The sequence below is a fragment of the Cryptomeria japonica genome, chromosome 7, assembly GCF_030272615.1.
Source record: "Cryptomeria japonica chromosome 7, Sugi_1.0, whole genome shotgun sequence".
Taxonomy (NCBI): domain Eukaryota; kingdom Viridiplantae; phylum Streptophyta; class Pinopsida; order Cupressales; family Cupressaceae; genus Cryptomeria; species Cryptomeria japonica.
The window spans coordinates 323,876,173-323,948,261 of NC_081411.1; the positions used below are offsets into that span (position 1 = coordinate 323,876,173).

A 72,089-nucleotide genomic window follows, 5' to 3' on the forward strand; every position below is an offset into this window, starting at 1 on the left:
AGAGAGAGAGGGCACAAGTTCATGGGCTTTGGCGTACTCCATAATGAGCACAATAAGCCCTTCATGGAGGACCGGATTATTCGGATTCTCAACATGTTTTTCTAGACTATTCTACAAAGAAGAAACCAGATAGAATGGAATCGAAATAACTTTGTCATGCCTAAAGTGATTTAAGAAGGTAAAATGATAAGAAAAGATACTAGCATATCTGGCATCAAGCATAATGTACCTCATAATGAATTTGGCCATATCAACCCAAGGAGTTATCAGGTCCCTTCCATTGTAGCCACCATTCGCCATTTTATTAACTCTTAAACACTCCTTATCTTTATCAAAAAAATTTGCCATGTCTTCCTCCCTTGTTATTCAGTCTCTGTAAAACCTTTTTCCATTCATAGCCAAACCCGTAACTATAGCCACTGGGGTTTCATCCACTTGAAATTCAAAACCATAAGCCCTTAAAACCTCTTTCTTCCACCCATTGACAAAATTTTATGTGAGCAGAGGAGAAGGGCCATGGAGCCTTTCCAAGAATGGAACCATTGCCCCATCAACAATTTCCTACCACACCTCCTTATTTTTCTTCCATTGTCAAAAGTGGGTTGCTCTTGCCTATTCTTGTTCCCACCCATAATAGTCTGAGTCACCAAATAGAAGCAGAAAATGGGCCACACAAGACAAGTCTCCAAACAGAAGTAGGACAGGGGCCATAGAAGACAAGAAATATAGGCGCAAGGGAAGTTTATAGATCTTTGAATAGGGAAAGCGAAAGGAAACCATTTCCCCAACAACTTAAACGAATCATGATTGTTCTTCATTAATTATTGCAAGTGGAATTTTATTATTTTTTTTATGTAGGAGACTAAGATAGATTCATCAAGAATGGAAATCATGAAGAAGAAGCTTAAAAATTTGCAGATGTGTGAGGTTCCATCTATCGGAGCTTTCTGCAAAGTAATAACATTATGGAATCCATGATAGGTGTAGATCACAAAGATTGCAGATAGTAGAGATTGGTTAATTTGAAAGATAAATTATTTTCAAGTGAATTTACAAGAAATTCTTATAAACGTATGGGCCAATCTCCTATAGAGAAAAAAAATCAATCTAGGACTAGTCTCACAAATGTCATACAAACTATTCTAGATAGAGTGATCATTATTTTGGGATATTTAAATATCATTCTTTATGGGGAAGATACGAGGGGGGGATAAAATATGTGGCAATCTCAAAAATATTTTGAAAGATTTGTGGAAGAAGATAGACTCACAAAAGTTACAATGAAAAGTGGAACATAAACATGGACAAAACAAACATTAGGATTAGTAATGTTGTGAATATATTAAACATTTCATTTGAAAACGGAATCTGGAGAAACCAAAAAATGTGTTTTAATGGTTCATTATCACCTTCTCAAGGTTTTACTTCTTTTTGATATAGCTACACATTGACAAGGATAAAGCTCCTCATAGATTCCATTTCAAATTCAATAATAAGTGGATGAGGGTGTTGAATTTTATGAGCATTATTGAATGTTTGTGGAAAGAGGTAGAATAAAAGTGCTCAAAGATGTTGAAGATTTTGCATTTTTTGGAGTATGTGAAAGAGAAACTAAAAAATTGGAATAAAGAGCAATTCAAAAATATGTTTGAAGAGATGAAAAATATGAAAGTAAAATTTTGAAGTTTTAATAAACACAACCTCTTAGCTTGAATACATTGAATTTACCTATCAGGACAAAAATAAAATAAAATTTTAGGACTTCATTTAGACCTTCTCACAAATGAGGATAATTTTTGGAGATAGAAATATAAGGAAGTATGGCTCAAAGAGGGACATAGTAACTAAAAATATTTTACAAGTCAATAAAATCAAGGGGGGTGGTGAATAAAATCAATCAAATTAGATTTGGAGATGGTGAAACACTAGAAGAACCTGAACAAATCAATAAAGAAATGGTTCATTAATTTGAAGTGATGCTAAAAGATATAGAAGGACTTTTATCAATGGTCATGAATCACTTCACTAAGAACATCTCAAAGATAATTTTAGATAGTCAAAATAATTATTTGAAATGAACATTCATAAAGGAATAAATCAAAAGAAAAATCTTGCAACTACACTTAGACAAGAACTCTTATTGACCATGATGTTTGAGAGGTGGTTGAGGAGTCATAGAAGAAATGAAAGATATTGAAAGACCTAAACAACACATTCATATCCTCATTCAGAAAAAAAACAAAAAAACCAAGTCCTTAAAAAATTTATGACCCATCTCACTCTACAACATAGTTTATAAAGGTCCTCCCAAAGGAAATAACAAATTATTTGAATACAATTATGCCTAAAATAATTGTTGAGGAGAAAAGTGGATTTGTTCTTTGGAGATCTATTGCTAATGGAGTAATCACTGCATAAGATAGTATAAGTTCCTAAATATATAAGGGTTTGAGTGCAATGCTCATGAAAGTAGACATAAAGATTCAATACAATAGAGCGGATTGGAGTTTCCTTTCTATTCTAAGTCCATGGAACATTTATCTCTAAGAAAAATTGGTTGACTTGGATATTTAAGATAGTTGAGAGCCAAGATTCTTGGTGATTGTTAATGGGATCCCACAAGGTTTTTTAGGTTTGAAGAGGATTGAGGCAAGAGAATCCTCTCCCCTTTTTTATTTATAATCATGGCGGACTCTATGAAGAAAATTTTATGCACCTACACAAATGAGGTTGCTAAAAGGAATCTTAATAACTTCAAATCTTCCTCTTATGTCCCACTAGTAACTTGTTTATGATACAATGCATTTTTGGGTGGCTAAGAGGTTAAAGGGCAGGGTTATAAAGGAGATTTTCAATGATTACTATGATAATTTAGGAAAAATGGCTACCACAAAATAATCAAAGATCTTCTTCCTAGGAACTAAGCTAGGGAAGTAGGCTAAAATATTGAGAATATTATATTTCAATTTGGGGTCTTTACCAAACACATATTTAGGCCATTTTATAGCCAAGGTTATAATATCTACTAGGTTGTAGGATCCATTAATCTCAAAATTTTATGGAAACATGGATTCATAGAAAGGGAAATGGTTGCCATGGGCTAGAAGAACTATTATGTCAAAATAATTTTTCACTCCCCATATATTTGATTTCTTTTTGGCTATGCCAAATGGGTTTTCATAAAAGTTGAAATAGAAAATGAGGAATTTTATTTGGAAAGGTACCTCTAAGAAAAGTAAAATCCCTCTTATTGTGTGAGATAATATTTGCAATGATAAATATGATGAAGGGGTTGAGATGAGGAATCAAATATCTTCAAATAAATAATTTTGGGCTAAATTGATCTAGATGATGTACACATAGCCCCCAAAAAAGTGGGAAAATATTTTAAGATATAAATACTTAGACTATATAGAGAACAAGAATCATCACTATTTGTAAGGCTCCTTTTGGATCCCAAATCTAGAACTTTATGACATCATGCAAAAACCTCTTCATAGAATTCTAGGCATGAGATATGAAGAATGAAATATATTCTCTCTAGTGGGATGGTTATTGGGGTATGGAACTAGTAATAACTTTCATTTCCAACCCTCCACAATAAAAAGAAAGCTATCATATCTTTGTCAAACAAAAGTGGGAGATTACTGTACAAAGGTTTAAAATTTTCCCTTTTCAAAATGAAAATGGAAAAACTTTAGGGATTTAGATATTCTATAAATGGAGGTAGAAAGCTTAAAAATAATTCTAAATAATAGACCAGTGTCTATTTAGATGGGTATGATTTAATTTGTTGGAACTTGTCAAAGAATGGGTAGTGTAAAACTAGAGAAGGGTATAGACAAATGGAATAGGATGTATAAATAACCAACCTTCCAACATATCTTTGTAAGAACAAAAAAATGCTATCAAAGGCTGCAATCTTTGTCCAAGTAGCACTACAAAAGAAAATATTAACAATATATAAATTTATGAAATTACCTTTCCAAGCAACTTCTAGGTGTGTAATGTTCTTGAAAGCATGGAGTATGAAATCCCCATTTTTTGGGTTGCCAATTTTCACAAGAATGCTAGACATGACTATATGCAAATCTTGGATGGAAAAGTGTCCTTCTTAATGATATACTAAGCCTATTCAAGAAATGTCCACTCCTATGTGCAAGTTTTATCTTTCCTTAAAAATAGGTTATAAGCCTATCTATTTTGATCTCAGAATCATGAAAGAACTAGAATTGAAGAATATTTGAAGAGAAATCCATGATGTTGCCGTCATTTTTAAATTAGGTTGAAGTTAGAATTTTAGAGGATGTGAACTAAAGAGCCCTCTAAGACTTTAACAAAAAAAAATTATTGAATGGGATAATAGAATGAAAAATCATGGTGGGGACTATGCCCACCCCTTGTTAATGTAGAAGGAAGTGTTGAGATACACAAAGAGAGAAAAATAATTTGATGGCTGCGTAATGTAATAAATTGCACCCCATGCAATTTTATGTTGTATAGGCCCTTTTTTAAGTGAATTGAAAATAATGATCGATCTTCCACCTCATTAGTTTTCTTATCCTTCCTTGTCATTTGTCATACCTATTTTTATTACCATTTTGTCCAACTTATTCATGGTACCTATCTGCCATGGAGATATTTGCACACCATGCATTCATCCCATGAATTTATTTGAATAAATGTGTTTGTTGAGAAATTACACTTGCTAATTATGGAAATGTAATACTTTTTCGGGCTCACAAAAAGTTTGACAAGACTATTAGTCCCCTTTAACTAGCCAATATCACCTCATTTTTATCTATCTAGTTATATTTTGTGCTCTCTTTGGTATTAGATAGACTCTCTTGCATTCATTCTTTCTATCTTTTAGGGCTTCCTACATTTCCACCTATTATTCATGTCCATTGTTACTCTCTACGAAGCTCTCTCAACTTGGGAAACTTTATTCTCTTATCCACCCGTATGAGTTACCCTTTTTAATTATTCAAGGGTAGCGCTTCATTCCTTCATTATCATTTTTTATTATTCAACATATCCATTATTGATCTATTATTGTTTATCTCTATTTATATTGCTTTATTTCTTTCATCAGAATCTATATATCTATCTATTCATATTTATCTATTCATGGAGGTAGAAACACCAAAATAGGAGTTTGCCTATGGAAAATATCTAATTTCCTTCTCATTCATATATGTACAGGTATAAAAAGGAAGAATGTGAAGTGTGCTTAAATCTTGATGGCTAGACCTTTTTTGAGCTTCTCATTATTCTCCTTATCTTTTCATCAACTTATTCTGTTATGTTAGATTTTTGTTTAATAGTTGTATCATATTTAGCTCCCATACCTTAGGTATTGGTTATTGTAAACCTTCTAATACAAACTTTTGTACATCATGCATAGAGGATTTTTACACACCACGTTGTCATCCTTGACCTATGCATGTGTCTTGGATAGAGAGTGTATGATGTTGTCTTGGTGGTCTTGATAACCTATACTTTCAAGCTTTGTGATCTAAATATCTTTATCTACTATCATATTGGCTATACACACTTTATCATTTCTAGTGACAAAACTTAGAGGTTATGGTACCTTGAAGGTTTGATTAGAGTGGAGAGAAGGAAATTAAGTCCTTGTGGGGCCTAACAATCCTTTAAATTGGTTTGATTTTCCTACTCTACATTTTGCTGAAGCCAAGGTGAACTCAACGCTTGTCAAAACTTTTTAATATTTGAAAAAAATAACCTTTCTTGTTTATCTCTTTCTTACTCATTTGTGAGGTTTCCAAACCATTGTGGAGCTCTTTTGTGAGCTTTATGACCAAAAATACCTTAGTTATTATGCTGAGAAGGACTTTGGGACCTAGCATTCCCTCTAATCGATATAGTCCTATAATATTTGGTGCAATGTTCTCTAGGAATATGCATCCTAATGATCATTTTTCTCCTCAATATTTGTGTTTAGGTTTAGGAGGTTCAACTACATCTTGTTCTTAGTCTAAATCTTGAGTCAACACTTTAACTAATACCCCTCCTAGACATCCTCTTGTGGATCATGAATCTACTCTGACATTTATGTTTGATCAAATTTAGTCCTTTGAGGAAAACCTAAGCGATTTCAAAGGTCTCTTAAAATAAGAGAATTTCCTCCCTTATGCCACCTCTCTCATTAGTAATCTGAGAGAGATTCTTATCTCTGATATTAAGGTCCTTGAGGTACTTAGGGCATTATCCATGATTGTAGGGTCTCATATTCCTCTTGTTGTGCCTTAGTATTAGGACACTCAGTTGAACATCATTGGTCCTTAAGTTAGTGTTGTTATGCCTAGGGTGTTGGTTCATATGGTTGATTTAGGCCCTACCATCAATCTTTTATCTAGTAAATGCAATTCATAGTATCAATATTTCCTAGATTCCCTTGGGATATACTAGTCCAACTCCTAGCCCTATTACTGCTTCCTCTACTGTTCATGGTTTTGTAGTTTGCACTAGTGCTAGTGCTAGTTTTGGTAATGTCTCTACTAGCATGGGCAATCTTCCTCCACCTACTCTACCTCCTTAATACCATAGTACAAAATATTAGATAATTGTAGCAACAACTCACAAATCTCACCAATGTTGGTAACTAGTCATCACTTCCTCCATACTACCACTATAGCCCTCTTGCATTGCACATTCTTAATGCTCCCCTATCCAAAGGGGTTGAGATTCCAATGTTTAATCAATATAATGGTGATTAGGATCCCTAGTTGCATATAGAATTCTTTACTACTTTTATAGTGATTTCTATAGTCAAGCCTACATGTTCTAGTCAATCTATTCTCTCAATCTCTCAAAGGGACGATGGTAGAATGGTATAGCTTACCTAATTCTTCTATTTAGACCTTTCATCAATTGATGAATTTGTTTCTTAGAAGGTTCCAAGCTAACATTGGTAGCATGATCACTATTCCTGAACATTTTGATTTTAAATAACCTAATGTGAAACTAACTAATTTTATTTTGATGTATCAATCTATGTTTTCTAAGATCCTTTATTCCCTACCTAACAATATTCTCCAAAGTATGTTAGTTGGTAACTTTTTCTTGGCATTAAAGGAGAAGATATATCCTTAAACAAGTATCCATCTTTCTCCAATATTTTCATTTCTCTCACAAACTATCAACACGCGATAAATCGATTTGGGGCTTTGACTTTGAATTCTCATGCTGATAACTTTGGAGTAGTGTCTTTCCTGGGGTGGAACTAGGACAAATAAAACTATTGCTAATGTAATTACAATTCCTCAAGAAACTAAGACGAGTACACAAGAGCCTCAACATAATTGGGTGCTCACCAAACTATCCTATTCTTATTTGAGTATGTTGAAAAAATTGTTTAAAGATAACCTGGTAACCCTTCCTATGATAATGTTGGAATAGTAATCTCTCCCACATTTTAGGAAGAACTACGGTCTTGCAAAGTTTATTTAAAAACTCTATAAATATAATTTTCTAATTGGAGTATTGCATGAGTATGCATGTGGCTATTTCTATTTTGAGCTATCCTTTGATGCATCCAAAACCTCTATTTATTGAGGCAATTGTAATGCTTTATTTGTCTCTAATCTTTTGATCAGTTGATCCTTGATCATGTGATCAAGAGGCTTTTTGTGTATCTAATCTGAATTGATAAAGATTTGTGTGTGTTAACAATTTGCGTTATTGCTATTGAGCAATTTCTATGTGTATCTTTTATTTTCTTCAAATAAGACCTCTCTCCCTCCATTGCCTCTAACCCCTGATAATGATCCTATTATACTTTATCCATTTGATGTCTCAGATAGCACTTTGAAGCTTGTACCATGTGAAACAAAAATGGCCCTGAAAGAAAAATCAGTGTGTACCGAAAGATGTCAACCAATGATGAACCCATCACTACCTTCAAAAAAATAAAATACACCCTTAAATCTTCACATCCAAAACTATTAAAAACCCTTTATGTGCCATCATAACAAAAATAAGTCACCCAAAAATTGAAAAATATGCAGCTTTTGAAATTTGCCTTGGTATGCACCATCATCACACTTCACCACATGAACAAAAAAACAAAAATATCACCAACACAGTACTTCTTTCATTTTTTATGTCATTAAATACCACAGAGGACTAAAAATTTGTGGTTATGTCTTGCTTGTTACAGTCCTAGGACTACAAATTGAATATCACCTTAACCACAAAACTGTTGGAGTGAGCAACTTTGATCTTCGAGGACTTTTCTAGCCCATTTTTTATCGCCACATTTGTAGCAGATAGCAGGACTTTCCCTTAGCACTTGAATTATCTGTCGTTTCTTTATCTTTCCTGGCTAGAGCATGGCATAATCTCCAGCGTACAATTTTCTTCTGTATACAGTGAGTCACTAGATAGCAGACTCAATGCCAACACAGAGCCGCCAGATCCTCTAACGCTTCAGAAAAATCCAAACTAATTCATCTCACTAACTTTTGCGCCATATCTCCATAGCTTCTCTATCAATGTTGCCCTGTCTGGCGAAGGCATTCATTCTATGAGACAATAGAATACGTTGCACTTATAATTTTTTGAATTAAAAAATCAGTCAGTTTTAATCACTTGTCGCCTGTAGATTTGCTTCTTAAAAACTTGCCTATTCATTACGCAACTCTTTTTCATCACTATCAAACCCTCGATTTCTCAGTGCCACATTTTGCTTAGCCACCGCTCATTAATCTGTATTTTATTCAAGCCTTCAGGTCTTTGTCCTCACATCCTCATTCGAATAACAGGCTCGGAATATTATTACGCTCTGATAACAAATGAAGAGGAGAGCAGGCTAAAAATACTTTTAGATTACTTTGATTAAAACAGGATACACTACATAACACTAGCTTTTCAAAGTCTTATTTTCTCGTCAATAAATTCCTACAGCAATACAACTAACCAATTATCCTACTAACTAAATTTATTTTATTAAACTAAAAATTTAAAATTATACTAATTAATGTAAAACTTCAACATAATCATATTTATAGAGAGGTTGAGGTCAGTTATTTGGCAGACTCCTAGCAAACAAAGCGGTTGATGGATAAAATTAAACAAATGCTTTTTTAATTCACACAGATGAAATTAACTTTGAATTAATTTTAATTGTAGCAGGAGGATAGTTTAAATGGATGATGCATCCATTGATAGGATAATAAATGTAGGTAACGTGCAATTACTTGAAAATGGAGTGCAATTAATTGTGACCTTTCGTCGTATTAATCAATAATTATGAAAAGCACAAACATGGAAAAGGAATAAACTTCTAATGGAGCGAGATTCACTTTCATGATTCCGGCGGACCAGAAGCTTCGAAACAGTGCAGGGACTCAGCATTTTGCAGCTTTCAGATGGTAATGAAGTCTCGCAAACATTAAATAAAGCCTTTATAGGTGCCGAAAGTGGCTTCAGAAAGCTTTAGATATATCAAACTTTCAGGTTCTGAGAAGAGTTGAAATGTAAACCTGCTGCATTCATAAATGTAACTGGATTTCGGCACCGAGAAATATTCAAGCGACTGGAATTTGTCATATAGAATAGTCTATCTGCTAAATATACTAATAAAAAAAAGTCAATATGATCATGTATTATTTTATGTGTATAATAAAGACTAAGAATATACTAATGTGGTTAAACTGACTCCAAAATCATGATGTCATATTATGCAAAACTTTGGTGTTATGTAAACATTAAAATTGTAGAATAGAATAGAATAGGCCAGAATGACTGGGGCTCGACAGAAGCATGCTGTCCCCCTTATGTATAACACAGAAAGTAATGTAATTGAAACATTTTTGAAACCAAAATAACGGCAGCCAGAATACACATGGTCGTGTACCACGCTCTGTATATAAAGGGGACTGGAATACACATGGTCATGTACCATTTTACCTGTACTTTAAATTTTTAAACAAGACTGGAATACAAATGTGATCATGTAGCATTCTATGCATATAAAAAGGACTAGAGTAGACATTGTCATGCACCATTCTCTGTATAAAAAGAACTAGAATACACATGGTCATGTACCATTCTATCTGTACCTTAAATCGTTTTCCAATTACCTATTACCACCCATGAAAGGTAGGAGGAATGCGACAACTTTGCAGCCCATTAACTATCGATTCGCATAGGTATTGAATGTTTTGCAGGACTCGGCAAATTTGCAGGCAATCAAATCGTCTACAGTTAATGTCAGTTGGTAGCAGTAATATTTAGTACTCCTTAAACATATGCGATAGGATTACTTTTGGAATGTAATTTTTTGGTTACAATCGTAGCAACAATGAAAACAAATGTCTATTACTATTTACTGGGGGATGTTATTTTGGCCGTCTGTTCTTGGAACACGTTTGTTGTATTTTGACAAAAGGCCTATATACTTTAATTCCGAGTTTCAATAAATAAAATATATTTTCAAAGAACAATAATGTCCATCATTTAAAAAGATAAATTATATCTTCTTGAAACATGAATTTACATGGTTTAGATATTTCTTATTAATTTTTAAAATTTAAATCTAAAATCTAAATTAAATATTTAATAAAAAATTATATTTGTCATGCTTCTAAAATCATTGAAAACCATGTTCTAAATAGAGGAACTGTTTATACCTAAAATTTTTAAATTGGAAAATGATACATTCCAAGATTCGTGAATGAATTACAATGATACAACTAATATGATCAATTATAAGTTGGCATTTCATTTATTTTGAGTTCGATGAATTTTAGACCAAACTCAGTGAAGAATGTCCAAACTCAGTGAAGAATGTAAGAGAGGATTAGGAAAGAAAATTAATATGTTCATGTGTCTTTTACATACTTTTTAAGATATAATTTAAATAATAAAAAATTAATTCTATTATTAAAAAAAAAATATGATTGTTTTCATTTCAATCCTGCATATTCAGGACATCAAATGGTCTTTATTAAAAAATATTGAAATATGCATTGTGATGCATTATTCTATTTCATGTATATTTTGTTTTTGTTTTATTTGATATATAGTAAATGTACATGAAATTTAATGAAATGATATGTAAATTATTCTATGTTAGTGATCATAATAATAAAAAAAAATTTATTGAATAAAACTGATTACAAAGAAAATAATAATATTTCAAAAAGGTCTGCCAATTACAAGTCTTCATCCTAAATAAACAACAATCACTAAATTAACAGCTGAACCAATTATGAATATTGAATTTGACTATTACCCTTAATATCTTGTACTTCCTCAACACATGGGATAATTTTCTCCTTATGAATATTAGTTTGGTTGCATTGTAGCAAATTTGCAGTTATTCAATTTTCACCAAAGTATTCTGCCACCATTGAATTCTTGAGTAATATATTGTGCTTCTTTAAAGTCATTTTGATTGTATAGTACAGCAGCAATAAAAATAGAAGATTTTGTGTGGCTGTTGGCTTACATGTATATTTTACTCATCAATTTAATGATCTATTCTTGGGGTGTGATCTCATGTGCTGCTATCTTTAAATTTAAGTTCTGAATAGATCTGATTAAAAAGAGTAGAAGAATACAAATATTTAACATTCAAGTATGATTTCATGTTTAATTATGTTTTGTAATCATGTCATTAACACTTTGAAAAATTTGTCAAGAGAACATTGAATCACCCACCATTCCTAATGTAAAATTATTTTGTTCAGCATTTCTATTATCATTTAACCTCTATTTATTAAAAATAAACTGTCTTTTTAGCAATCATAACTGTTATGGAGGAACACCAACATGAAGTTAAACTTAGGCACAACTATTCTTCCTTGTTTTTATCTGTAGGTTCATAAGAAGATTAACACCTTCAATCGCACAGCAAAATCCTTCTAATCCTATGTATAGATGAAAGAATATAAAAGAACAATGCTCAAATCAACTAGCACATGGATTAGAAATGAAGAAACTCGATCAGAACAGAGGAAAATTATGCTTGCAATGAAGCCGCAATACAAGCTAATAGTATGAAGCCTTCGCAAGGCCAAATCATGCCTTGCAGAGAGGATAGACACCAAAAATTTGTTCACGGCATGCACAGGAAATCCCTGGTCAAAGAAAATAGCAGGAACGAAGTCGATTGATCAATTTTCCACTGCCAAAAAGCAGATTCGATACTACTTTCCATTTTTAGAGTTAATCGCCCAAACTTTATGCCAAGCATGTAAGAATGAAACAAAAATCGTGCCTTGAACCACTGGATCGCCCTTTACAAAGGATATCGTCAATACCAGCAAAATCAAATTAGACACCTTTCATGAGTGGGGCGAACAGATCACGAGAAAATCTGCCTTTAATTTCCCTCATAGCAAGGTGATTATCGTCCTCACAACCTGTAAAGGAACTTCACGCCAAGTTGGGTTGTACCAAGAGAAAATCTCACATGCCAGACATTTAAAATAAAAACAGATTTTCCTTTTCACTGTTTGAGAGCCATTCACACCTTGGTCAAGTGCCGTGCAAGGAGATTAATACGTGATGCAAACAGTAGAAACAATACAACACATAGGTAATTTAAAAACAACTCCGGGCAAATCTTATGCGACCTCAAAGGATTTACACAGCTGTATGTGGCTTCCAAATGCCTTTCCTATTAGCAGAAGCAATACGTCTGCAACGGTCTCACGCCAAAAGATAGAGACATAAAGATTCAAAAGGCTTTGCACAGAGCCAAAAAAAGCATCGCCCTTTATAGCAAAAATAAATATCTTACGCCACCTTCAGATCGGCCATGACAAAATCTATTTGCCAAGGGTAGAGATCTCACTGCAGGTCGAGTCATACAAATACTTTGAAGACCTCACCAAAAAAATTCGGACAATCATTCAAACAATTCTGTAGTTCTGATACCACATCAGAATCAGCAAGGAGTCTGCAACTGGACGTGAGTACCGAGATGTGAGAAAGAAAAGTATTTGAAATAGACACTTAGAATCTTTGGCACAGTAAAGCGGGATTCAAGTCTTATTTAAGCACTACGACACCTAAGCAACTTTATCCCTATTCGATCGATAACATCTACACAAGAAAGTTTATCTAGGAGAATATTATGCTCTATTTTAAGTTTAAAGCATTTTTTAATCATTTTTTAGCCCCCATCTTTGTGCACATATTCTTATGTAAGTTTGATCATTATATTTTGTTTCTATTTTGCTTCTATTTTAGAAATATTAGACATTCATATCTGGGGTCAGGTGTTTTCTGCCTTGTAGTTTTTTTTGTGTTTATTTTGTGATTTTTCTTAATCATATTTTCATATAGTAGGAATGTCATACTTTGCAATTTACGTTTGACAAGTGGTAAGTAGCATTTCCTATCATAAAACTCTTAAATATGACTGACACCTATAAGACATGAAAATTGGAACAATGATAAAATAAGATAAAAAGAAAGAGAAGATGTAAACTAGAATCCAAAAAATACAATTTGACTACAAAACAAAATCATCTTAAAATAAGTTAGATATGTTAAAGATTTCATACTAATCTAGAATCCCAAAAATACTATTTTACTAAGAAATGAGATCATCTTAAAATATATTAGATATGTTAAAGTTTTCATACTAGTTTTACCTTTTTTGGAAAACCATTGATCTCTATATGATTAAAAAGGCAAATTTATATTTCTAGTTGTATTTACCAAACTTTGCCTTGTTTTTGTTCATGGTTGTGATATTTTTGTATGGCCATGAATATATGGATCGAAAGATGTAAGTTCATTCACATGGTGGGAGAGTAGTTAATAGAGATGTGGATTGTAGGCATATTGACTTCTTGAAGCTAGTGGTTTTATATGTGCCACTTAGATTTTATTTGAATTTATTTGAGTTAATATTTTATTAAATGATACAATAGGTGTGGTTTGGAGGTTAGCTTTTTAACATATTCTTGTAATTAGCATAATAGATTTATTTTTAATTTTTCTATACAATGGCGCTATGGGAATAGTTTCTTTTCATAAAAAAATATTATTCAATTTTTTTCACAATGATCTCTCTATTGAAACCTACATAATAGTGAAAATCATAAAATCAATAATATACATCACACATTTCTAATATAAACATTAAATAAAAATTTATCAAAGAAATAGAGAAGAATAAGAATGAGTGATTAGATGGATTGTGGAAATTGATAAAAGCTTTGACTATAAGGAAGAGAATTTAAATAAATGGATAAGATGACATAGGCTCAAGTCATCAAGCAAAAAAGATGTTTTTTAGGAGTTATATGTTTCTTTTTCTTACCAAAATTTATAAAAATATATTAATAAATAAGTATGAAAAAATTACATAAAGATTTCCAAATAGTAACCACTATCACTAAAAGCAAAATAAGGAAAATCTAAGGAGCTTTACTATTGAAATCCCACCATTTGACCATTTTTAACATTTACCCCTTAGTAAACAAAAGAAACTCAAGTTAAAATTTTGAAACTAGTAAGATGGATATATATCATGTTATTTAATATTAAAAATTGGGGCATTATTTCCTTGATTTCTCAAGGGTAATTTTTTATTTTCTATATATATATATATATATATATGCATGCATTGGATCACCATATAGTTTATTTTAAAAGAAATTAATAGCCACAAAATTAAAAAATAAAATTAAAAAAAAATGTAAAAAGGAAAAGTATTGCCATCCACTTTAAAATAAAATTTATAATATGAAAAAAACCATTTAAAAGATTGCGCTTCTTTATATTGAATTCACTAGATTTTTTCAATAATATTGTATAGAAGAGATTTACTCATCATAGATTCATCTTGAAAAATAGCTTTAAAATATAGCTTTAAGGTAGAAATGAATATGACCCTATTACTACAAAAAACACCATACAAATAATGATAAATCCTTTTCTAAACATAGAAATATAGCATACACTCATTTGTGGGGTTCCTTGTTAATGAATAATAATTAGTTCAAGATTACCTATATAGGTACAAAGAGATCTAGAATCTCAACTCACACAAGGAATTTGAGAGACATGTTGAATGTTAAAAATCCTAGGTTGAGAAAGAAAGAACCTACAAGGTGTTTTACATGAACCAACAACTTTACTAGTTAAGGAAAATGTTAATTTATAATAGGTCATAGAAATCGAAGAGAAATAAGCCCTTAGAAAATATTTTCATTTTAGATAACTTAATGTTGTGGGGCTATAGGAACACTTGATCTAAGAGGAAAAGTATTTTTATATAAGATATGACCAATAAAATAAAAAATAAGACTAAATGAATCTCACACTATTAAAAAGAGCCAAAGGAAGAGGATTATGTCTATGAGGACTCTACCTCCTCATGGTCTACTAGGTCAAAGTGGGCTCTAGATAACCTTGTTAAAAAATCTAGTACCTCTTCTACCTCTTCTTTTGGTTCCTCTCCCCCCTCACCTACAATTTCGTAGAGGAAATTGGACTTCCTTGCCTTTGTGGATAAATTTAATGAGTTCTCTGATGGCTACAATAAGTAGGAAGCTATAATCCATTATCTTCTAGGACAACTTAATGTGGAAAAAATGAAAACTAATGGATTGGAAGCCCTCGCCAAAGGGAATTCTAGAGCTTCTAGCTAGGTGACGAAAGACAAACATCAAAGTTTTTGGGCCGCAACTAATGATTTAGCTGAAAATATTGATAAGTGAGAAGGCATAAAGGAGGAACTAAAGGGGCTCTATGAGAATATTGATCAAAAGGAGGATAAGAAGGAGATGATGAAGGCTATTGAGGTTCTATAGAATAGTTAGTTGTCCCTTAAAAGGAAAATGGAGGAAGTAATGGTTCGAAAAAATGAAATGTTCAAAATAAATTGACCAACTCTATAGGCTATTCAGGGAGAAATCGAAAAGAGGTAGAGAAGAAAGAAGAGGCATTTGGATTCTTCCCTTACTATTGGTTTATAGGCATTGGTGTCTAGGGTGAAAGCGACTGCAGAGGTGTCTAGGGTGAAAGCAACTCCAGAGTCCCTAGCTATATCGTTTGGTAAAGGATCTAAAAAGAGGATCTCCTTCTTTGATAAGGTCAAGGCTATGAGCCAAGAATGGAATATTGAGAATCACCCCACTAGGTAGGTCATTAGTTTGTGCCTTTATGGTGCAGGAGCACCCTTCTAAGGTCTTCCTCCATTTGGATTTTTTTGGAATTTTACTTCTTTAAGAAGCCATGTAAATGTAATAAGAGCCAAGACCTCATTGGTCTTGTTTAGGTCCTAGTTTAGGTCCTAGGTTCACAAGTCTAGGTTGAGTTTTCTTTTGGAGTAGAGGGTATATGTGCCCATTGATGAGTTTGGGGTCCTATTAGTATGGTTGTGTCCATAGGATAGCCCAATGTAGGCCTAAAAGTCAAGAAAAGCAACATTGCAAAAGTTGCTCAAAAGTTGTAAAAAGACTTTTCCACCTAGTAGGTCATAACCTTAGCTTGACGTGGAGAACCCTAACCTTGGCACACAAATCAAGGAAAAGACATTATATATTATTGCAAACCCTAAAATGAGGGTTGGATGTTAGATAGTATGGCCAAAGGGAAAAGACCTTGATTGTGACTGTGTTTGTGTTGCCAGTCGGCACAAATGGAGCATTAAAAGATTGACAATGGATTGTTTTGTAGACTAAAATATGTTGAGAGTCTTGTATAGTGCTTTTACTTTCATTTTGAGCAGTTAGGTTTGGTTTATTGTGTAGGTTTTGTGTGTTTTGTAAATACTTTGTGAGTTACTCTTTTACTGTCCAGTTTTGGATTGTTTTGTGTAAATGGGTTGACAACTCCTATCCCCATCGTGGAAACACCATGAAACCATGGGGAGTAGGAGTGCAGTCCATGTATAGTACCTAAAAGGAAGCGAGGCCCTTGAAGATGTAGGAAAGCCTTTCAAAGATCCACTCCTAGGCGAGATTGGATTGTGCCCGGCTAGGAAGGGTTGAGGTTGCAGAGGTCCATGAGAGCAAGGAAGGACAATGAAGGAGGCACCTTTTGGAGGAGTTTTAGAGGGGTGTGTGGAGCATCATTGGTGAGAAGGAGGAGCTTCCACCAATCCAGAAAAGGTGGTGAAGACAACAAACCATCACTATGACCCTGGCAGGCCTAAAAACCCTCATAAAAACCCTAAATCACCTAGGGCTGTGTACGAACACTTGGAGGCCCAAAACTAGGATAATATTTGAGCCTTTTCCAAATGAATAGCAGTCCCTTTGGGGAGTTTCACAAGTTTGGGCATCATTTGCAAGAGGGAGCCCTAAAAGTCCATAATGGAGGCCTAATTGGGCGCATTCCTTGTAGCCCTTTTTTGTAGGAAAGAAGCAAAATAGTGAGATTGGTAACAAATAGGAAGGGAAAAACCTCTTGGGGGCACATGAATGGATGGAGAACTATGTCAAAAAACTGTCCTATCCTTGCTAGGACCTAATAAGGTGTAGGAAGAGCTAAACCCTTATCAGCCTATGTGAGGGTTTTTGAAGCTTGTGAGTAGGTGAGGCCTTAGGAGAAGTGTCACAGGTTGTTGGTGGGTGGATTGGGAAAGGTCAGGGGATTCCACAAGCAAGGGAAGTCCTAGAGTCCCTAGGGTGTGGTTGAAACACCTAGTGATCCAAGGAGAGTATCAAGGAGCATAGACTAGGCTAGTCTATCCCATACCCATTCCCATAAAATTGGTATCAGAGCCAGTTAAAGAATTGGTGGACTGTGCATGTCTCTATATTCTAGTGAATCAGTAGGGGAGAACATAATGGTCACTGATGCAAAGCTAGCTCAGGAGGTAGAAGAACAAAAGGAGAAAAATAGACTCCTTGAAGATGCTATGAGTGAGATAAGGAATAAGCTGCAAGAAGTGGTTAATTAGAGAGCACAAGAACTCTGGGGTGCAGACACTAGTGATAGAGGCAAGAAAGCTATTGATCTAGATGACATCATACCTTAACCAGATCCCTTAATCAATGAAGAACCTTTTGTAAAGGCCATCAAGGCTTTGAATACAAAAGCTTTTGAAGGATTGCCATATTTCAGTGGAAGGATGGATATTGACACCGTCATGGAATGGATTGAGGGTATGGAGAACCACTTTGAGTGTGAAGGTGTAACAGAAGCTCAAAAGGTTAAGGTTGCCAAATCAAGACTAAGGGGAGTAGCCTTGACATGGTGGAAGTACTTGCAAGAGGAGAGAATTAGCATGGGGAAGCTATCTATTGCAAACTGGAAGGCCATGGTGAGTAAGATCAAGGAGAACTACTTGCCAGAGGATTATGAAGTCTAACTTCATAAGATGAGATAGGGATTGAAGCAGAAAGATCTTGATGTGGCCTCCTACATAGAGGAGTTTCAAAAGATTTGTCTTAGATCCAAAGTCCATGAAGAGGAATCTGTCAAGGTGGCCAGGTATCTAAGTGGCCTAAAGTGGAAAATCCAAGAGGAGATAAGCCTATAGACTCCTACCACTATCCAAAAATGTCATCAGCTTGCTGCTAAGGTAGAAGAGAGGAACAAAAGGAAGGGAGACTCCAACAACAGGGGTAGAGGCAGAGGTAGAGGACAAATGAATCACCAGGGTGGTTACCAAAGCAAGGCAAATGAGAAAAGGAATCAAGGAGAGTCCAAGTTGACTGAACATAACAGTGAAACCAATCTCAGAGGAGGCCATTCTAGAGGAAGAGGTGCACAAGGGGGTCCAAATAGGGGCAGAGGTACTGGTAGAGGTAATTCCTACTTTGCAACCATTAAATGCTATAATTTAGGTCAATTGGGACACTCAGCCTATAGATGCCTTAACAAGCCTACCTCATCAAATAGTAGAAAGAGGGTTGCTTATGCCCATGAAGACACATCAAGCAGCAAAACACCTGAGGTGGACAATATTGAATCAGAGATTGGAGAAAATCTAATATTCAATAGATTCTTTATAAGACAGCTGGTTAAGGGTGAACCTAAGCATAGGAGAGCATTGTTTAGGGTGAGATGCAAAATCCTTGGTAAGGTTGCAAGGTGATAGTTGATTCAGGGTCAACTAATAACATCATATGAGATGAGGTAGCCAAGAAGTTGAAACTCACAATGATACCCCACACTAGTCCTTACAAGGTGACATGGTTGAGTCAATAGCAGAGTGTGCTTGTCAATGAATAGACTTGGGTGGAGTTTTCTATTGGAGGGTACAAGGACAAGATCCTTTGTGATGTGCTACACATGGATGCTTGTCATCTGCTGCTAGGTAGACCCTGGTAATTTGATAGGAAGGTGATCTATGATGGAGAGGAGAACTCCATTTTCTTCAAGAAGGACAATAGAACCTATAAGATTCAGTCTCTGATAGAGAATGATGAGGGAACCTCAAGAACACCTAGTGTCTTACTTAATACTGGTAAAGAGTTCTAACACCTGCTACATGAAGAGGAGACAGTGGGATGTGCCATCTTTGTGAAGCCAAAGGAGGAAGGTAAGTTGCAGATAGAGGTACCTAAGGAGGTAAGGCAAATGTTGCAAGAATATAAATATATAGTGAGTGATGGAGCACCTGCAACACTTCCACCAAGAAGGTCTATAAGCCATCAAATAGACTTTGTCCCCGGTGCATCCCTGCCCAATAAAGCAGCATATAAGCTCACCCCTAATCAAAACAAGGAGGTGGCAAGGCAAGTGCAAGAGTTGTTGGATCAAGGACTAATCAAGAAGAGCATTAGCCCATGTGCAGTCTTGGTAGTACTAGCAACAAAGAAGGGAGGCAAGTGGAGACTTTGTACTGATTCAAGGGCAATCAATAGGATCGCCATAAGGTACAAGTTTCCTATTCCTAGAATGGAGGATTTGATGGACTGTTTAGGAGGTGCCATGTATTTTACTAAGTTGGGCTTAAAAGTGGTTATCATCAGATTAGGATCAAGGAGGGTGATGAGTCGAAGACCACTTTTAAAACCATAGAAGGGTTGTATGAATGGCTTGTGATTCCATTTGGACTTACTAATGCCCCAAGCACCTTCATGAGTCTAATGAATGAGGTGTTGAAGGACTTCATAGGAAGATTTGTGGTGGTGTACTTAGATGACATACTCATCTATAGCAGAACCAAAGAGGAGCACCTAGAACATTTGAGGTTAGTCCTAGAGAGGTTGCATGAAGAGAAGTTGGCAATCAACTTAGAGAAGTGTGACTTTCTGAAGCAAGAGTTACTCTACTTGGGGTTTGTGGTGTCTAAGGGAACCTTGAAGATGGATCCAACCAAAGTGGAGGCAATCTTGAATTGGCCTGCCCCTAAAACAAGTTAGGAGTTTCCATGGTTTAGCCCAAGTCTAAAGAAAGTTTGTGAGTAACTTCAGTGGCATATGTGCACCAGTACTTGACACCATAAAAGGAGGCCTTAAAACTAAGTTCAAATGGATTGAACATGTTGACAAAGCATTCCAATTATTGAAGCAAGAAGTAGCCACAAAACCCATCCTACTCTTACCTACTTTTGACAAGCTATTCACATTGGAATGTGATGCAAGTGGCATTGCAGTAGGGGGTGTATTGAGTCAAGAGGGAAGGGCTGTGGCATTTTTTAGTGAGAAGCTTAATGAGGCAAAGGAAAGGTATTCAGCATATGATCTAGAGTTGTATGCACTAGTTCAGTCTCTCAAGAAGTGGAGGCATAACCTACTCCCAAAAGAATTTGTGGTGTTCACAGATAACTAGGCTTTGAGTTACATTAACACTCAAGAGAAGCTTACCAATAGACATTTGAAGTGGATGGAGTACCTCCAATCCTTTAACTTTACCATCAAACATAAAAAGGGGTGGCTTAACAAGGTGGCAGATGCTTTGAGCTGGAAGTTATTTATTGTCCAAGAGTTACAATTGCAGAGCATAGGGATAGAAGGTTTCAAGGATCTCTATGAAGAAGATGAGGACTTCTCATTAGCCTACAAGGTCTACAAGGAGTTTGAGAATCATTTTCATGGTGAGTATGCAGACTACACTCTTCAAAATAGTCTCTTGCTCAAAGGCAATCTGTTATGTGTGCCTAGAGGATCCATGAGAGAAAATCTCATACAAGAGAAACACAATGGAAGTCTAAGTGGACACTTTGGAATCAATAAAACTTTGGATCTAATATAGAGGTACTACTATTGGCCTAGGTTGCCAAGGGATGTGAGAAGGTATGTGGAGCAATGTGGTTTGTGTCAAAGGGCAAAAGGAGGATCAAGCAATGCAGGCCTCTATCAGCCCCTACTGGTCCCAAATAGGCCTTGGAAGTGTGTGAGCATGGACTTTGTGGTAGGAATCCCCAAGACAAAGACAGGTATGGATAACATTTATGTGGTGGTAGACAGATTTTCTAAGATGAGCCATTTTATTCCATGTAGAACTACTCATGATGCTAGTTATATTGCACATCTCTTCTTTAAGGAGATTGTAAGGATTCATGGACTCCCATTAAGTATTGTTTCAGATAGGGATAGCAAGTTCATGGGCCATTTTTGGCAAACCTTATGGAGGAGACTAGGGACTAATCTATCATTCAGCTCAGCTTACCATCCACAAACTAATGGTCAAACTGAAGTCATTAACAGGATGTTAGGCAACTTGTTGAGGTGTCTAACCAAGGAGTATGGGCAGACTTGGGATCTAGTTATTCCACAAGTTGAGTATGCCTACAATGACAATGTAAATAGGACCATTGGAAGGAGTCCTTTTGAGGTTGTCTTTGATAGACATCCAAGAGGGGTGTCTGAACTAAGAGAACTTGGTTCCATGGAGATGAAGAGTGGGCAAGCAGAGGACTTCACTCAAACCATCAAGGAAGTCTAAGAACAGGTCAAGAGAGCCATCCTAGAGTCTACTAAAAAACTGAAAGCTAACATGGATGAGAAAAGGAGAGAGGTTTAGTTTAAAGTGGGTGATTATGTGATGGTCCATCTAAGTAAAGCTACAATGCAAAGAGGCAAGCCTACTACGTTGCAAATGAAGAGGGTAGGACCTTGTAAAATTCTGTCCAAATTTGGTGAGAATGCCTACAAGGTGGATCTTCCTTCAGATTTGGCTATATCACTAGTCTTCAATGTTGTTGATTTGATACTATACAAAGGTGAAATAGCAAGGAAAACTGAGAATCAAGCCAAGGTGCTGCAGGACTTGGATGTGAATGCCTTGCCTCAAGTGAAGTAGCCCATAGCAGAGGAGATCTTGGAGTCAAGGGTGAAGAAGTCTACTAGACACCAGGTCTACATGGAACACTTGGCAAAGTGGGCTAGTCAACCTGAGTCTGAAGCCACTTGGGTTGAAGAGGGCAGGTTCAAGAAAACTTGGTATTGACACAGCTCTCATCTCTCCCCTAGTTCCTTAACTTTGTGCGGAGGGGGAGTATGTTATAGGAGCACCCTTCTATGGTCTTCCTCCATTCGGATTTTGTTGGAATTTTTCTTCTTTAAGAAGCCATATAAATGTAATAAGAGCCAAGAGCTCATTGGTCTTGTTTAGGTCCTAGTTTGGGTCCTAGGTTCACAAGTCTAGGTTGAGTTTTCATTTGGAGTAGACGGCATGTGTGCCCATTGATGAGTTTGGGGTCCTATTAGTATGGTTGTGTCCATAGGATAGCCCAATGTAGGCCTAAAATTCAAGAAAAGCAACATTGCAAAAGTTGCTCAAAAGTTGCAAAAAGTTGCTTGACAACTTTTCAAAGTTGTCATGCAACTTTTCCACCTAATAGGTCATAACCTTATCTTGGCGTGGAGAACCCTAACCTTGGCACAAAAATTGAGGCAAAGACATTATATATTGTTGCAAACCCTAAAATGAGGGTTGGATGTTAGATTGTACGGCCAAACAGAAAAGACCTTGACTGTGACTGTGTTTTTGTTACTAGTTGGCACAAATGGAGCATTAAAAGATTGAGAATGGATTGTTTTGCAGACTAAATTGTGTTGAGAGTCTTGTATAGTGCTTTTACTTTCATTTAGAGCAGTTAGGTTAGGTTTATTGTGCAGGTTTTGTGTGTTTTGTAAATACTTTGTGAGTTACTCTTTTACTGTCCAGTTTTGGACTATTTTGTGTAAATGGGTTGACAACTCCTATCCCCATTGTGGAAACACCATGAAACCATGGGAAGTAGGAGTGCAAACCCTGTACAGTACCTCAGAGGAAGTAGGGCCCTTGAAGATGCAGGAAAGCCTTTCAAAGACCCACTCCTAGGCAAGACTGAACTATGCCCAGCTAGGAAGGGTTGATGTTGTAGAGGTCCATGAGAGAAAGGAAGGACAAGGAAGGAGCACCCTTTTGAGGAGTTGTAGAGGGGTGTGTGGATTATCATTGGTGAGAAGGAGGAGCTTCCACCAATCCAGACAAGGTGGTGAAGACAACAAACCATCACTGTGACCCTGGCAGGCCTAAAAACCCTCATAAAAACCCTCAAAAAAACCCCTAAATTCACCTAGGGTTGTGTATAGACACTTGGAGGCCCAAAACCAGGAAAATATTTGAGTCTTTGCTAAATAAATAGCAGTCCATTTGGGGAGTTTCACAAGTTTGGGCATCATTTGCAAGAGGGAGCCCTAAAAGTCCGGAATGGAGGCCTAATTGGGCACATTCCTTGTAGCCCTATTTTGTAGGAAAGAAGCAAAATAGTGAGATCAGTAACAAATAGGAAGGTCAAAACCTCTTGGGGGCACATGAATGGATGGAGAACTATGTTAAAGACCTGTCCTATCCTTGCTAGGACCTAATAAGGTGTAGGAAGAGCTAAACCCTTATTAGCCTATGTGAGGGTTTTTGAAGCTTGTGAATAGGTGAGGCCTTAGGAGAAGTATCATAGGTTGTTGGTGGGTGGATTGGGCAAGGTCAGGGGATTCCAAAAGAAAGGGAAGTCCTAGAGACCCTAGGGTGTGGTTGGAACACCTGGTGATCCAAGGAGAGGATCAAGGAGCATAGACTAGGCTAGTCTACCCCATACCCGTTCCCATCACTTTGGTGGGGGTACACGGTTTGTTGGTTTTTCTCTCTACTTGTCTATAGTCTACTCTATTCTTTAGGTTTTGAGGTGTTTGGTTTTAGGTACCCGGTGGGTTTTGTTCCTTTTTGGCAATTGGTATCCATGTTTTAGGCTCTCACTCCTTGTGATTCCCATGGTTTTTCTTTCTTTTTCTTTTATGTAGTGGTTATGTAATAGTTGGGGCCTCTCTCGGTTTAATCTAATGAGAACATTTGAAATAAAGATAAAACTTATCATAGACCTTCAAAATTATTATTGGGAGCCAAGTTTGTTGCCTAGCAGCATTGTGATTGAAAAATAGTTGATTGTGGCTTTTAGAAGAGGCCTAAACTTTTGAAAAGGTAAGATTAAGGGTGGATTAAGTACATAGGCACTTTAGAATGTCTGACAAAAATGGTATCAAAGAAGTGTAATTTAAGGGATACCTTATGATACAAAAACCACCAACATAGGACAACATAGACTATCAAGAAACTTTATGCATTTTCCATAATATGATTAATAATTCTTAGAGTTCTCTTTGTATATAGGTCAAGCAAATCATTCTTATTGTTGTAACAACTCTTTCGTTCATCATCTAAGTATTGAATGTGGAGTTGGATTTTCACACACACCTTTGTTCTCTTACAATAATATGACACAAAAGACAAGTATAATATGATACAAAATATCAAATCATTCAAGCCATTTTAGAACATTTGAATTTGCATGATATTAATACTATATTTTAGGATTTTCTTTGTATGAGTCAAAAAAATCTTTGCCATTGTCATACTTAAATTAAAAAAATCAATCTCTTAGATGTCTAATAAGATAAAAATGTTAAGACACAATAATCAAGTATAATGAAGAACTCTTCAATGATCAAATAACGAATATTAGCCTTATGATAAATAATTATTTTGAATTTTTTTTTGACTAAAATTTATGTGAATTTTATTTCTTTTGGATTTGATTATAGATTTGATAATGTTCGAAATAGCTGTCCAAACACTCCAAACATTTAAAATAAATTGGATTTATATGAATTATAATTAATAATTCTTAAAATTCTGTTTATACTTGAATCAAACACATCTTCCTCAGTTCCATAACAGCCGTTGCTTTTGTTATCGTACCCTAAATGCTCAGTGTGTGGCCAGGCTTCCACAAGACTATCCGATCTCGTGAAGTATACGACACGCAAATGCCCCACACCACATAATGAAGATGAAAGAAATCAAACCTAGTGGGGAAGGACAGTGATAGATGCAACAACCATTACAACCTACAACATAAGGTCACTGAAATCTTTCCAAACTAAGGTTAGTAACTGATGTTAGAGAAAGATCCGATGTTCAACTAAGTTGGATGGCAATCTCCAATTGTTATAAATTGTTTCAAATGATTTCAGTTATTTGATTGAATCAACAAGAAGATGGAATCCACAGATTCCCCGCTTTACACCACAGTACCAAGGTCAGTTGCAAAGATAAACAGAGCTTATGGATGCGTATATTTTTGTGCAATTCTGGGGCTTACATATTATCGTATCCAGTATATTCCAAGTGAAGGATATGTACCATGGATGCTGCTATTTTGTGCGGAGCTAGGCTTGGCCTTCCAATGGGTATTAGAGATGGCCTTCAGGTGGTGGCCTGTGGATCGATTTACCTACCCAGAAAGACTTTCTAAATGGTAAAAAAGTAAAGATATGGAATTTCCAAAATTTATAGATTTGAGGGCATAAAAAAATTCATCTTTATGTTGAATGATATTACATGATTCATCGTAAAATAACAAAAATACAAAATTATGAATATGGGTTAACTTGTTTTTAAGATTGAGAAACATTTTTTCCTCGGATTAATATGATTATGCTTGTTAATGAACAGGTTTGAGAGGGAGCTACCTCCCATTGATGTATTTGTATGCACGGCTGACCCTGTTAAAGAACCTCCAGTAGATGTGTCAAACACTGTATTGTCTACTCTGGCTTTTAACTATCCAGTAGAAAAATTGACATGTTATGTATCGGATGATGGAGGATCCCCACTTACCTTTTATGCTCTGTTAGAAGCTTCACGTTTTGCAAAGAGTTGGGTTCCTTTTTGCCACAAGTATTCCATTCAGCAGAGATGCCCAGAAGCATATTTTTCGCAATATTATGTGAATGAAAATGATAACTTGTCCTTCACTGCAGAATGGGAAAATGTCAAGGTATGAATGTTAAATTTAAGCTTCGAAGAAATTATTCTACTCGACTCTAGTTAATTAGTTATCTTCTTTTAAGAATAAAATCCTTTACATTCTAGGCGATTGAGAGGCTAAAGTTCATATTGAAAAATCTGTGTAGAAATTGTACGAGGAGATGAAATATTGTATAAATAGCACTGTGGAGAAAGGCACTGTTCCAGAAGAGAAATGCAAAGAACACAGTGGCTTCAAAGAATGGAAACCGGAGATGACTTCACGAAACCACCCGAGTATAGTTCAGGTCACAAAAATCACTGTTAAAATATCTCTTAAATAAATTATATTGTTTTGGTTGTTTGAAACATTAATAATATACTCGAGAGCAAGTGGAATATTTTTATCCAGTCACTAATAGATATCATTGAATACTTCTAAATATTTTTTATTTATTTGACAAACCCAATCACAGCTTACCCACTATTTAATCTCTCCAGTTTATTAAATACTGCTGTGTAATTCTGCTCAAGCCTTCATACAGGTTTTGCTAGAAAGGGGCAATGATTTGCCTAGACTTGTGTATGTGTCCCGTGAAAAGCGACCTGGACACCCCCATAACTTTAAGGCCGGTGCTCTTAATGTTCTGGTAGTAATGAATGCCCCTGATTCCATCTCTTTTTCCTACAAAATTGTTTGTACATTGTGGTTATATTGTATGCTATTTATGATTGATTTGTTTATCTCGTGTCTACAGATTAGAGTCTCTGCTCTAATGAGCAATGCTCCTTTCATTCTTACTCTGGACTGTGACATGTACGCCAACAACTGTGAAGCCCTTCGAGAAGCCATGTGCTTTTTCATGGACTCTCGAACTGGGCACCAGTTTGCCTATGTCCAGTTTCCTCAAAGGTTTCAGGGCATTACCAAAAACGATCTGTACAGCAATTATCTCAGGAAGATTTTTGATGTGAGTATTTGTAATTCAACGGCTATACTAAATTCTATGCAATCAGCTGAACTGTAGTTCTATAAATAATGGTATACAGATACTTTATAAAGGAATGGATGGAATTCAAGGATCGTCGTACGTGGGTACCGGATGCATTCTCCGCAGGGATGTCTTATGTGGAATTGAGCGACAACAGAGTTCTTCAAATTTAATGAAAGAGCTTATTAGTTCATCATCAATTTTAAGCATGGAGAAAGCACCTCCATCTAAGCGATTGGACGAGGCAAAAGGGCTTGCCAATTGCGGCTATGAGAAGAACACCCAATGGGGGAAAAAGGTACATACACTTCAAAATCTTGATAGTTTTTTTATACCAGACTAAATTTTTGCAAATAATTTCTGACATTTAATCCTTTTTACAGGTCGGCATGCTCTACGATTGTGCAGTGGAAGATGTTTTGACAGGGTTTTCTATACACTGCAGAGGATGGAAATCTGTTTTTTACTCTCCCAAAAGATATGCTTTTGTGGGGTGTGCACCTGTTAATCTGAATGATACTCTGATCCAAAATAAAAGATGGGCAACGGGTTTATTGGAGATATTTGTTAGCAAATTTTCTCCAGTCAGTTATGGTATTCGCCATACAAAACTAGCACAGAACATGTGTTACAGCTATTACTTTCTATGGGCTCCATCTTCATTACCTTTAATCTGCTACGGCTTAGTGCCAGCCTTGTGTATGGTCACCGGCCTATCGGTATTTCCTCAGGTAGTTTTACCCCTCACATTTAATATTTTGGGTTTTGTATATTGATTAGTAACTTTCTTTTGAATAAGAGGAAATATGGTCCTCCTACAGTCCATGATATAGTTAAAACTTTTTCCGGGTTTTTACTTTTTTTATGTTGATTAACAACATTCTGTTTCATTATTCATGATCTTTTTATAGGCTGTGCAGTTAATTTTCTCTACTTCGTCAATATAACTGTCTGAATTACTTTCCATCGAATTTTAAATTGTACTCCTAATCCTTTATTACAATGATTCAAAAAATAAATTGTCTATTGTATTTTGCAGATTTCAGATCCATGGTTTCTCCTCTTTCTATTTTTACCAGCATCTGCATATGCATACAGTGCTTTAGAGTTTATATATGTGGGAGGAGGCTCTTTAAAATCTTGGTGGAATGATCAAAGGATGTGGATGATAAAAGGCGTGTCGTCCTATCTGTTTGGGCTCATTCAAGTGGTCTGTAAATTACTTGGAATATCCAAAGTGGGTTTTGAGGTGACAAGCAAAGTGTTTGATAGCGAAGCATCCAAAAGATATGAGGCGGAGATTTTTGAGTTTGGGGTTTCCTCTGCGCTGTTTATACCTTTTTCTGTCATAGCACTGATAAACCTCATGGCATTAGTATGTGGGATTGCAGGTGTGATGAGAGAAGGTTATTCAGCCATGGCGAGTATGTTTGTGCAGGTGATGATGTCAAGCTTCATAGTAATTAATAGCTATCCGATATATGACGGTCTGTGGGTAAGGAAAGACAGGGGAAGCATGCCCACGTTCATCACTGTATTCTCTCCACTGGCTGCGGCACTTGCCTGTTCTACGGTTTCTGCCATATCCTGGAATTATAAAATTTTGATATAAAAAAATATGGCTTACGAAGTTTAAGATAAGATTTTACCGGTGAGCAAGAATAGCAAATTTTAAAATATATGGTATGGGACTGCCAAAGCACGGCTTGAAGATAATTGGCGAGTCAATCATCCGTTGGGGTAATAAGCCTGCGAATTAAGATAGGCTTTTTAATTCGACAAATATAGTGTTAGCAATCTACATACTATTCATTGTTTATATGAATATCACTTTATTTAAATATCACAGTGAAACCGTTAATATCGGATTAATATTCTGTTTTTATTTTACTCTTATTAAAGTGATAAATAGTTATTCTATTTTTATTAATCAAAATCATTAGATTAAATCTATATATATGAATACATTTATGTACTCATACTTATATATAGACACAAAGAGTTGTACATTATGGAGTAAACTTATGTCTAATTTATAATTAATCTCACTTCAAAATTTACTAAAAATTAAAATATGCAACGAAAAGTTATAGAAATATGCATATTAGATATTAGTGTTACAAAACTACATTTAAGAATTTATAATTTTATTCTTCTTATAAAAGTAGTTTTCTAATAGAGGAAGTATCACTTTTCAAAAATATTGTGAGCTATAGAAATTTACATCAGTCATAGATTACACATATGAAATATGAAAAATCACCAGTTCACATCCTTTTAAGTTCATAATTTAGTTGCTATATTTCCAAAGTAAGGTTATATTGCTCTTGTAAGACTTTATTATTAATTAATATAAGTTTACGACTTTGGTCACCTTAATTGAAAAAAAAATTGTAGTAATGATATTAAATTTTGACATCATTAAATAATAATTTGGAATTCTTTAAATACTATAGTAAATCTTTTGACAAATAGTTTTGAGGGAAGTTTAACCTTGAAGCATCTATACTTAAATGTTAAAACATAAAATGCTTTTTAGTAATAAGAAAAGAAATGCACTGCATCTAGTTTGTGTCAATCAATAAAGTCTATAACAGATTACAAATGCATTGCGTCTAGTTCATGTCAATCAATTAAATTTATAATATATTGCTTAGTTAAAAAACATTCCAAGGATAATGATTTTTTCATGTAACAAAAACTAGATATGTAGAGTAATGGTTTTGCAAGAAACTGAGTATGTTAAATTAGAATTAAAGTTCCATGTACAATAATTCTTAATCATTAAATTAAAAGTAATTAATATATATTATAATAATAATATAATTACAATAGCTAGACAATTGTTACTATTAATCAATTAAATATAATAATAATTATGATAACTAGTATCATGTATAAGTATACATGTAATAATTTGACTCTATATTATAGTAATAATGATAATAGAAATATAATAATAAGTTATTATAATATTTTATTAATAACTTCTATTATTATTCATAGTAAGTGGTCTATTATCTATTATTAATGACCATATAATAATAAGTATTAATTATTCAATTATATTTAACTTATATAATTAATATATTATAATTATTTCATCAATATATATAAATTATTACATTATTATATGTTAGTTAATATATTATTATCTAGTAATTTTATTTATTATATAGTAAATTATTAATAAATTAGTTAATTAAAACTATAGATTTCATTATTTTATATGTTTGATATTTATAATTTTATGTATTTTTAAATTATTATTATAAAATTTCAAGTGGCTTTATCACTCGTTGCATTGTCAAAAGAAACAAGGACAAAACTAGTCACTATTATGTAATAGTGAAATGACTGTAGAACACTATTGTATAAAAATGGAAACAAAAAGACAAACATTAGAAAATTTGGTCAACTTATTTTAATTATTGCTTCCATTGGTTGATGCTTTGACATTTAAAATGGTGACATCATCCTAATATGAGTGTAGAGTACTATTATCCAATAGATTAAAAGATAAAGCAATTTGTATATTTTGAAGTAAACTTGATATAAATATAAGCATTAAGAAATTAGTCAATCTATTTTAATTTTTTATTCTGATTGGTTGATGCTTTGACATTTAATAGATTTGGGTGAATGCATAAGTATTCCTACTATGGCAAGAACTAATAATTCTTAGAGTTTTCTTTATAGTGATCAAATGAATCCATGTCATTATTGTAATTCTTCCAAAACATCTTGTCTTTTTAATTAATAAGATACAAACTCTATGATACAAAAATAAATTATACAACAATAAATCCTATCAAAAATCACTGCACGTAGTTTTCAATGATCAAATAACTAATATCAAATTTACACCTCATCCCTACTAAGGGAGAGGAGCCATTGCATGTGCACCCTATCTTCGGGGGTCGACGTGGAATGCCACGAGGACACATAGACCAATTTTTTAAACCGCCCATGTAGACCACTGAGTGGGAAACCCAAAATCAAAAGTTGACATGCCACCGATGATTTTTGCCATGACAATGCTGAGTTATCATCCAAGTGGTCAAAAGAATTCCACTTGGGACCATCGACTGGAACCTGAGCGGGCCCACCCCTAAAACTTGCCACACTTTCCATTTGCATTGAATGGATTCACTGTGTGGCGATCACTCACTTGCCCACCTTACCAGCCATCTACTCCATCCAATTCTCTTGCTTCTACATTCAAATTCCAACTGCACTCGCACTAACTATGCATCACCTCGCCTTCACTGTCTCTGCTCACTCGTATTTTTTGAAGTGTTTGGCCTTCATTGTGCTTGAACCCTCGTAGATTGTCTCGAATCTGCCACAACCTACTCACCATGGAGTGCCTTCAACTCGGATTTGGACTAGAACGTGTACACCCAAAATTAGGTAATGCCTCAATGCATACCCTATTTTGTACAATTTTGTCTGGTTTTTTCTGATTTTCTGGGGTTACTTTTCCGTGTTCGACTCCATTTTTTGTTCTATTACTCCCTCGACACCTCCACTTTGTAGGTACAAAGCTAAACAATGAGGACGACGAGGATCTACTTGCAGATGTTGAATCAACTCATTTCCCCTTCGACCATGGTGAGGAATTTTCCTCACTAAGGCTCATGAATTTCTAATGTTTTCTATTGTTTTTTTAAATGACATTTGTCCTCTTACTTGATTGTTTAAAAATTTGTCTTAACTGTTTGGCATTCTTCATAAATATTTTGGTTTCTAAATGTTTGGCATTCTTCAGGAAAATTTTATGGTTGTTTTTTCTATTTTTTGAACACAACCTTCTGTGTTCATAGACACAATTACATACAAAAGGGAATCATTCTCCTCTTTTCTAGCATTATTGTAATTTAAATGGTGTCGTGTGACTAAAATTTTGGCTCATTTTGTCATACAATGAATCTATTGGGAGTTTTGGTATCGACTTGCAACATCACTATGGTTTAATGGTTTTAAATTTCACCTTTAATGTTTAAGGGTTTAATTTCACAATTAATGTTTCAAGGGATAAAGTGTTTCAATTATTTTGGTTGATTGTTAATTTATAATGGGTTTCTGGGTTTAAATGTTCATTTCATTTACGGATTCACTGGATTTAGGCTATTAATTTCACATTTACTAACAAAGGGGGTTTCAATTTAAATGGTTCACTCTTATTGTATAATGGGTTTGTGGGTTTAAACGTTGATTGCTTTTACAGATTCTTTAGAATTAGGATTTCAAATTCACATTTACTGTCAAAAGGGTTTGACAGATTTTTAGTGTTTCACTGTTTAATGTAAAAGGGTTCACATTTTTAGTTTTACTGTAAACTGGGTTTCTAGGTTTCAATGTTGGCTTTAAAATTCACATTTACTGTCAAAAGGGTTTGATGGCTTTTCAGTGTTTCATTGTTAATGTAAAAGGGTTCACATTTTCAATTTTATTGTAAATTGCATTTCTAGGTTTCAATGTTGGCTTTAAAATTCACATTTACTGTCAAAAGGGTTTGACGACTTTTCAGTGTTTCACTGTTAATGTAAAAGGGTTCACATTTTTAGTTTTATTGTAAATTGGGTTTCCAGGTTTCAATGTTGTCTTTAAAATTCACATTTACTATCAAAAGGGTTTCACGGCTTTTTAGTGTTTCACTGTTAATGTAAAAGGGTTCACATTTTTAGGTTTATTGTAAATTGTGTTTCCAAGTTTCAATGTTAGCTTTAAAATTCACTTTTAAATCTTTCATTTTAGAAGGGGTTAATTCAATGCTCCATTTTTTCCCTTGTCAGAGGATTTAAATCAATGTGACCACTTTGAATTAGCTCCTTTGCTTTCAATTTCAATGTCGAACTATTAATGTATAGGGTTAACATTTTGACTTTTATTGTCTAATGTGTTTGATAGTTTCCGACTTGACTTGATTATTGGATTCACTTCATTCATTATGGGATTCAAATCATTCATAATGGGATTCACTTCATTGTTTTAGGGTTCACTGTTAAAGTGATTTAGATTGCACATCTTCTTTGTGTTCATTCTCATATGGTTTACATCTTCACTATTCTAAAAACAATATTGTTGCGGTGTATAAATCAATGTTTCAATGTTGGATTTCAAAATCACTTTTAAATCTTCTATTTTTTAAGGTGTTAATTCCTTGATTCATTGTGCTCCTTCGGTTTCAATTTCAATGTTGAACTGTTCATGTATAGGGTTCACATTTTCACTTTTATTGTCCACTGTGAAAAATGGTTTCCAACTTCACTTGATTATTGGATTTACTTCATTCATTATCTTATATGTCACAAGGTATTGTGTTCATTCTCATGTAGTTTACATCTTCACTTTTCTAAAAAGAACATTGTCACGGGGTATAAATCAATAAGTCATTCTATTCGTTGTCAATTGGGTTTAAATCAATGATAACACTTTTACATACTCATTGGGTTTCAATTACAATTCTTCATTGTTAATGTATATATGGCTTCAACTTCTCACTTTTAATTTACAATGTGTTTTACGGGTTTCAAAGTTGACTTGATTTTTGAATTCACTTCATTTAGGGTTGTAATTTAACTTTTACTATTAAAGGGTTTATGGCTTACAGTTCATTGTTAAAGTAATTTTCATAACACTTCTGCATTGTGTTCATTGTCTAAGGGTTTACATTCTAATTTGTTGCTATCACTTTACATGTATCATACTTTTACAAATGCTTGCCAGATTTCATTTATAGTTGTGAAGTTCATTGAATACATTATGTATGTCCATGTACATAATTAATTATTAGGAATCCTTGAACCCTTAAACATTAATAGTGAAATTGAATCCCTTAAACATGTGTTAGTATAAATCAAGTATCTACCTATAAGTATGTACATGTACATGCATATATGTATGTACATGGATGTGCATATATGTATGTACTTGTACACGAAAATATGTACGTACACATATGTGCATAGATGTGCATTCACATATGTAAATTCAGGGCAACTACATATGTGCATGGATGTGCATAAACATATGTAGATATGAGCATTTACTTTGACGTGCATGCACATATGTACATGTATATATGTAGATGTTTTCGGAGGTGAGTAGGGGAGAGGATCCATGATGTGTACACCCTAACTTTGGGGGTCCATGTGGCATGCAAAGTGGACCCAAAGACCAACTTTTCAACCTGCCCACACAGACTGCTAAGTTGGCTGCCCCAATTCAAAACCATTTGACAACAAAACTGAAAATGTGAAATATGGCACATTAACCATTCGTGCATATAAGTAAAGATGACACAATATTCTAGTAGATGTATATGCATACATGTTTGTATGTATGTACATGTATATACATAAACGTATGTATATGTATATGAATATATGTATAGACATATATATGCACATATATTTATATACATGTGTGTATGTACATATTTGTGGTCCATATTGTTTAGGAGGGTAGAAGTAGTAGTAATCAAAACACATGTATAAGTAGCACAACTGAACTTGAAAGGTCCACAAACTAGTTTTTTAGAGGAGTCTTTAGTTACATTCAATCCAATTCACATGTAATGTGATGATTAGGCCAAGGTCTCAGCAATTGGAACAGCTACATTAAGTCATTGGATGAGGACATGCCATCTGCATAATTGTAAACAACGAGGACATGATGTCATTTGAAATATTTGTACTCGTGATTTATGTTGCACTTTCACATTCATATTGAATGGTTTGTGCAGCACAATTCTCAAGTATAAAGGTTTTCAAATGGTTGTGTGTCCTCGTTGTAATTGATTATGGAGGTGCTAGTAAGGAGATGTGATGCATAGTTAATACCTCTGCACTTGGAATTTGAATGTTGGGGCACGAGTATTGGGCAGATTAGATGGTCGGTAAGGTGTGCAAGTGATTGATCGCCACAAGGCCAACTTGTTCGATGTAGATGGAAAGTGTGATAGGTTTCGGGGGTGGGCACGCTCTTGTTCCGGTCGAGGGTTCGAAGTGGCATTTTTTTGGCGACTAGGATAACAACTCAGCATTGACATGGAAAAAATCATTGGTGGCATGTCAACTTTTGATTTTGGTTTGCCAACTCAACAGTACTTGTCAATATTTTCTCCTCATCCCATAACATTTTCTCAGTTGCATTGATATATAAAAATAGCATCTTTGCTTGTTCGTCTTTCATGTACATAACTGAAAACATAAAACATGTAGTTGTTGACATCTATGCTCAATCATCCCATTACATGTACTGAATTGCAATGACATCTACATAAAAGAGCTATGCACAAAATTGGAAACTACAAGCATGATCATGTTCATAAGATCCTCAATCATCTTTTCTCATTCATCCCATTACATGTTTTAAATTGCATGTACATATAAAACAAATGTAATGCACCTAAATGGATACATAAAACAAGTAGTTATTAACAAGTTGATAACTCATTCCATTACATGTAGACAATTGCATGACATCTATATAAAAATAAGTATGCACATAATTGGAAACTACAATCATGTACTACTCCACAACTTCCTCAATCATCCCATTACTTGTTTTGTATTGTGTCGACATACAAAAAAATACCATATGAGCATAGTTCGAAACAAAAATCATGTCAAATCCATGTATTGAAAAGACATTTTCACAGTTCTGGTTTGACTTGATAAGTCAGACAAGTCACAAAAAAATCACAAATGTTCATGTAGATGTCAGTTCATCCAAGGGGAAATGAACTTCTTCTAACTTCAGGTGGTACCCCTGAGCATGCGATGGGTGCCATCTTCTCATCACCTTGTATTGGGCTGCTATACCCAAGGTTGTTGCCAACCACTACCATGTGTGTTGAAGGAATTGAAAAGGTCATGGGTGGGGAAGTTGGTTGACAAATTGAAGGTGGTAGAAAATACCTAGGGCTGTCGGCAATCCTTGGCATGTGAGTTGAAAGAATAGTAAAGGTCACACGAGGGGAACTTGGTTGACAAATTGAAGGTGGTTGAAAGGTGGGGATCATTTTGTTCAGCATGTCCTACATTATGGGTTGTCATTCTAAAAATGGAGTCGATGGAGTTAATGGATTATTTAGCATCCTCTTTCTTGCTAGAATCATTCTCTTCTCCTCGATAGCCCTTTTCTCTTCCTCCTGCTCCTTTAAAGCCTTCTCTCATTTTTTTCGTTCCTCCTTCTCCTTCTTCTCTATCTCTTTCAGCCTTTCCTTTTTCTTACGCAATATCTCCTATTATTTTTTTTTCCAGTTCCTTCTTTTGCTTTGCCAATATGCTTACTGCCTTTTTCTCTTTAGCTTTCTCTTTCTTTCTTTCTTTCTTTGGTCTCCTCTACTTCCATCTTCTTCATCTCTTGAACCATTAACTATTCCATGAACTCATTAGATATAATCAAATGTCAATTATAACTCAACCGTAGCCCATCCTTAACACCTTTCCCTTTTGTCTTGTTGATGATGTGAACATGCAACTTTAAAAATATCGGTAGTCCTATTTCCTGTTGAGAGGGGCCCATCTCACTGACCTAGGATAGCAGGCTCTTGTCTTCGTCACTACCAACTTGTGTTGTGTCTGGTCTAGTGTCTTGCTGTGTCAATTCTGCATGAGGTTCACTATCTAATATGCCATAATTGGCATAGTAATGCATCACATCATCCATGGCAGTTGTGAGTGGTGAAGGGAAAGTTAATGTGGAGTCTTGATGTTCCCCTTCCAAGTCAATTCCTAAAGCCATTGCCCCGTCGGACACCCATGTTGGTGCTATTCGCTGTGATGGAAGAGAAAGACTGTCTTCCACACTGTCAGTCACTCTTTCAGCGATGTTTTCTGCAACAACTTCACTTGAAACATCAACACTGGATAGGCTCAACATGTTTTGCACAACCAAAACATCCTCGCCATTTTAAATGTTGAATGTGGTGCTGAGTTGCATGTCATCCATGAGGGCATCAGGATTGATGAGCCATATCCCTATCCTTTTGAAGCTTACTATGATGTTAGAAACTGCCAATGCCTTATTCAAGGACTTCATATTTCTGCCAGTTCTACCCTCCCGATCTCCACATTTGGAAACCTTTCCAACTACTTCACTCTTTTTTTTTGAAGAATGTTTTGAACTGAGAGAAGACACTCACATCGAGTGGCTATAGTCGGTGAGAGGTGTGAGCCGACAATGTGAGCAAGTCTATACCCAACATCCTTGCCTCTTGGATGGTTGTCACTGCAACATGGCTACCATGGCCATCAAATATAAGCAAGTGCCTGTTGGTGGGCGATACATCCCCGGGAAAAGATCGCACAAAGTGGTATAGACAATTAAGGAATAGTTCCTTTGTCATCCATGCATGTTTGTGTCCTATCATGCAAGCACCTGACTGACATTTGGTGATGTAATTTTGTAGGTGTTTTTCTCTTTAAACAAGTAGAAGCCTAGGATTCTTTTCTTGGAAGTGTTCACGTAGCACAAAATCATAATCTATTCCTGGTTCTTTGAGATTATGTATGAGACATTGCGACTTCCTCTCCCAGAGAGCACCCTCATAGCATCATTCTTGCCTACCATAACCCCGATTTCATCACAATTTCAAATCCGGACCATATGGATTTGCTACATAGGCCTTTGATAATGTCTCGTAGAAAGCACCAATAACGATAGGTCTCATAGTGAGTGCCCTGTCTTTGTCAAGGCCTTCAGTTGTCTACAAGGTGAGTTCTAGATGTCAGGCTTTAAAACCAGCCCACAATGACTTCCGAAGCATGCCATCCTTGAAAGGATTGGGTATACCCTCACAAATCTGTGCCACAGCTGCCTTCAAGTTTAGGATCTCGAGGCCATGACCAGCTACTGCCATTTGTTGGCACCACTCAACAATCTCTTCTTCCTCTTCAATAGTGAGGATGATTGGGGGACCTTTCTTCGACATTGTTGTTAGTCCACCCAACCATTTTGTCATTGTTGCAGCTAGGATTCCCCACTTCTTTGACGCTCCCCTGATAGACATGTCATTTTCCTCTACATCATGGATTGTACCCTCCATGGCCGAAGCCAACCACAACTTTTGTGGCCTTGTAAAATTCCTTCCAGTTGAAGGAAAGGAAATGTCCACTATGGGCGGCAAGACATGTTCTGAATCTTGATCATCCGGTGATGGGGGTATAGGCTCTGCTTCGACCACATTAGGAGTCAGGGTCTGTTGCTAAACTAGGATCTTCACACCTCTTTTATGTGATGGCAACCTTGTTTTTGCTCTCTTAATTTAACCACAACCATTCATCTTATTTGCCTTCCTCATCTGTAAGAACAATAATAAATTGTACGTTAATTGTAATTCCATGATAAATATACAATTTAATATGAATTGAACAGTATGTATGATTTTTTTTTGTAATTTAAAATGTAACCTGCAAACATATATACAGTAAAACATGAGTTATATTGAGATGGAACCAACTAACCAGGTGATTTTGTAAGTCGAAGCGTATTGAACGATATTAACTTTGATACTTGACATGGCATAATTGTGCAAGTAAGGAGTGGATGACAATATAGTGTAAGATGACAATATTTCCTGAATAGTAGAAGTATGGTTCCCTATGTGAAATGATATATTTTATGGGCATATGTGTGTGGAAATGTATTATTTATTGGAAACTTAGACATTAGGGGTTTAGAGGTACATGCGTAGACTTAGTTTGGCATGGATTTGTGGTCGAAACCTTCTGGGTCGACTAGAAGTGGTGGTGTAGTTGAAATGGCTTTCTTCCAAAGAATTAGTTGATAGTATAGTCGACAAGGTAGAGTAGAATGCAACCCAGTTTGTCCATGATGAAGTTGAATGTACACTTTGGTAAAAATCCATGATGGAATATGTTCATTGACTACTCTTTGAAGCGTTTGTTGCCATGATAGAGTAGCGAAGCTTTGACGAACTTGTGGTGCATATTTTTCTAAAAAAAACCTATTCAGATAGTTGGTTTTCCATGATTCCAGATTCACAATGAATAATTTAGAATAGAAAGATGATTGGGTGGGAAAGAGATGATCATCACAGAGGTTTGGACAGTGTTAGTCAACAATGTGAGAATGCTTCACAATCCATTCTTGTTGTGCATGGATGCGTGGATAAGGGATTTGAATTGAACATTTAGTGGGTGGAATAGGTGAGTGCAAGAAGGGATTGAAATATTCGTGGAGGTAAGTTGTAATGTCATAATCTAGAATATTTAGAGTGAGGGTTGCAATGACACCTTGAGTTGTTAGTGTGTGATGGGCCTTCAAATAGTTTTCCCTATCGTATTGATAATTTTGAGCAATTTGATAGCATTCATCTCTGTTTGAGAAATCCATGCTCAGTCGTGTCCATGTCTGATGTCTGGAATGTATCATCCTGACTTCTCCATAGTCATCTGCATTATGGTAAACATTACAAATATATCATGTCACCTGATAGTTCAACACATCTGTATATATCATGTCACAAAATATGATTTGATGCTTCTGGAATTTGCATCAACATTTTGGATCACACCCTATGACCCACCATCAAGATGAAGTAGAGTGTCATCTGGGGCATTTAATTTATACATCTCTAGGCACTCTGTTTCTGCAGGATGATGGCTCATAGAGTGTGATCGGAAAAGTTTGTGTAAAAAAGAGGCAGACAATCAAATCTAGAAGCGGGTAATGTAATTGAGTCATGGCTGGTGGAAATTTAGTAAATTTAATATCTATAAATTTAGTAAATCAGTAAGTAGTTTGTTTTTTGATGTTCAATTGTGTTTGGATGTTTTTTGTTAAATTAATTCGAAATCTAATGTTTGTTTCTGTTTCAGGGCCATTTTATTCGATTCATTGAGGGTTGGTTTTCTGTCATGCGGGGTTTTAAGAATGTTCACTTGTGCATTTGGAACTGCATTTCGATGTTTGAATTGGGCTTATATGTATAAATCTGTATAGTCACTATAAATATAATTGTCGAATTCATTTCAAATAGTCAATTTTCTAAATTCATGTATTTACAATTTCTAAATATGCTTCAGTGTTGTGTTCGAATTGACCATGTACAATAAATTGAGTCACTATTTCATGTATGTCCACTTGAGTTAGTTTTGTGTTCAAATTGGTATGAAGTCAGCCATTTGCATGGCTCTATGTTCATTTTCATTCATCTATACTTTTATCTGTGTTCAATTGTGCATTTTTAATTGGCTTCTTTAAAGTTGAATTGTGCTATAAAGTTGATTTTAATGAATTGGGATTATATATTTAAACCTTAAAAAATACATAATTGAGTGTATAAGTATTGCATGTGGAATAGATATCTTGGATAGTGTATATATATATACACACACACAGTCAAATATGTATATTTGAGAGCATGTATATACATATGTATACAGTGTCAAACATGTATATGTGGACACAAACACACAAACACACACACACACACACACACATATATATATATATATGCACACTATCAAATATATATATATTTAATAGCATGTATATACAAATGTATACTTACGTGGACACCACGAAGATGGGGTGTGCACGTTGTGGGTCCTCTCCCATAGGACAAATAATGTTAAGTGGATATGTTAGGATAGTGAACTCTGTATTAATGTAGAGAATGTGAGGTGGTGGATTGGTGGATGTGTACTAAAACAACAAAAGCTTATTAATGTAAGGAATATGAGGTAGCAGTTGCTTATTTCGATGGGAAGTGTGCATAATTAAGCCAAAATCTTCGAAGAGATTTGGCTCACCAACATTAGTATAAAGCATTGAAGAGGAAAAAAAAATAAAACAAATCAACGCATCTATTTATAGGGGCAAAGCAGTGCATTGAGAATATAGTTTATTTTAGTATTTTTTCAATGAAGGGGAAGCATTTTGCAAGTGCCAATAAGCATGGAAGCTACATTCAGACTATACACCTCAAGGCAACAACTAACATTTGCTAGCGCAATATCTGAAAAGAGATTGAAGCAAGTTTTTAAGTACCAGGATGAAGAATTTATCATGACAATGAAGGTGTTCCTTGGTGACTGTTTCCTGAAAATAGAACACATGTACCGCATGAATGTTGACATTGTCAACATGGTTTTGGCATGGGGGGTAGAGATTGGGAAAAATGCTAAAAAGTGTGCATGGTTGTTGCAGGGAATAGTGAGTAAGGAATGGTTAGGCTGCCTAAAGCCTCTGCTCGACAAGGTCATTCCTAGAATTGGGTTTGATTATCTGGTAGGGGAAGGAGTGGAAGTTGAAGTCACGACACTCTTCCCATTCATTAGATGGAGAGTGGGGCAGGACCGGGAAGCAAGGAGGTCCGAAACGGCCGAGGGGTGGAGGTTGCTTGAGAAATATCTTCGTGAAAAGGAAGGTGGTGCGGTTGTCGCAGGTGCGAGTGAGGCGGGTGAGGATGAAGGTGGCGACCAGAGGCCGCAGGTCAGATTGGAGTCGGAGGACTTATGGGAAATCAAGAATTGAATTTTTTGGTCTTATGCTTAATCATTTTTGTAATCATTTTGGTAAGTGAGTCATAGTTTGTTAAAAAAACACAATATATTGAACTGTTATACGTAAATTGAAAAGAGGTTTGTGGATTGTGAACAAGAAAATACTTGCAAAACACATATTTTTTGCCTGAATTGTGTGGCTTCTTGCACCTCTACAACGTGCTCTTTCTATGTCTTCTTGCTTTTGCTCACTGAATGAAATGCGTTTATTTCAAGTGTTTATTTATCTGACAGAATTTGAATTTGAATTGAAGTTCCTTAGTTTTTTAACCTACTGTGTTGAATTTGAATTTGAATCTCCATATTTCCCCATTTATGTCTAAGTTGATTGTTTTTGTTGTTCAATTCGTGGCCTTACACAAGTGATGTGATGGATGCAGGTGATATGATCGGTAACGGTGTTGAAGTGACCATATCAACTTGGTTCAAGTTGGATATATGGGACGTGGGATGCGGAAAGGTGTTGAAAGGGTCTTGTGGTCTGACACGGAGGTGGACAAATTATGACCATGACGTGACATTTTATTAGCCACGTCAGTGTCCATGGGTACTCACATGGCATGGGGTTGTCGTCATGTCATTTTGTATTGCCTCCAAGTCGGCTTATTTAGGCTTAATATGTTATCGTTTTAATGTTTAATGCATACTTTAATTTTTTTATCATGGTCCCTTTATTGGGCATGTGATCTTATTTGATAGAACTCTAAAACTTTTATTCGAATTAATGTGAATGGCTTAAATGTTTATGTGTGAACATAAATATTTATATTTTGAATTGAAAAGATATTATTTATTTGTTCAATGCTGAACATGTGGTGGGACACACGTCGACAAATACTGGGTGGTTAGGCGGACACCTATGGGCTCCTAACCGCCTAAGACCTATCACGTGTTTAGATCCCCGCACATGTAATGGCTCCTCTCCCCTAGAAATATTTTAAAATAGCAAAAAATGCTTAAAATTGTATTTGGAAATGAATCAAATAAATCGTTCTCATTATTGCAGCAGCCGTTAGCTGTCGTTATCGTCACCTCACAAAAATATCCAATCTCTATAAGTAGCACACCCAAAAACCCCACACCACATAATGAAGGGGAAAGTCGTCGATTCACATGGGAGGCATTGTTTGGAATGCCGTGCAGAATTGAACCCTTAAAATTCATGTATATCCTCTCACTGATGTATGCAACTGGCAACAATCATTACAAATGACATACTATGGTCATTGCGCTCTGTACAAACTAAAGTTGGAGAAAAGAGGTTGAACAAAGTTAGATGGCAATTCAATTATCATAAATGGTTTAAAAAATTGAATTGAATCAACGAGAAGATGGAATCCTGGGATTCCCCACTTTACACAACGGTAGCAAAGCCAGCTGCAAAGATAAACAGAGCTTATGGATGCGTATATTTGTGTGCAGTTCTTGGGCTTATATATTATCGCATCCAGTATATGCCTAGCGAAGGATATGTACAATGGATATTGCTATTTTGTGCAGAGATAGGCTTGGCCATCCATTGGGTATTACAGATGAGCCTCAGGTGGTGGCCTGTAAATCGATTTACCTATCCGCGGAGACTCTCTGAAAGGTAAATAGTTAAAGACATGATATTTCTTCAGTCTATGATATTAGTACGGTATATATTTTAGTATTTTAGTTTGATTGTGTTAATAGTTTTATCCAGAGATCATATTCCAGATCTATCGTCAGCAAAGAAAAATACATATATAATGATGTGTTAGCCTGCTTGTAAGATTGAGAAATATGTTTCCTCAGAGTAATATGGATTATGCTTGTTAATGAGTAGGTTTGAGAGGGAACTACCTCCCATTGATGTATTTGTATGCACGGCTGACCCTGTTAAAGAACCTCCACTGGATGTTTCAAACACTGTATTGTCTACTCTGGCTTTTAATTATCCGGTAGAAAAATTGACATGCTATGTATCGGATGATGGAGGATCCCCACTCATCTTTTATGCTCTGCTGGAAGCTTCGCGTTTTGCAAAGATTTGGGTTCCTTTTTGCCACAAGTACTCCATTCAGCAGAGATGCCCGAAAGCATATTTTTCTGAATATTATAACAATGAAAGTGACAATTCCTCCTTCACTACAGAATGGGAAAATGTCAAGGTGTGCAGCTTAACTTTCTTCTGCATAAGTTATTTTCTTCGACTCTAGTTAATTTCTTATCTTTATTTAATAATAAAAACCTTGAGAGTCTATGAGATTGAGAGACTAAAGTAGATCTTGAAAAATCTGTGTAGAAATTGTACGAGGAGATGAAATATTGTATAAACAGTAGTGTAGAGAGAGGCACTGTTCCAGAACACAAATGCAAAGAACACAATGGCTTCAAAGAGTGGAAACCGGATATGACTTCACGAGACCATCCAAGTATAGTTCAGGTCACAAAATTCACCGTTAAAATATTATCTCTTTAAAAAATATATTGTTTTAGCTTTTTTATATAATTAATAAAGTACTCCACAAAAGTGGAATGTTTTTATAAATCCAGTGAAAGATATCGTTAAATAGTTTTCAATATATTCTATTTTAGTTAAGCTTTCCAGGATATTAAATTTTGCTGTGTACCTTTGTTCAAGCCTTCATACAGGTTTTGCTAGAGAGGGGCAAAGACATTAACGTTGAGGGCCATGGTTTGCCCAGTCTTGTGTATGTGTCCCGTGAAAAGCGACCTGGACAGCCCCATAATTTTAAGGCTGGTGCTCTTAATGCTCTGGTAATAATGTTTGTCCCTGTTTATGTTGTCTGACCATTGTGATTATATTATCCATGCACTGGCTTTATAAGTTCTTTCCTACTTATGATTGTTTTTTTTATCCTATGTCTGCAGATTAGAGTCTCTGCTCTGATGAGCAATGCCCCCTTTATTCTTACTCTGGACTGTGACATGTATGCCAACAACTGTGAAGCCCTTCGGGAAGCTATGTGCTTTTTCATGGAATCTGGAACTGGGCACGAGTTTGCCTATGTCCAGTTTCCCCAAAGGTTTCATGGCATTACAAAAAACGATTTGTATGCCAATTATCTCAGGAATATTTTTGAAGTGAGTATTTGTAATTTAACTGCTGCCTTAAAATATATGCAATCAACTGACCTGTACATTTATAAATCAACTGACCTGTAGTTTAACTGCTGCCTTAAAATATACAGATATTTAACAAAGGAATGGATGGAATTGAGGGTACGTCATACGTGGGTACTGGATGTGTTCTCCGTAGGGATGTCTTGTGTGGAAGTGAGCGACAACACAGCTCTTCTAATTTAATGAAAGAGCTTATTAGTTCATCAATTTCAAGCATGAAGAAAGCATTTCCATCCATGATTTTGGAAGAGGCAAAAGAGCTTGCCAAGTGCGGCTATGAGGAAAACACCCATTGGGGGAAAAAGGCAAATACAAGTTAAAACCTTGATAATTAAAACAGTTGGATCTATTTGTTGCAAACAATTTCTGATATTGAGTATATCCTAATCACAGGTCGGCATGCTATACGATTGTGCAGTGGAAGATGTTTTGACAGGGCTTTGTATACATTGCAGAGGATGGAAATCTGTTTACTGCTGTCCCAAAAGAGATGCTTTTGTGGGGTGTGTACCTGTTAATCTGAATGATACTCTGATCCAGAATAAAAGATGGGCAACAGGTTTACTGGAGATTTTTGCCAGCAAATATTGTCCACTCACTTATGGTATCCACCATACAAAACTAGCACAGAACATGTGTTACAGCTACTACTTTCTGTGGGCTCCATCTTCCTTACCTTTAATCTGCTACGGTTTAGTACCAGCCTTATGCATGGTCACCGGTCTATCGGTATTTCCCCAGGTAGTTTTATTACCCCTTACATTTAATTTTTTGAGTTTTGTATATTGATTAATAACATTCCTTTCAATCGTAAAAAACATAGTCTTTCTACAGTCCATGATATTGATGAAACTGTTTTTTGAGCTTTTATTTTTTATATTTATGTTAGTCTGCAAATAATTTCTTATACTCTTATAGAGATTACTGCGTAAATTACTTTGCACCGTCTTTGGGATTATAACTCTAATCCATTATCACAATGACAAAATATATAAAAAATCCATTATATCTTGCAGATTTCAGATCCATGGGTTCTCCTCTTTCTATTTTTACCAGTATGTGCATATGCACACAGTGCTCTAGAGTTTATATATGTGGGAGGAGGCTCTTTAAAATCTTGGTGGAATGACCAGAGGATGTGGATGATAAAAGGCGTCTCGTCCTATCTGTTTGGGCTCATTCAAGTCGTCTGGAAATTACTTGGAATATCTAAAGTGGGATTCGAGGTGACAAGCAAAGTATTTGACAGTCAAGCAGCCAAACGATACGAGGCAGAGATTTTTGAGTTTGGGGTTTCCTCTGCGTTGTTTATACCATTTTCTATCATAGCACTGATAAACCTCTTGTCGTTAATGGGTGGAATTGCAGGTGTGATGAGAGAAGGTTATTCAGCCATTGCGAGTATGTTTGTGCAGGTGATGATGTCGAGCTTCATAGTAATAAATAGCTATCCGATATACGAGGGTATGTTTGTGAGGAAAGACAAGGGAAGAATGCCCGCGTCTATTACTGTATTCTCTACACTGGCTGCGGCGCTTGCCTGTTCTACAGTTTTTGCCATATCCTGGACTTCTAAAACTTAAATTTAAAAAGTATGGCTTATGTAGTTTAAGATAAGATTTTACCTGTGATCAACAATAGGAAATCATAAATAAGATGGTGATAGAGAGAGGCAGGGGACAGAAAAACAAACAGAAAAACAGAGCAATAACAGAGACAAATTAACGATGCATTCACACTATTATGTATTCACATATGTTTCAGCAAAAATACAATGTTTGATTCCATAAAAAGAGCTGCTCCTATCTAATTATCCACAGAGAGAAAATATAATCTTAATCTCTGTTCTTAACTGAAACCTTATTGCTATCTTGCTGTTGTAACAGCAGCCCTTGTACTCTGCTCTGTTTTTCACAGATATCACATGCATATTAAGAACTGCGTTGTCTTTTCCTATAATTTTTTTACTAATTCCGTAACCACTTCTAGAAACTTCATTTCTATTTTATATTTCATTTAAAACTGTTTTCCCTCCTATACGCATACCCAGCTACACTAAGGACAGCAGCAAGCTCAAAAAACATTGAATTTTCTCACATTTCAAAGCAAACATGTTTGAGTAAACAGCAATGCATGGTGAGAAAGAGTGAGGGACTGTCTACGAATTAGGCAGGGAGGTAGTTGGTGATTAAATTCAACACTCCCCCTTAATCACAACTACGAACATGATGAGAAAGAGTGAGGGACTGTCTACGGAATTGGCAGGGAGGTAGTTGGTGATTAAATTCAACACTCCCACTTAATCACAACTACGAACATCTATGATACTCAAGTTGATTCTTTGGTGCACAAAGCTTTCTTTTCCCAATGCCTTGATGAAGATGTCTACATGTTGATCTTTTGACCTACAATGTTCCAAAAAGATTTCTCTATTATTGAAGAACTCCCTAATGAAATGATACCTTGTGTCTATATGCTTGCTCCTTTTATGAAAGACTAGGTTCTTAGATTTGCTATGGTAGAGTTGTTGTCACAATATATCTTTGTTGCTTCTTCTTGTCCATACTTCAATTCTTTTAGCATACTTCTCATCCATATTGCTTGCCACACTGTCCCTGTAGCTGCTACATACTCTGCTTCAGCAAATGAAAGAGTAACTATTGGTTGTTTCTTTGAAGCCCATGATACTACACCTGATCCAAAATGAAAAACATAACCGGAAGTACTCTTCCTATCATCTATATTCCCTACACAATTACTATCAGTGTATCCTATGAGCTTGAAATCATTTGTCCTTGAGTAGAGAATTTCATAGTTCCTTGTTCCACTAATATATTTCAAAATTCTTTTTCCAACTTGCCAATGAGAAACTTTTGGAGACTTCATGAATCTTGAAATGAGGCTAACTGCAAACATTATGTATGGCCTTGTGCATGTTAGATACATGAGACTACCAACAAGTTTCTTGTACAAAGTTGAATCAACTTTGGATCCTTTATCATCCTTGCTCAATTTCAAACCCGTGACAATAAGTGTTGGGGCTGATTTTCAATCCATCATATTAAACCTCTTCAAGATATCATTTGCATACTTATATTGTGAGATGAATATACTTTTATCATTTTGACTTACTTCAATGCCAAGAAAGTATCACATTAAACCCATACCAGTCATCTCAAATTCTTTTTTCATAGCTGATTTGAACATGTCAATTGATAAATCAGCAGTGAATATCAAGTCATCAACATATAAACATACAATTATGATCTCACATTGTCCATTCATAGAGTAGGCTCACTGTTACACCTATTGAAGCCATTTTATTAAAGATAACTATCAATCCTACTATACCATGCTCTTGGGGTTTGTTTGAGTCCATAGATTGCCTTTTTGAGTTTGTAAACCTTATTTTCATGACCCAAAATCTCATACCTAGGTGGCTGCTCCACATAGACCTCTTCTTCTAATATGTCATTTAAGAAAGTTGATTTCACATCCTTTTGATATACTATGCACTTGTTTTGAGCTACTATGGCTAGTATTGTTCTCACAGTATCTAAACAGGCTACAGGTACAAATGTCTCATTGTAATCTATTTTGGGTTGTTGTGAATAACCCTTTCACACAAGCCTTGCCTTTATTTTTGCACATTACCATTTGCATTCAATTTTGTTTTGTAAACCCATTTCACTCCTATCACTTCTTTTCTTTGTGGAAGACTAACTAACTCCCATGTTTCATTCTTTTCAATGACATCTATTTCTTCATCCATTGCTTGCACCCATTTTTCTTCCTTAATAACATCTTCAAAATGAATTGGATCTTCAACATGTGAATATAAAGAAAAAAGAGAAGTCAGACCTACATTGTTTTCACCTTCATTTTTCTCTAAATGTCTCTTAAAATTTTGAGTTTTTGCCTCAATCTTGCTAATGTGGGGTTTGACATGTCAATTGAACTTGTTGAATGTGGACTTGATGGAGCACCAACTGAAGATGGTATTTGTTGCACATTTAATGGAGTATTTTCTTGAGTTTGTGGGGTTGTCCTTACACTTGATGAAGGTGTCATTTGACCACTTGGTTGACCTTGAATGGGTGTAGGAGGAGTCAAATTTAAAGGAGTACTTGTTGGTCTTCATTTTCATTTTCTCCTTGTGGTATGTTGGCTGCAATATTGATTGTTTTATCCAAACTTCCATCCCATGGTCCATCTTCTATGAAATGCACATCTTTGTTGATTATGACCTTTTTTGTTATTGGATTGTATAGTTTGGATGCCTTTGATTCATCACGATACCCCACAAAATTGCATTTTTCTCCTATGTTGTCTAACTTTCTTCTTAATTCATTTGGCACATGTGTATATGTCACACATCCAAATACTCTCACATGAAAAACATTAAGTTTTCTTCAACTTCATGCTTCTTCTAGAATCGTATTGATGACACTTTTAGTAGGACATCTATTCAATATATATGTTGCACATCCTACAGCTTCAGCCCAATACTCATTTGACAAATGTTTTGCCTTCAACATGGTTCTTGCCATTTCTATTATTGTCCTATTTTTCCTTTCAGCTACACCGTTTTATTGAGGGGTATACCTTACAGTGAATTGTTTGTGGATTCCATGGTCTTTGCAAAAATTTATGAAGTCATTTGAAATGTATTCACCACCTCTATTTGTTCTCAATGCTTTGATGTGATGTCCACTTTGCTTCTCAACAAGAGCCTTGAATTGACGAAAGTAATCAAACACTTCATGCTTATGTTTTAGAAAGTATACCCATATCTTCCTTGTGTAATGATCAATTAATGTCAAGAAATAGTACGTTCCACCAATTGAGGGTGTTTGTATTGGTCCACACAAATTTGAATGAAAAATCTCCAATAGTTTGTTTTCCCTTATTGATTTTCTTGTTGAAAATGATTCTCTATGTTGTTTACCCAAAATGCGACCTTCACATATTCTATCTGGTTTGTCTAATAGTGGAAACCCCTTCATCATTTGTTTTTTATGCAATAAGTTTAAGCTTCCAAAGTTTAGGTGCCCAAATCCTAAATGCCATAACCAATTTTCATCTTTAATTTCAGTTTCAAAGATTATTTGTGTGACTGCTGCAACTTTTTCTTCATGAACTTGTGGGTTCACTGAGGGATGTTCTTGAGAAAACTCTATCTTCAAATCCGGTTTTATCCTTAGGGAAAACATCATATTGTTTTCCATTTGCACCTTTGCAATAAGTTGATTACTTGAAAATTTATCTAAAATTGTGCATTCTCCATTTTTGAAAAAGACCCTATACCTCTTTTGAACAAGTTGTCCAACGCTCATTAGATTACGTTTCAAACTTGAGGGACAACATATACATCTGATATATACTTTTTCTCCCCCTTTTTTGTTAGAATATTGGCACTTCCTTTACCCTTAACTGAAACTTTGTTGTCATTTCCCAATGTTACATCTAATTTCACACTCTCATCCAAACATGAAAACATTTCTAAATTCTCAATCATGTGATTGTTGCAACCTGAATCTAAAAACTTTATGTCTTTCTCACTTTCGTGTTCAACATTACAAGCTATGAACATGTTGTCTTGATTTTGATTTTCTTTGGTAAAGTTTGCACTTTATTGCCTAGAATCATATTGCTTCTTTCTACATTCATTTAAGTAATGCCCAAATTTCTTGCAATAATGACATTGAACTGAGGATTTGTCATACCTTTGGCTTTGTGATTGATTTTGGTTTTAATTATGACTTGGGTTTTGGCTTCTACCTCTTCCACTTGAGTTTGATGGGCTACCTCCTCCACCTCTATATGAATTTTGTCCCCTACCTCTGAAATTTGTTCTTCCCCTTCCTCTACCATGGCCAATTGAAACTTGCATCTTGAAAGTGTCCTCCAAACTTGAATTTGTTGACCTATTCAACCTATGCTCATGAGAAATAAGTGATGCATGTAGTTAATCAACTGAAAATTGTGAAAGATTCTTGGTCTCTTCTATGGCCACCACAATAGATTCCAATCTTGTAGGCAAACTTCTCAAAATATTTTCAACCACTCTCCTCTCGTCAAGGGTTTCACCACAAGATCTGATTTGGTTTACCAATACAATGATTTGAGTAAAAAATGAGTCTATTGTATTTGACTCCTTCATGTAAATTATTTCAAAATCCCTTCTTAGCATTTGCAACTAAGCTATTTTCACCTTTTTCATTCCTTGATAGGTTGTCTGAAGAATGTCCCATGCTTGTTTTGACTTAGTTGTTTCTTTGTTGGTGTAATTATTTATTCTTATAGGATATAATTACACTTTACTTAAGTTAACTTAGGATAATGCATCTCATCGTAGTTTGGATATGAGACACTTAGGGAAGTGTGCACATAGGGATGATGCTTGTAGGAGAAATTCCATCTTTTGTGGTCTTATCTTGTTATTACATTCCACATTCGATGGGTCATCCACCTCTTGTAGAATCTTATATTATTTCTCCTGCCTACCCCTACTTTTTCTTACCTACCATTGTTTCTCATTGAGCCACATGTCATAATTGTTTGCTCGCATATCCATTTGGCCTTGTCTATATATGCAGGCCTATATTCATTATATTGGTTAATCCAGATGATCATTTGTATATTGATGAGAATACAGTTTGTTCTTGTCATACTATTGTCTCTTTCATGTGCTTTTCATTGTGCCCTTGATCTTGGCAAAATCTCACATGGTATCAGAGCCATTGGGGCTTCATTGATTGGTTTTGGGAGAAATCTTGGAAGGCTTCTAATTTTAGATCTAAGGTACTGCATGTTTTGGAAGGATCCTAGAGCATTTTCGACCTCACCGTTGCGTTCGGGAGGTCGTTTCCATAAAAATCGAGTATAAAATCAACTTATTTTGGTGAAAGTAAAATTTTGGGTGTTGGAGGATTTTTTTACCCAATTTGGGTAGTATGGTATGGATTTTCGGAAAATATTTTTTTTTATTCTGCGAATTTTTTTGATTTATTTAAAAAAAAATATAAATTTTCATAGATTTTTTTTTATAGAAAAAAAAAGCAAAAAAAGGAAAAAGAGTTTTTTTGCAAGGGTCGTACCCTGCGCAGCATGTAGGGCTGTACCACCTGCATACACCTCTGCTCGCAGAGCGTACCTGTCTTAATAGCATTGACCTCAGGTCGCAACTAGCAGCTTCAGCTCTACCGTGACTAGTCCGCCGACCACTGCAGCTCCAGCCTTGCCGCAACCAATCCGTCGATTCCCTGCAAACGTCATTGGTGACCATGTTGTTGCCCTACGACTGCTCCTCCCGGCTGACCCCCTCGACCTCCCTCCAGCAACTATGTTGCCGACCTCTGTAGCTCGCTAGCCCCGCAGGCGACCTCTCGCTGGTGTACCACACACTCTCCTGCCTTCTTTCTTTCATTGAACCCACGTCTGCCACATGGCAGGAGGTGACTGGCCCATAGAAAACATTCTGACACATCATTGCTCAGCCAACCACCACATCAGCTATCCATATAGTCAGGGAGAAGGGTGCAATGGTCATATGGCCATCAAATTTAACATAGTGAATTGTTGACGTCAACACCTTTTTGAAATTTTTAGACCCCTCTCCATTGAGCAGTTTGGTTTTTTGGGTCAACTTTGGAGGCTCATAACTTGCTCAATTTTGCTTCTTTTTGGGTGCAATTTGTTTTGATTTGGGCTAATTTTTTGTGCTCTCCGTAGTGGTGTGGTTATTTTATTATTTTGGTGAACAAATTTTTCATAATTTTTAGATTCTCTTAGCAGTACCTATCCAATCCTCAATTTAGCAACTTCAAAGGCTTCGTTTGGGCTCATAAGACCTCCTTTTCTGGTACCTTTTTTTTTGAAATTGCATATTTTTTCATCTACTTTCATAATCTGTTATTAGTTTGTAGAGATTTTGAGTGGATATTGTACTTTCAGATATTGGTATTTTTTGGCCTACTTGGTACTTGTAATTTGATTGGATCTTAGTTTAGATCTCTTGCATTATTAGTTTGAGTCTCCTTTAGCCTCTTTGAGGTAGTTGTAAAGTTGAAATCAGAAATCCACTTTTCATTTTTTTGCAAGTGGCCCATTATACACTCACAAAGTATAAAGTGTCAAATCATCATTTTCGGGGCGGGTTCTTTGATTGATTGAATTTGGCAGGGGGGGGGACGTCTTGTGTGATTGTGCGTCTCTTTCCTTGTGCTCTTTCATTTTTGTTGCTATGAGTCCTCATAAATTTCCACCTTTAACTCCTCATAATTATGCATCTTGGAAAATTAAAGCATGGAGCAAACTAATGGAAAAATGACTCGTGCATTACATAGATGGAACAATAGTAGCACTTGTTGATCCTAATGCTCTTTTAGAATGGCTCACTAAAAATTGCATGGCTCTTGGGACTTTGCATAAGTATGTATCAGATGACTTGATTTTTCACATTGAGAAATGTTCTACAATCAAAGAGGCTTGGGACATCTTTCAAAAATTGTATGGTCAAGTTGATGAAATTAGAGGCTACAAGATTGACAATGAGCTCACCAACTTGGATCCCAAGAGTTTTGCTGCAATCCAAGATTATGTCAACAAAGAAAATGAGTTAAGAGCAAAGCTTAAGGATTTTGGAATTGACAAAAAGAATGCTCAGTTGATATTCAACTTGTTGGACAAGCTTTCACCTGAATATATAGCATTTGTTTCTAGCTTCCAAACTCATCATTTGATAGTGGGGAGCTCCTACACTATGCCTTCATTTGATGCTTTGACAAAAATGTTGATGTTGGAGCAATCTAAGCTGTTGAACATGGGGATTCTCAAGTCTTCAAAGTCTAAGGCTTTGGTGGCTAATCAAGGGAGTCAAGGCAAAGATTCCAACAAGAAGAAGAAGCAATCTAAGTCAAAGCCACATCAGGAAAAAGGACAATCATCCTCTCCAACACAAGGCACTTTTTCATCCTCTTCTAAGAAAGGGACTCCACCTAAGAAGGACAAACCAACTTGTGCATATTGCAAGAAGTATGGTCATGATGAGCATCGATGCCACACCAAGAAAGTTGATGAGTTGACAAATATTGTTAAGAAGAGCAACATCAATTTGCTATCCACCTACAACAAGAAGGATTCATCTCCTTCCTCTTCCTCACAGTCTAAGGGAAAAGAGCAAGCATTTGTGGCTAAAACAGGTTCTTCATAGCAGTGGATACGACTCGGGTGCCTCTTATCACATGAGTTCTACAAAGGAGCATTTTTCTTCATTGGAGCCATTAAAGGCACCTCACATTTACATAGGTGATGATACACAAGTTGAGGTTGAAGGGAAAGGTTTGGTTTACATGGATGATGGAACATTTGACAATGTTCTTTATGGTCCTAACTTGTCTACCAATCTTCTCTCTATCTATTAAGTCAGTTGTGGTAAAAGAACTTGATAATGATGCCTTGGTAGCAGTGGGGCAAGTCAATGACAACTCAAGGCTTTATTCATTCTCCCACTTTGTGCCAAGTTCTCCTTCTAGGGCCTTTTTTATGATGAATACTAAGAGGGGGGGTGAATTAGTATACCAAAAAATATTGTAAACAAACTTCTAAGCAGTTTAGTAGATAACCGGTATAGAAGATTCACTAATAAACCGGTTAAGATAAATGCCAACCAAATAACAAACAAAGCATTCACCCACATGAGCACAATCACCATAACACAAGATATTTGACATGGAAACCCAAATGGGAAAAACCACGGTGAGAAGAAACTCACAAGTAACTATCTGCAGAATAGAAACCAGATCGATTAAGGTCATACAATGTTCTTCACCAGAACAGATCCTGTTAGGAATCTAGATCTCTGTTAGGAGATAAGTCTTGTTAAAGACTACCTTGTTAGAGGATTTTAGATCCACAGTTGTGAACCACCTTGTTAGAGGATTTACAAAGGCTTTCCTGGGCCTACCCGGTTAAGGGTTTCAGACTTGTCGAAGATGTGAGTAATCAACAAGTGAGTGATCTATAGCTCATTGTTAATGCATTTCAGCATTACTTCAGTCTTCAATATCTCCACACTCTTTATCTTCACACAGACTTAATCTTTTCTGCAAAGATCGCACATAACCTTTTCTATTCTATCTCTCATACATATCTTATATTGAAACCCTAGACATGATGTCCTTATAAAGGAATCTGATTTCATGTTGGTCCAATAGGATTAGACTACAAGTTCCTAGGTTCAGTGCATCTGGACACATTTGGTAACATGACATAAAATCACCACCAAAGTGTCAGAGGATGATAACTCATCACACATTACAGAAATACCGATTGGTAACTCATCACAAAGTAATACTGGTTAATACAATATACCGATTACCGGTTGTCAAAAATGAAGACTGGTAGATCATAGTGTTCCGATCAAAAGTTAACTACCACTTGGTTCCATCGTACCGCTTGAGGTCTCCATACCACTTGAGCTCTTTGAACTACTTGGGTTCTCCATACCACTTGAGCTCTTCAGTCAATCTGTGACTGGTAAACATTTTCTGCAAAATACCAATAGTCTAAAGACTATACATTTAATAATACACAATACCAGTTGGAACAATTATCGATTGAGTCATAACTCATACATCAGGAAAGTGTGTGTCCATCATCAAGAAAGTGTGTGTCCATTAATGACAATCAAAACATCATCAAAATGCCAACAACTTACTCATTCAAATTCAGAAAGTAAGCTATGACATGAGCGGTTTTGTCACCTCAACTACCACTATCTTTAGTAGCTTAGCACTAAAGAAATGGTCATAGGTCTACCTCGAATCAGTTTTTTAGAGGGTGTATGTTCAGGATATTCCATGGGCAAGCATCCTTAGGAGAAGTTTTATAAGGGGAAAGCTTGGAGAGCTTTGGAAGTTCTTCAACTTGTTCACAGTGATGTAGCAGGTCCATTTCCATCACCTTCATTTAGTAGGAACCACTATATCCTCACCTTCATTGATGACTACTCCTGCTTCACTTGGGTCTATTTCTTGTTGATAAGAGTGAAGTTTTTGACAAATTTGTAGACTTCAAGGCTCATGTGGAGAAGCAATTAGGGAAAGTGGTCAAGATTCTTTGCACAGATAATGGAAGGGAATATGTGAACAAAAGACTTGACGATTTTTGTATATTTGAGGGGATTGATCTTCAACATTTCATTGCTTACACTTCACAACAGAATAGATTTGCACAACACAAGAATAGAACTCTCAAAGAAATGGCTAGTTGTATGATACATGCATGTTCTCTTGATCCTGCCTTTTGGGCATAGGCTATTGGTTGTGCCACACACATCCGAAAATGGGTTCCTCACAAAGATTTGACAAGTATTACTCCTTTTGAGACTTGGGCTAGAAGGAAACCAATTGTGAGACATTTCAGAGTCTTTGGGTGTCTAGCATGGGCTTGCATTACTCCGCAGAAATGCAAGGCATTGGAACCTCATAGTCGGCCTTGTATTTTTGTTGGATATCCCGAGGGTGTTAAGGAATATCGATTGATGGATCCAGAAACACATGAGGTGTTTATTGAGAGGAGTGTTCATTTTGAGGAAAGCTCTCTTGGCTTAGCCTCCCTTCCTCCTCTACCTTCCTCCATTGTGGATAGTGATGAGAGTAATTCAAATGGTGAGACTCCTTCAACTCTGACTTGTAGTTGAAGAGCCTCGTTCTCCACCTCTATAAGGTCCACTTGCAATTGAAGAGCCTCGTTCTCCACCTCCACCTAGACCTTGTTAGGCTCTACAGACATGAGTCAGCAGGTTCTCTTATTGGTGATCCTTCCATCATGACCTTCCACATGCATACATTGCTACCACTTCTGATCCATAGACATTTCAGGAAGCATCAGAGGTTCCTGAGTGGGACCAAGCTATGGAGGAAGAGTATAGTTCCTTGATGAGGAACAACACATGGGAGTTAGTCCCTCTCCCTAAGGGGAAAAAGACGGTTCGATATAAGTGGATCTATCAGACCAAGTTTGCAGCAGATGGTAATGTGGATAAGTATAAGGATTGTCCTGTTATGAAAGGTTTCTCACAAGTTCTAGGTGTTGACTATACTGAAAACTTTGCGCCCGTAGCCAAGATGAACTTCATTCGCTTGACACTTTCTATTGCTGCAGCTCATGGTTGGGATGTACATCAGATGGATGTGAAGAGTGGTTTTCTTCATGGGGATCTTGATGAGGAGATATATATGGAGCAGCAACAGGGTTTCGTCCAAGATTCTTCATTGGTTTGGAGATTGAGGAAATCTCTCTATGGCCTTAAGCAGGCCCCTAGGGCTTGGTATGCCAAGATGGATTCCTTCCTTCTCTCAGCAGAGTTTACCAAGTGTCATTTCGATCTCAATGTCTACATTTTGAGATAGGATGACTCACACTTGATACTTGTGCTCTATGTTGATGATTTGATCATTACAAGGAGTACCTCATCCATCATTAGTAGTGTCAAATCTGCTTTGCATGATAGATTTTCTATGACTGACTTGGGTCTTTTGCACTACTTTCTCGAGATATAGATTTCATAGTCACCTTCCACGATTATTCTATTGTAGCCCAAGTATTCTCTTGATCTACTTGCATGCTTTCATATGGCTAATTGTAAACCTACATCGGTTCACTTTCTTTCAAGAGTCAAGCTTGAGGCTAAGTGCTCTTCTCCACTAGTTGATGCCACATTGTATCGTCAGCTTATGGGTAGTCTCATCTACTTGACTCAAACACGCCCTAATATTTCATTTATGGTTGGCATGGTTTCCCACTTCATGCAGGAACCACATGAGCTTCATTGGAAAGCCACCAAACATATGCTACACTACATCCAAGGTACACATCATTATGGGATTCACTATGTAGCAGGAATAGGAATTCATTTGGTTGGATACACAGACTCCGATTGGGCTGGGGATCTTGACGATTGTAAGCCTACTTCTGGTTACAACTTCCACCTTGGTTCAAACCCCATTTGTTGGCAGAGAAAGAAGCAACATGCTATTGCTCTCTCTTTGACTGAGGCAAAGTATCGAGGGGATGTTAACGCAGCGACTAAGACTATATGGCTTCAACATATTCTCACAGAGTTTGGGTTCTCCACTCCATGGCTGATAGTTATACATTGTGACAATCAAAGTGATATTGTAATCTCAAAGAACCCGGTTCAGCATCAGCGCACCAAACACATCGTGATTCATATGCACTACATTCGAGAGCTGATTCAAGAGTAGGTCATTGATTTGCAGTATTGTCCTACAGTGGAGCAGGTTGCGGATATATTCACCAAACCCTTCACTGAGTGTAAGTTGGAGCAGTTGCGAGCTCTCTTAGGGGTGCCAGATGTTTCATTAGGGGGGGCTAGCTAACTTCTCCTTCCTCTCTTATGGGGGGGACATTTTCCTCTTTGAGGTTTTGTCCTTCTCCTTTGAGAGTCTTTTGTACATTTATCTCTCTTTTGGGGGGGATTTTTTTCCCACTTGGTTTTCTCTCTTTTCTCCGCTTGTGAGAGATTCCATTGCATAGGTTTGCTTGCATTTTCATATTGTACATGGGTACCTATCATGGCCTAGTAGCCAGGACCCATCTTGCATTGTTGACTTGAGTCTTCATTCCCCTAAGTTGCACTTAAGGGGGGGTGTTGGTGTAATTATTTATTCTTATAGGATATAATTACACTTTACTTACGTTAACTTAGGATAATGCATCTCATCGTAGTTTGGATATGAGACACTTAGGGAAGTGTGCACATAGGGATGATGCTTGTAGGAGAAATTCCACCTTTTGTGGTCTTATCCTGTTGTTACATTCCATATTCGGTGGGTCATCCACCTCTTGTGGAATACTATATTATTTCTCCTACGTACCCCTACTTTTTCTTACCTACCCTTATTTCTCATTGAGCCACATGTCATGATTGTGTGCTCACATATCCATTTGGCCTTGCCTATATATGCAGGCCTATATTCATTGTATTGGTTAATCTAGTTGATCATTTGTATATTGATGAGAATATAGTTTGTTCTTTTCATACTATTGTCTCTTTTATGTACTTTTCATTGTGCCCTTTATCTTGGCAAAATCTCACATGCTTGAATCCTTGGAAAAATGCTTTGATTCACTCCTTGAAAGATGAACAAAAGGGATTTTGAGTCCTTTCTATTTTCCTTAAATAAGTCTTTTTCTACTTGAGTTAATGTATTATATGTTGTTACATCAGCTGGTTCTGGGTAGCCATTCTCAACAAACTCCCATAAGTCTTGAACATAAAACAATGCCTTCATTGTAATCACCTAGTAGTCATCATTTTTCCTATTGAATTGAGGAATTTGTGGGTTTGCCAAACTTGTGCTTATAGTTGCAATGGTTGCCTGCAAATAACTTGCTTGAAAAAACCTTTTAACTCTTTGGAAAACCTTAAAAAAAATTCAACACCACTAACCTTTAGCTCCGATACCACTTATAGAGAAAGGCAAGGGACAATAAAACAAACAGAAAAACAAAGCAATAACAAAGACAAAATAATTATGGATTCACACTATTATGTATTCACATATATTTTAACAAAAATACAATGTTTGATTCTAGTAAAAGAGTTGTTGCTACCTAATTATCCACACACAAAATATAATCTTAAACTTTGTTCTTAACTGAAACCTTATTGCTATCTTGCTATTGTAAGAACAACACTTCTGCTCTTCTCTATTTTTCACACATATTACATACATACATATTAAGAACTACCCTATCATTTCCTATAAAACTTTTACTAATTCAGTAAGCACTTCTAGAGACTTCTTTTCTATTTTATATTTTATTTCAAACCATTTTCCCTCCTATACGCATGCCCAACTACACTAAGGACAACAACAAGCTCAAAAAACATTGAATTTTCTTTCATTTCAAATTTGTCATGTTCGAGTAAACAACAAGGCACAATAAGAAAGAGTGAAGGACTATCTATGGATTAGGCAAGGAGCTAGTTGGTGATTAAATCCAACAGATGGTACACAATAACAAAACAAAGGGCTGGAACACAATTAATGAATCTATCATTAATTATTGTTATAAGTGTGTGAATTAAGCTAAGCTAAAGAATTAGACAAATATTAGTGATAGCAATCTAAATAGTATTTATTGTCTACCTAGATACCAATTCACCTACATGTCACAGTGAAAAATTTACTATCAAATTTTTACATCTTCTTTTCATTAAAACGTGTAACAATTATCTTATTTTATAAGTCAAAATTTAATTTTAACATTCAATTGACACTAGGTGGTTTAAGACAGACAATCTAGTTAACATTGATATAGACCATTCACTTGAATGATAAATTTATTTTGGAATTGTTTTACTAAAAATAAAAGTAGTTAGTTATTTATCAATTTTTAACATCTTGTTTTCATTAAAAAATGAAATATTTATCTTAAAAAATTAGTCAAAATTTGATTTCAACATTCAATTGACACTAGGTAGTTTAAGACAATTTAGTTAACATTGACGTACACCATTCACTTGCCTATCAAAGTGTTATTCTTTCACCAATTTTCCAATAGCCGACTATATTGTTTGCATTCACAGTTGGGCAATAACTTGCATAGAGAATGATTTCCCACTTAGATGATTTCAATAGTTCTTCCATACCAGCTTGGCTTCCCAACGCCGCATTCTAGATAAAACTGATACACCATAGGTTGGCCCAACCCAGTCCTCTCAGACTAAGATTGGCTCCTTGCAATTATTCTTTCAACACCAATAATAGATAGGAACCGAACTGTCTTACGACATTCTAAACCGAACTCATGTACCAATTTCATCGGTGAACAACCAAACCCTTGTGACGTTCTTCAACCCTGAGATGTGATGAGTAAACATCAAGGTTGTTTGAGTGGTAAAGTTATTTTATGACCGTTCTACTAAAAATAAAGTAGTTAACTATTTTTAAATGAGAAATAAATGAAGAGAACTCTTGTAAATTAGAGTATTATAAATAAATATTTGAATAATATTAAGGGTAGATAGGATTTAAAATAATTGGATTTTATTATGTATCAAACATTGTAAGAAATAGAGATAGAGAATTTCCAATTTTTTTAAATCTTTTTAAAGTTGTAAACTATAGGTTTTAAGTTTTAATATCTTTATATGTGTAGTTTATTTTATGTATATTTTTCTGCATTTAATTCTAATTGGATATTGAATTGTCATATGACTATATAGATTTAAATGAGTAGAAGTAAAATGAGCTCTATATTTTTTTATCATTTATCATAAGGATTTGAGTATAGAATTTTTATAAACTATTGTGTTTGATTTTCTTCATAGTTAGAAGTTTTAATTTACATTACTAATAAGGGGTAGAGACTATCCAATTTATTTATTTTTTACAAAATAAGATTGTAGAAACATTTCTTTGGTTGTAAATATTTACATTGTAACCCTACTTCAAATTTAATTTAATTTAATTTTTAATTTTTTATTGAATTACAAGTTGTAGGATCAAGGTATTCATTGGAGATTAACTTGTGGGAGATAAGGCAATAAGGCTTGTCTACATCATTTCAATATTAGATAATTCAAAATGATTAAGGGTAAAAAGGTTGTGAAGAAACCTTAAGTATTTTTGATGAAATTGTTAAATAGATTAAAAGATATTTATCGCTATATTTGTAGATGGAGAGGTGGATAACCAAATCTAAAGAATTAAGCCAAAGGAAAAGACAAAAGAAAACAAAATATGAGTAAAAGAAGTTGCAAAAATTAAAGTTTGAGTTAGAGGAATTATTGTAGGTGTTGAAGTAGTGTGAGAAAAACTATAATATGAAAGAAAAGAAAAAGAAAGCTCAATAAAAGGAATTTAAGTTTTTTGAGAAATGAAAAATATTGGTGAGAACAAATATTCATTGTGTGAGTAATATTTTCTATCAAATAAAAAAGCCATATACTTCAAGATTATGCAAGGGATTAAACTTCTATAATGAGGAAATATTAAATTCATTAGAGGGTTCACATAATTACTAGTGGGTGGAAGTCCATTAGATGTTCTAAAAAAAAGTTTAGGAGATGAGGTAGTTGAATGGGATGAAGATAAATAAGATGAATATGATGAATATGTTGAGTTGTGTTATATTTTAATAATTCAAATAATTCAAAATTAGCGTGAATTAAATTTAAATGCGAAAAATGATAAAATAATAAAAAATCACTTATCATTAATAAATCAAATCGATGCCAAAATTATAATTTAATACTTAATAATTACTGTACCAAAGATAAATCTACTATTGCGATTCAAACAAGGCAAATTAAATCAATCCATTGCCACAGTCAAAAAACCTCGAATAAGAAAATTAAATAAACCAAATTTACAACCTCACCATCACACACTCATAGATCAAAAGACATGACAACATGGCGTATCATACCAAGACTTGCAACAACATTGGTGACCAACCTAGACCTAGAGTGCAGGTAGGGAACCAACAACATCTCTGAACCACATGTTGCCATTGGGAAGAGGCATGCTCACACTTGTCAAGCTAGGGGAGCTTACACTCGTTTGTTCAGGAGGAATGAATGCCTTAGTACCTGCAACCCTGCAATCGCAAAATGATACATGTGCATATATATATATATATATATATATATATATATATATATATACATATATACATATATATATGTATATATACATATATATATATGTATATATGTATATATATATGTATGTATGTATGTATACACAACAAACAAGTGGAGGAATGTCGCAACAACACATCTCGCTTGCAATGCGTGATGTGACGTTGATTCCCCCACGCATACAATCAAATAGTAGTCATACAATGAACATCACATCATAAATAAATCAGAACTGGGGTTAGCATGTCCATCACATGATAAAGCGAAATCCATAAAATCTAACAAGGCACATGGTAATAAATATGGTATCACTATCTATCTATGCATCAATCATGACATAAATACATATAGCAATCGATCATAATATAAACATCTAAATCACATAAAGTCATAACTAAGCATGAGCATAATCAATAATATCAAGAATCATGTAATCATATGATATCTATCAATTATCATCAATGAAGAACATATGAAAGCCAAAATAACATCCATGCATCATATGTATCTAGATATGTCTATTGTGTCCATCGTACAAAAGAAAATATCCGATCAAGTCTACCAAAGAGGAATGGAGCCTGCAAAAAGGTGCACACTACACCATCCTCCATACAACCATCAGATAACATGAATCCACTTAGTGCCTAGAGTCCTATTCGTAATCTTGAACACCCTTTAATGGTCTCGACAAACCTATCACGGGTATCACACCAACCAAGTCGAGGAGGGGCATTACAAATGCTATGTTGGGCATATTCTCTTGGGATTGGGAATGGTATTAGTTTGATCTTCTTGGTTATGAGAGGCTTACATCCACATTGATTGCATGATATATATATTTGTTTAGTCTAAGGGATTGAACGGGTTTGGGTGTTATTATGGCTTTTCATTTGGGGTTTTATGGAGGAGATAATACTTGACACAGTTGGTATTTAGAGGTGTATGTAGAAGGACATGCTATAGGTTTTGATTTGTAGTGCTTCTCTCTTTAGTCTTGGTTATCTTCTTGGATCTTCAGTTTCACAGTACATGAATTTGAGGTTGTTTGGAGCTATGTGTTCACTAGTTTGTGTTCATGTGTTGTCATGTGGGAGACGACATGGAGGTTCATTTATCTCTTTCTTTTGTTGGTTGTGCAGAGCATGGGAGATTTATGGAGACTTGTGGTGAGCGTTGTACTTGTAGGTTATTGGTTTATAGGTTATTCATATTGTTATAGATGTTCCTTGATACTATATGGTTATGGTTACACTTTCTATGTGGCGCTATTAGTGGATTCATTTTGGTTTTGACATTACCTATGCAGTGGGAGTTTCTAGATGTACATATGTGATAGGTATTGCACTTGGAGCTTATGATTGCATGTTATAGGTTGTATATGTTGATGACTCGAGATACACTTGATATGTATACCTTGGAGGTATGGATAGGTGGATGTGTTAGCACTAGATATGGGTGCTATTTCAGCTATGGTTTTTGGTTCAAGATAACTACTGATGCATTGGTTGCCTTTAGATTGAGTGTTTGTATTTGGATATCAGTTGAGATAAGATTTATCCTTCATTGTGATAGATTGTGTGGCTTTCTCTTTGGATGGCCTTTTTGTTGGCATTTTTTATGATTATGTTGTGATTGTCATTGATGGACACACACTTGCTATGAGATCACTTTTTGTATGTATGAGTTAAAGCTCAACCGGTATTTGTTCCAATCGGTATGATGTATTATAGTCTTTAGACTATCGGTGTTTTGCAGAAAGTGTTTACCGATCTGAAGCGGTATGAAGACCCCAAGCGATTCGAGGTTCTCAAGTGGTACGAAGGAACGAAGCGACACAACTCATATTTCACAGTCTTCATTTTGTCAAATCGACAACCGGTATTTTGCTTAAAAACCAATATTTTGTATGAACCGGTAATACTCTGTGATGAGTTACCAACCAGCATTTTGTGATGAGTTACCATCCATCGATTGTTTGGCGGTGCCGACACTCTGGCGGTGCTTTTTGTGTCATGTTACCAAATATGTCTAGATGCATTGAACCCAGGAAATTGTATTGTAATCCTATTGGACCGAAATGAAATCAGATTCCTTTATAAGGACATCATGTCTAGGGTTTTATGAGGTTGCAAGGGTTTAAGGTGGTTGAAGAGTTTTTTTGTAAGAGAGATCATAGAAGAGAAGTTGAGGTCTGCGAGAAGAGGCAGAGTGTGAATGTGTTGAAGACTGAAGTAATGCTGGAATGCATTAGAAATGAGCTATCAAGGATCTAACCAAGCAATCTGTGCTATTTTCTAGATCACTCACTTGTTGATTACTCACATCTTCGAAAAGTCTGAAGCCCTTAACCGGGTAGGACCAAAAAAGCTTGTTGTAAATCCTCTAACAAGGTGGTTCACATCTGTGAATCTAAAATCTTCTAGAAAGATAGTCTTTAATCAGACTTATCTCCTAACAGAGATTGAGATTCCTAACAGGATCTGTTCTGGTAAAGAACATTGTATGACCTTAACCGGTTTGACCTTAACCAGTCTGGCTCCTATTTTGTAGATAGTTACTTGTGAGTTCCATCTCACCATGGTTTTTCCCATTTGGGTTTCCACGTCAAAATCTCTCATGTTATGGTGTTTGTGCTTCTCTGGGTGAATGCATTATTTGCTATTTGGTTTGCATGTGTGCTAACCGGTTTGTCTACTAAACTATTTTACCGGTTTGCTGGTAGTCTAGTAAAGTGTTTAAATATAGTGATTTTTGACATACTAATTCACCCCCCCTTCTTAGTATTCATCACTTCTCATGTCCAGTGGTAATGGTATGGTGAAGGGTGGGAGGATTCATGTATGAGATGGTGGTCGCTTTGTTTCTTGTTGTAGGTATCTAGATGGAGCACATGGAGCACTTTGATTTCGTGATGGTATATGTGCTGGAGGGATTGTTCCGATTTGGCCCTTATGCAATGTATACAACAAGTGGGAGTGGGAAAATAGGTGTTGTAAACCTTGCATAATAATGTTTGTAATTGAAAAAAGGTCGAATCTATGCATGAAAGCCATCGATGCTGACTGCTCCTGCTCTATTTTCGCTCTGCAATGTGCTCTCATGGATGTGTAGATGACAATGAGGATGTATTTTCCCCCGTGGTCTATCTTATAGACTACCCCTAGCCCTCGCTTTCGTTTTCCAAGTCAGTCTTCTTTATCCAGTGACTTTGTCACTTTATCCGGTCAGTCCATTCTAGCCTTTCTTTCTTATCGAGAGATTGTCTGCAATCTTTTCAGACATTTTCATCCAATCTCTCGAGGGGGCATATCATTCCCATTCTAGGGCAACTCTGTATAAGTTCATATTATCTTCTTTGAAACAACGCGACAAGCCGCATTGTCTCAAAGAGGGGCAAAATGTAGACACCTAAAATTGTCATGTCTAATTAAATAAATATTTTATTTATTTAATTATCTAAGCTTAATTCTTCTATTAATTAAATAAATCCTTATTTATTTAATTAATTCATTTATCCTCTTCTAGCCTTATTTCTCATTTAAATAAATACATTTATTTATTTAAATTATCCTTTTCCTAAATTAAATAAATATTCTTATTTATTTAATTATCCTACTTCTTCTATTAATTAAATAAATCTTTAATTATTTAATTAATTCATTAGCCTTTTCTACCTATGACACATGTCATTCATCTCTTAATTCATACACTACCTACCCCTTTCATTATTTTATTATTTCTTTTACCTACCCTCTAATCATAGCCGACCTCCTTTTACACCTCTCAATCTTAACCCTCCATTTCATATAGTGTCTTCTATATAAGAAGATGCTTCCTTCATTATCAAACCCTAATGACTCATCCTAATGACTCATCCTAATGATCATTTTGACTACACTACGATTCTACTTGCAACCACATTCCGTTCTTTGTTGAGCTCTTGTGCATATAAAATCTGAGAGCAAATATATCAAGCAAGATCAATGGAGATAGGAAGAATGGAGATCAAAACCCTATTGGACATGTGATGGTATAATCTTTGTGATTTCATGTGATTTGCATTGTCTTAGGTAATCTTCATATGTTATGGTGGATCTTTGTTGTTGTTAGGCTAGGGTTTTGTGGTTGAATTCATTTAGTCTTTCAATATTGTTATTATTGTTATCCATTTTCACCATATACATTTTGGCACGCCCGGTGGGACTCTTGTCCCTTTGCATTTAACCTCCTTGTTGCAGATCTTGTGTTTTTGAAGTTGCAGATCGGACATTTTTGGCAGCATTTTTTGGTATTTTCGCGTTTGCGCACTTTTGGATCGCGTTTTTGATTTTTAGGCGCGTCTGTGACAACTTTATCCGCGTCTGTGTTTTGTCAATATTTCGTTTTGCAGGTTCCGGGATAGGCGCGTCTGTGTCTTTTCTATCCGCGTCTGTGTTACAGACTGTGTTACAGAAGCGCATCTGTGTTACATAAGCGCGTCTGTGTTGCATTCACCCGCGTCTGTGTCGGAAAGGAGCGTCTGTGATTTTTAGGCGCGTCTGTGCATCACAGAACCGCGTCTGTGTTATCCAGATGCGTCTGTGTTTAGGGTAATAGCGTCTGTGTATTTACTGTTTCAGAATTTTGAAGTTTTCATTGATTCGATTTTCGGATTTTGTACTTAAAGTTTCAGATCTGGTTTATTTTCGAACTAACATTTTCAGATCTAGCTAACACAATTGCTGCAGCTTGTCTTGGAAGCAAAACATTTTGTTGAAGGCCCCTATGTCACAAAGTCTTTTGGGTTTTTAAAATGTACCTAACTTGTGTGTTTGCAGGAAGGGGTGATTATGTCAAACAACCCAAACTACTAACAACTTTTGTTGCAGGTTCTTGGCTAGGGTTTTGAATTTTTATTGTGTGCCTTGTTTTCATAGACTAGCAAACACTTCCATTGGTGCACTAAAATTGAATCATTGTCTTTTGTGTCTTGAGCAATAGGCTCTTTTTGTTTAATCTTTAGAGGGCCTGTCTTCCCGTGTGGTCATTAGGACTACTAGTGAGAAGAGAACGACCCAAGTGGTAGCGAGGAAAACCCACCTCTTTCGAACCACTATAAACAACTGTATTCGTGGTGAAAACTATGGATAACGTGTGCTGATTAGTTCATACCGACACTATGTCTCCCCATAAACCCGTTTGATCAAATTTATTTGATCAGTTGTAGGGCATAACCCCTACCGGCTGGGAGCCTTTTGTATTTACAGAGCTGAAAGTGCCGCATGTATGGCCACACGAGCGGATGCCCTTACTAGCACCTTTTTGTTTTAGAAGCCCAAATCCTTCTAGTTGTTGGGGCAGGAGGTCGGACCTCTGGTAGCGGCCCACACACATACGGTTCTTAGTAGAGATACAAAGTTCGCCACGGGGAGTTTTCGTGGGGACTGATGCTTGGCTGACCCGAGAAGTGAGTGCCAAGGGTGGAGCTAGTGAGGTCAAGCATCTAAGTATCCGCTCTGAATAGTGTAGCCTTGGGGGTAAAACCTCATGTGGGATCAACAACTATTGTCTTGGCCAGCCATAAGAATTGTGCTTGACTTATTTTAAACATTCAAAACATTCAAAACCAACCAACAAAACATTGTGTCTATTGTGTCTTCAAGTGTATGCAAAACAATTTTACATCAAACAACACACTTTTTGGAGTCATTTTGGAGTCTAAACACTTGCAAACATTGAGTCCTCATCAGCATTGTGTCCTCTTGTCACGGAAAATAGTCAAACAGTCAGATTTGGTCACAACAAAACGACTTCACAGATTGGAAAGATTGTACAAATTTTACAAAAATGCGTTTGTGTCTGTTTTAACCGTGTCTATGAAGGGCAGAATAGCGTCTGTGTTTATAACAGCGTCTGTGTTGAATATAAACCCATCTGTGTCGGATAACAGCGTCTGTGCAGTATACAGTCGCGTCTGTGTCCAGAATTGCAAAAAGCTTTACAGTCCGGCAAGCATAAACAAGAAAATCTTAGAAGCGCATCTGGGTTAAACAGAGTAGCGTCTGTGTCTGAAAACCGCGTGTGTGAAGTATACAGTCGCGTTTGTGTTCAAAATTGCAAGAAAATTTCAAAGTCCAACAAACAAAAGAAATCAGTTTCGGAATACTTGAGCTTCCTAGGTTGTTTCTTCAGGTTTCATCTAGCATTCAACCTGTCCTTGGGTCTCACATAGTCCATCATTGCTTCACATCTCATTTTACATTCATACTTGTCTAAACTTGAGTCAAAAGGTCACTTGCTTGTCCTCGTCATACTTTGTCAACACACTACATACAACAACACTTTGCTAAGTGGTCCCTCATCAAGGTTTCTTACCTTTGGGTCTCATTTGGTTTTACTTAGAGTCAAGGTCAACTTACCTCATCAAGAGAAACTATCCTCTCTTTGGAAGTCACACCTACTCTACTACATACATACTTGGTCTTACACTTTGGACATTGCAAGTACACTTCAGACTCATTTACATTCCATTCAACTCTTAGTCTTCCATACTCTTTCCATTTTTTCATCTAGTCTCACACATCTTGGTCAATACCTAGTTCATGGTTGAAACCCGTCTTCAAAAATCTAAGAGAGAAACTAAAGAGGCTCAAGAGTCCGCAAACATGAGTTCTTATGAGTATGACAATGATATCTTTTTCAATTCTGATCATACTACATTACCTGACATGGATGCCTATAGAAACATTCCAAATGTTGAGAACATGGACACTATAAACAACAATGCTACACAAAATGACAATGTGGACAACTTTTCAGTACATTCAGCAGATGTGGAAGAATCCATTATGAATCCCCATTTCAATCGATTGGTTGAGGAAATAATGAGGAGAGATAGACAATACTTCTTACACATGATGGCACAAAGTGGAGCCAAGATACCTCATGATTTTGACATGTCTCAAATAATGGAACGTAGACCTTTGCAACAACCTCACTCAAATATGGATCAAAGGAGACCTAATAGTGGAGGAAATAGAGGACCACACATGGTACCTGAATCACCATCAGTTTTGCTTCAAAAACCAGAGGTCCCACATACATATGGTCAAGCATATGATACTCACTTTCGTAGACCATTATGGAAATCTTATGTAGACAGATATGCTCAATCACATACTAATGCTAAGGATCAACCACCAAAACAATTGGATGTTCAAAGGCATGCTCAAAATTTGGACACAAGGAAACCTCATGTCAAATTTGGGGGCAACACAATGGAACATGACATGCCTGTAGAATATGGTATACATGCGCAAAATAGATATTTCGTTCCTCAACATGAATCTATACCAAGTGGTCCATATACACAACATCATTACAGACCTCCTCCATATGAACATGTGTATGATCAATATCATCCATATATGCAACATGCTCCTCCTACAATGGGTACCTCAAACATGGGGTATGGTCCAAGAAGTCGATCTCCACCTAAGAGCAATTTGGAGCAACAAATCCCAGACTTACAAAAGAAAATGGAGGACATAAATACACCGAAGCCAACATACACAATGAGAGACATATGTCCCTATCCATTTGACAAGAGCATTCCAATGCCTCCATTTCCTACACACTTTGTGACGCCTAAATTTGACAAGTATAGAGGAAAAGGGGATCCTAAGGCACACATAAGACAATTTTTCATAGCTTGCATTGAAGTGGCTTCAGAAGAGACATATTTGATGAGATTATTCCCACAAAGCTTAGGCAATCAAGCTATGGAATGGTTCTCCCAACTTCCACCTGGAATTAAGTCATGGGGTGACTTAGCAGAGGCATTTATTCAACATTTCTCCTACAAAATAGAGACAGACATATCAGTCACTACTTTGTGCAACACTAAGAAAAAAGAGGGAGAATCTTTTGCATCATTTTTACAAAGATGGAGAAATCTAGCCAGCAGATGCTCTTGCGAAATTCCACAAAAACAAATGGTAGAAATGTTCACCCAGAATGTTAATAAAGACATTGGCTATGATATAAGGAAAGCTTGTTTGTCCACCTTCAAGGACGTCATCAAAAAAGGCTTAGCAATAGAGAAGGTCCTAATTGAACAGGGAGTCATTAAGATATTCAAGGAAAACAAAGATGACTTTAAAGGAAAAGACAAGCCAAGATTTTGGAATAAAAACAAGAACACATTCAATGATGGTGTTGTTGATGCCAACACGGTGCGACCCAAAGTCATCTTTTCAGGATCAAGTTCTACAAACAATCAAGTGAATACTCAAACAACTTCCAGGTCACGAAGGAAGTACACTCCTTTGGGAGAACCACTTGAGTCAGTGTTCAAAAAGCTGGTGGCAAACAAAGTGATCACAATTCCAGATTTCCCGCCATATGAACCAAAGGTCAAACCAAATTGGTGGAATGATGATGAATATTGTGAATTTCATAAGAGCAAGGGTCATAAAACAGGTAATTGTCATCGACTAACGAACATTGTGCAAGATCTTATTGATAGAGGTGACATTGAGATTGAGGGACACTCATCCAATCAAGAAAATGAGATGTTTAAGGAACCATTCCCAAAGCACGACAATGGAAAAGCTAAAGTCACAGATGATCAAGCCAACTATACTAGAGCACCTTACAACTATGATTCAACTATCAATCATATCTCGATGGACAATCATATCTCTACTATTACCATCAAGAACAAAAACCCCGAGAATCCTCCTTAGCGACCCAAGATTGTCCTAAGAGGTGTTGGATCTTCTTCCGAACCTACTTCTGAATGTCATGTTACAACTCGTCGAGGTAAAATTACTTTGCCAGGTGCTTCAAATAAAAACACCACTTCTTCATCTACCGAACCTGAGTATGACCTTGTAGAACAGTTAGGGAAGACACCCACGCTCATCTCCATCCTTGAGCTCTTACGCATATCCCCCGCTCATAAAGCTATTCTTGACAAAATCTTGAGAGACACCGCCGTTCCTACTGATCTGAACGTGGACCAGTTTCAAGCCATGGTGGGATACCTTTCCATTCCACATTCCCTTACATTCACAGAAGCCGATGATGCCTCTGTAAGTCAGCCACATAATGTGCTGTTACATATTGAAGCCTTCATACACAAACATCGAATAAAGCGAGTCCTGATAGATGGAGGAGCTGGTCTAAACATTTGCACATTAAGCACCATTAAACAATTGGGATATTCCGATAAAGCTGTGAATTCAAAAAATCAAATCACCATCAAGGCATATGATGATGAAGAGCGCTCATCCAAGGGCACAGTCACCTTACCTCTAAGAATTGGGCCAGTTACAAAGGATGTGGTTTGCCAAGTCTTGGATTTAGATCTCACTTATAATATATTGCTAGGATGTCCTTGGATTCATGAAATGAGGGCAGTCCCATCGACATATCATCAATGCATTAAGTTTCCTCACAATGGAGTCGAGGTAACAGTTAACGGCGATCCTAATCCGTTCATATATTGCAATAACTTGAGATCACATACTGAGACCATCATTCCCAGTAATCGTGAAGCTGTTTCTTCTTCGGCATACATTGATCCCGAGTCATTAAAAC

At 35.9% G+C, this 72,089-nt stretch overlaps 2 protein-coding genes across 4 annotated transcripts; both read left to right on the forward strand.

Annotated features, from left to right (window-relative positions):
- Positions 1-25,285: 25,285 nt before the first annotated feature.
- On the forward strand, positions 25,286-29,063 carry LOC131046698 (cellulose synthase-like protein E6). 2 transcript variants are annotated; one of them, XM_057980479.2, is made up of 8 exons: positions 25,287-25,690; positions 25,888-26,212; positions 26,349-26,489; positions 26,727-26,831; positions 26,940-27,152; positions 27,232-27,471; positions 27,557-27,904; positions 28,213-29,063. In XM_057980479.2, the coding sequence occupies exons 1-8, from the start codon at positions 25,431-25,433 to the stop codon at positions 28,783-28,785; spliced, it is 2,205 nt and encodes a 734-aa protein (XP_057836462.2). In that variant the 5' UTR covers positions 25,287-25,430; the 3' UTR covers positions 28,786-29,063. The 2 variants fall into 2 exon arrangements, with proteins under 2 accessions (XP_057836463.2, XP_057836462.2); XM_057980480.2 differs by lacking the exon at positions 26,727-26,831 and having other exon boundaries at positions 25,286-25,690.
- A 13,752-nt stretch (positions 29,064-42,815) lies between these two features.
- Positions 42,816-46,766, forward strand: LOC131046704 (cellulose synthase-like protein E6). 2 transcript variants are annotated; one of them, XM_057980487.2, is made up of 8 exons: positions 42,816-43,307; positions 43,527-43,851; positions 43,986-44,115; positions 44,325-44,461; positions 44,576-44,788; positions 44,896-45,132; positions 45,221-45,568; positions 45,844-46,766. In XM_057980487.2, the coding sequence occupies exons 1-8, from the start codon at positions 43,048-43,050 to the stop codon at positions 46,408-46,410; spliced, it is 2,217 nt and encodes a 738-aa protein (XP_057836470.1). In that variant the 5' UTR covers positions 42,816-43,047; the 3' UTR covers positions 46,411-46,766. The 2 variants fall into 2 exon arrangements, with proteins under 2 accessions (XP_057836470.1, XP_057836469.1); XM_057980486.2 differs by having other exon boundaries at positions 43,986-44,126; positions 44,336-44,461; positions 45,844-46,765.
- Positions 46,767-72,089: the final 25,323 nt, after the last annotated feature.

What these genes read in the sequence shown, in the direction of transcription:
- LOC131046704 (XM_057980487.2), top strand. Translation starts at nt 43,048, where the DNA reads ATGGAATCCTGGGATTCCCCACTTTACACAACGGTAGCAAAGCCAGCT. An exon ending in GACTTCACGAGACCATCCAA is followed by an intron (nt 44,116 to 44,324) that starts GTATAGTTCAGG and finishes CCTTTGTTCAAG; the next exon opens with CCTTCATACAGGTTTTGCTA. An exon ending in CTGGTGCTCTTAATGCTCTG is followed by an intron (nt 44,462 to 44,575) that starts GTAATAATGTTT and finishes CTATGTCTGCAG; the next exon opens with ATTAGAGTCTCTGCTCTGAT.
- LOC131046698 (XM_057980479.2), top strand. Translation starts at nt 25,431, where the DNA reads ATGGAATCCACAGATTCCCCGCTTTACACCACAGTACCAAGGTCAGTT. An exon ending in ACCACCCGAGTATAGTTCAG is followed by an intron (nt 26,490 to 26,726) that starts GTCACAAAAATC and finishes GCCTTCATACAG; the next exon opens with GTTTTGCTAGAAAGGGGCAA. An exon ending in GCCTATCGGTATTTCCTCAG is followed by an intron (nt 27,905 to 28,212) that starts GTAGTTTTACCC and finishes TGTATTTTGCAG; the next exon opens with ATTTCAGATCCATGGTTTCT.